The following is a 71355-nucleotide window of genomic DNA, read 5'->3' as shown; positions in this document are numbered from 1 at the left end:
TCAGCTAACAAGATCAAAATGACACAAGTCCCAAAGGTTTTAATTTAAATTTCCCTTCTCCCAGTAGAATCAAGTGGTGTCTCACAACAGAATTCAGATGGTGCTGGGAATGTTTGGAAATTTCTATTGTGCTGGGGCCTAAAGTGGAAGGCACAATTATGTTTTTCTGCCCCTTACACAGGGAAGCTCTGTGCAAATGGTATAGGGCTCTGATCCAGTACAGTTAGGGAGCAATTCCTCCAGAAATTCCCACTTCACTGCACTGGTTTTGGGTAGGATAAAGTTAAATTTCTTCATAGTAGCTTATAAGGGGCTATGTTTTAGATTTAGGCTGGAAGCAGTGTTGATAACACAGAGATGTTTTAGTTACTGCTGAGCAGCACTTAAAAAGGGTCAAGGTCTTTTCTGCTCCTCACACTGTCGCATCAGAAAGGAGGCTGGGGGTGCACAAGAAGATGGAAGGGGACATAGCCAGGACAGCTGACCCCAACTGACCAAAGGGATATCCCATACTGTATGTTGTTATGCTCAGCAATAAAACTGAGAGGATGTTAATGGGGAGGTCACAGCCAAGGTTCTGGCTGGGCATAGGTCACTAGTTGATGAGCAAGCATTTGCATTTGCATTGCTTGCTTTTCTTGGATTACGTTTCCCTCTCTCCCCCCCCCCTTTTTTTTTTCCCTTTTTCTTACATTTTGAAAATGTCTTTTTAATCATGAAACTCTTTACCTCAACCCACAAGTTTCTTTCTCACTTTTACCTCCGATTCTCCCTGCCAGCCCACCAGCGGCAAGTGAGCAAACAGCTGTGTGGTGCTTAGCTGCTGGCTGAGGTTAAACTGTGACATTCACCTGGGAGAGAACCCAAAAGAGAACTGCCCATCTCCCTCACTGCAGTTTTCAAGAAAAGACTAGCAGTAGTAACTTCTGATTTCTTCAGAAATGGGATAGGCAAAGTTTGTCCTACGCTGTGGAAAAAGAATGGACCGTGACGCATCAAGGACCAAAGTCCCTTCTGGTGCTATGATGGGTCTAACAATGGTCAAAGTCAACACTTCAGAAGTGGACCACAGTAAAGAAATATCTCTCTGTGCTAGATTTCCAGAGTGGACAGAAGAACAGAAATGGCCCAGCTGTGCCCACCATAATCTGAAACTGCAGAGCTCTATTCCTGCTACCATGGCAAACCCAGAAAGTAATTTTTCTTCATGAGTGATAAGACCCACAATACAACCTGATACTGCATGCACCAGTACAGCACAAAGGTCTTCCACAGAACATAAGGGCTTTTGGATAGAAGAAAGATGGGTAAGCAAAAGGCTGCATGCAGTCTTGAGATAAATAGCAAAAGGGAAGATCTAGGTGCCTCCCTGTTTGTACGTATAGCTTGGCGATCACTCTGAAGTGGGTGATCAAAGAGTCTCAGGCAAAAGATGGAGCAGTTCTGCAAATTCAACTTCTGTCTTTGTTTAGAAACATGAATCCTCTTATGGCTCAGATTTCAGCTGATACCAGTGTCGTTTTGTATAGTATATATACCATGTAGAAGAGCCTGTGGCTTCCCACGGCATCAAAAATTCACCCGCAATTTTTATTCCCAGTCTGTGGTGAGGCTTTTTCTGAACCAATGCATGGTTACAGATGCATCAGAGTCTGGGATTGAAGGCAAAGACTATGCTACACCAAAAAAAAAAACATTAAGAAATCACATTATGCTGCCTTGAAAGCCTGTATAAAAATGTTTCTTTTTGAAGGGAAAATAAAGTTATACCATACTTCAGCTGACAAATCCTCTGGGGCACAGAATTCCAAAACATTCATAATATGAATGGAGACCAGTAACAAGTGGTGTCCCTCAGGGATCAGTGTTGGGACCGGTCTTGTTTAACATCTTTGTTGCTGACATGGACAGTGGGATTGAGTGCACCTTCAGCAAGTCTGCCGATGACACCAAGCTGTGTGGCTGGGTTGATACCCTGGAGGGAAGGAATGCCATCCAGAGGGACCTTGACACACTTGTGAGGTGGGCTGATGCCAACCTCATGGAGTTTAACCATGCCAAGTGCAAGGTCCTACACCTGGGTCGGAGCAATCCCAGGCACAGTTACAGGTTGGGCAGAGAAGAGATTCAGAGCAGCCCTGCAGAGAAGGACTTGGGGGTGTTGGTTGATGAGAAACTGAATATGAGCCGGCTTCAGTGTGCGCTTGCAGCCCAGAAAGCCAACCGTATCCTGGGCTGCATCAAAAGGAGCGTGACCAGCAGGTCGAAGGAGGTGATCCTGCCCCTCTACTCTGCTCTCATGAGACCTCACTTGGAGTGTTGTGTGCACTTCTGGTGTCCTCAACATAAAAAGGACATGGAACTGTTGGAACAAGTCCAGAGGAGGGCCACGAGGATGATCAGGGGATGGAGCACCTCCCATATGAAGACAGGCTGAGAAAGTTGGGGCTGTTCAGCCTGGAGAAGAGAAGGTTGCATGGAGACTTCATAGCAGCCTTCCAGTATCTGAAGGGGGCCTATAGGGATGCTGGGGAGGGACTCTTCATTAGAGACTGTAGTGACAGGACAAGGGGTAACGGGTTAAAACTTAAACAGGGGAAGTTTAGGTTGGATATAAGAAGGAAATTCTTTCCTGTGAGGGTGATGAGGCACTGGAATTGGTTGCCCATGGAAGTTGCGAATGCTCCATCCCTGGCAGTGTTCAAGGCCAGGTTGGACGAGGCCTTGGGTGATATGATTTAGCGTTAGGTATCCCTGCCCATGCAGGGGGGTTGGAACTAGATGATCTTAAGGTCCTTTCCAACCCTAACGATTCTATGATTCTATGATTCCATGATTCTAATATTCAGTGCTGATAGACCTGGTTTAAAGTGCAAAATGTCATACACTTACAATTGCCTATGACCGTAATTACAGACTTTATACTGAAGTGATATAAAAAAGATTATACTAAAGAATCAGTTTACTATTTTTACTTATGATACTGAAATACTGAGCAAAGTTCAAGCTATATATAATTTTTTCTGAAAGCTGTAGTAAAGGTTCAGAGGGCCAAGTGAAATGATATTTCTTGATAATCTGTCATAGAAAATTAGCCTAAAAAGGATAATTTTCCAATATTCAGCACCCACGTATTTTCCTGAATGACCAAAACTAAAGAGGAAGCAAAAAACCCCTTTAAACCTCCAAGATCACAGAAAAGGTCCCATTCAGAGACAGATATCATGATCTGTCATGATTGGATGGAATCTTGGGTGACATCATTTAGTGTGAGGTGTCCCTGCCCATGGCAGGGGGGTTGGAACTACATGATCTTCAGGTCCTTTCCAACCCTAACTGTTCTATGATTCTATGTTGCTCCAAATGGAAGCATAAAGAAGATGATGTATACTTGACACAATTTCGCCATTAAGAGGTTTACTTTGCTTATCCCTCAGGAGGGTGCTCCCCACCAGAGTTATGTTATCTTGTATTTCTCGATGACAAGAACTCTCCTAGAGGGTCATCACAAAGCTGAGAAAGGAAGATGGGGAGTTATAAATGTTCAAGGAGACTTTGGGAGAGGAGCAATAATGTACCGTTGTGACAAATCTAGTCACTCCTTTGGTCTGCCTGCCTGTTCAAGTTCCGTTCCACATCATTATACAGACCTCCCCAAGAAGGAAGAATGAGTTGGTTTATTGGTCTTTTGTTTACTGATATTTTTAACTCAGCCCACTCACAATAATGCATGAGACCTCAAAGGGACTTCAAATAGAATAATAGAATAATTTTGGTTGGAAGGGACCTTTAAAGGTCAACTAATCCAACCACCATGCAATGAGCAGGAATGCCCTCAACTACATCAGATTGCTCAGACATCTGTCCAACCTTGAATGTTTCCAGGGGTGGGGCATCTATAACCTCTCTGGGCAACCTGTTCCAGTTTTTTACCACCAGCATCATAAAAAATTTCTTGCCTTATATCTGCTCTAAATCTCCCTTCTTTTAGTTCAAAACCATTACCCCTTGTCCTATCACAACAGGCCCTGCTAAAAAATTCTCTCCTCATCTTTCTTGTAAGCCCCCTTTAAGTGTTGAAACGCCACAATAGGGTCTCCCTGGAATCTTCTGTTCTCCAGGCTGAACAACCCAAACTCTCTCAGACTTTCCTTATAGGAGAGGTGCTCCAGCCCTCTGATCATTTTTGTGATCCTTCTCTGGACCCATTCCAACAGGTCCATGTCTTCCCTGTGCTGAGGACTACAGAGCCAGATGCAGTACTCCTGGCGGGGTATGATGAGAGTGGAGTACAGGGGCAGAATCACCTCCATTAACCTGTTGGCCTTGCTCCTTTTGATGCAGCCCAGGATTCAGCTGTCTTTCTGGACTGCAAGCCCACACTGCTGGCCCATGTCCTTTTTCATCCACCAGCAGCTCCAACCCCTTCTCCACAGAGTTTCTCTCAATCCCCCCCATACCCTAGCCTTTAATAATACTGGGGGTTGCCCCAACCCAGGTGGAGGACCTTGCATTTGGCCTTGTTGAGCTTTATGAGGTTCACATGGGTCCACTTCTCAAGCTTGTCCGGGTCCCTCAACCATGTTACTCAGCTTGGTGTCATCTGCAGATTTACTGAGGGTGCAATTGATCCCACTGTCTGTTGTGATGAAGATACTAAACAGAACTGGTCCCAGTATGGAACCCTGACTGACACCAGGGTGTCAGTCTGATCACTGCTCTCCATCCAGACATTGAACCATTGACCACTGCTCTCTGGATGTGGCAGCTTTGCTCTTTGTAAAACTTGTTTCTGTAATCCTTTAATCTTAAAATGACCCAGAAGAATCTGTAGAGCCTAACTTTTGCTTTATTGTCAGAACAGTCCTTTATAATGAATGGTTTTCCTAAATAGACTTTATGGAAATAGCAGAAAGGCACATGAACTGTGAGGAGGGAATCTGCTGTAGATTTAAATACTAAATGTAGCACACATAAATTGAAGCATCTTTACCTAGAATTGCCCACCCACTCTATATTGTGACAGTATTAAGCATCTGCTTACACTGGAGATGAATGTCTGAGCACCTTTTACAGTTTATGGAGGTCTGGTCAACAAAGGCAGTGGAGCATTGAAGAGTTGGCTGTTTGACAAATACAGGTGGTCACTGCATTCCCACACTCCGAGTGGAAGCAATGAACACTGAAGGAATGGACTGGGAAAGGAAGGAAAAGGACTCTTTTGGTTAGAGGATAATTCCTATCCAAGAAAGAGAAATGAGAAGGAAGAAGGCTAGGATTACATTTATGTCTTACAATTAGTAATCTGGGAAGACTGCTAACTGAAGAGGAGTGATTTCCCTAAACAATTATTGCAGCAGGTGAAGAAAAAGTAAAGGGTGAAGAAAGATAAAGCTACCAGGGAAAGACCAAGGTGGCGTCAGGATGCACTCTTGTTCATTTATGAGAAGTGCTATGTAACACGGCTGGCACTACTCAGGGATCAAAGAGGTCTTTTTCCAAGGACTTACAGTCTCTGTGTGATATGTCATCATTTTAGGCAATGCTCTCCCAAGCTGACAGGAATTCAAGAAGCTGAAAGTCTCTACAGGTTTCCTTATATGTATATTATATATATAAAGCAGGTTACCCAGCTACTGACATTTCTGCAAATATTCTGGCTCCCCAGAAATGTTTAAATCCACATATGAATAAAAATATGTAGTCACAAATAGAGCCACACAAACAGACTTCATACGGTTCCATGTTTGCATCAGTAACAGAAAATAATATTGCTCTGGTATCACACCCATAATAAATAAACGTAAATGCCAGGAAATTCTGGATTGACCTGAGAAGGAAATAACTTCTGTAATGCCCTTTTGGCACAGAAGCACTGGTGCAGAAGGGTAATAATTACATTGTTTGTGTGGCTGGCAGAAACTTTCTATCTCAGGGATGTATAAAATAACCTTCCCATAAATGAAACGGGGAGAGAGATGAAAGGTCATCCAATATATGAATAACAGAATAAATGCTTATGTTAGCCCTTTGATGTATGTCTTTGTGGTGTATCTGAGTTCAAAGTTTGTGCTCAGATCAGTATTCTCTGATGCATAAGCATTCAAAATAGTAAGTTAATGTTTCAAAAAATCACAAGCAAAGGCCAAACAGACATTGGCTGATCACAGCAAGAGCAAGAGAGAGGCACTGTAGTTTGACTCTGCAGTTTTTCTCCATAAATAACATGCACTTACAGTTCCTGAGATCTTCAAGACCTGACTGACCTTTTCAAGGGGAAGCTTATAAACAAGTATGTGATAAAAACACAGCCTACAAAGACAACACACTCCTTATTAATAAGACATTGATTAAAGAGGCAAACTTCTTACTGTTCTCATGAAAGTAAGTTGCGAAATCATTTATACGCATTAAGGAAAGTGAAATGGTATGCTTCCTTTTCTAAGGCAGTATGAGTACAAAAGTTGATTAGGTTCTTCACGTTATGTCACACTTATAGCACTCCAGGGTTTTAAAACTATAATTTAGAGTAGTCCCCATGGAAAATCTCATGATTCTGAAATTATAGTGAAGATAGGAATTTCTCTTTACGTCAGTTTGAAAATAAATATTCACGGAGTAATAAAATCTGGCAGCTCACCTTGCCTTTTTGTTGTCCTATACTGATAAGTTGAAATTCTGTCCATCGCTATAATGTACAACAGGAACAGCGTATCACTCAGACATTTAAAATACTTATGCAACTTCATTCTTCCTAAAAAAGAAAAAAGAAAACTCAAATGGATGCAGAAATTCCAGGCATTACACAGAGATGGCCTCAGAACATGCTTAACACGTATTGACAGCTTAGAGACATGTAAGTCAGTGACGGCTTTTTGCACAACATGGCTGCCTCTGTTGACGTTGTCCCTTCCTATATAATGCCTCAGGTTACCATATTCACAGCAAATACCAGTCTCATCGTCAAGCAGAGGAGCAGCAGCCAGCCATCCATCCGTCCTACCAGTGCTCAGAGGATGGAAACTTCACAGAGTCACTGTGCGCTCCCAAAACAAGGAAAAGGTGAGCTTCAACTTGAATAAACATGTTAGTTCCGGGTCCCTATGCCAGAGTAACTTCAAAGTTTTCTTTGGAATCATATGTTCTAACAAGATAAGCCACCTTTATCTGTTTAGAATATATGGAAATGAGAAATTCACCTGCCATCTGGCTGTCCTTATCACCAGGCCACCATACACTCCATTGTTCCTTTGTGAGCATTTTCCTGGCGCGTGATTCTTTCTTGCACAATGAGGGGACAGAGGGCACACATCTCCCAACTGACAGCCCACAGCCTGGCAACTAGACTGCCCGCTTTGGATACAGGCATCTCAAATACGGCATTTCCCAGGGAAACTGCAGTAATGTAACCTCAGGGCCATGGACTGTCACTGCATGGCGCAGGTAACAAAGTCCTGTTGTATCACCCAAGTGTGCACACAAACAGAGGCAGTAGCTAGGCAGCCCACAGAGCACTCCTGTCTCATTCAGATGGAGAGAAAGAGCAGAAGAGGAGAGAGGGAACAGAGACGTGGAGAGTAAAAGAGAGGAGAGGACAGAGGACAGAGGGGGGGACAGGGAGAGCAAAGGACAGAAAGAGGGAAAGGAAGTGGGGAAGGGAGAGGGAGAAGGCTTTCCTCTCATTCAAGTACTATGGTGGGCACTGTAAAGAACAGGTTAGACAAATGGCACAGGCATACCTGATGCTGCATTATGGTGGAAGGAATGGGATAAAACACTTCTTGATTTCACTTTTTATTGCAAAGTCCAGTGCATCTTAAGCAATTGGCAAAGCTCTTCCCATGTGCAGCCTGGATACAGAAATGCCCCTCTGTCCTGGCGTTCCAAAGACAGGAGCAGGTATAAGCCATCTCTGCTCTGGTTGAGAATTTGAAACTACAAACATCCAACTCTGGTGTAAGCACAAAGCTCTACATTTTGAAATTAAAAAACACAGTGCTTTCTGGTACTTGTTTGTGTTGCAATTCACTACAGAGCAGGAGCCTGCCACTGAGCGCAAAGACTGTATGACAATAGACAAACAAGAGAAGTTCAGTCCTGAGCTTCCTGAGTGACAATCTGGCCCATACTGGCATTCACTTGAGGTTTTACACCTTTTCTAGACTACCCCTATGGCTGTAAGAATCATAGAAAAATGTTTTTACAATGAGGGCCTCAGGTACTGGAACAAGTTGCCAGAAGGATGTGGAGTATCCATCCCTGGAAATGTTCAAAACTGGACTGGACAATGTCCTGAGCAAGCTGCTCTCGCTGACCCTTCAGCAGGGCAGGTTGGACTAGATCTCCAGACGTGCCTCCAACCTGAACTATTCTGTGACATTTATTTTACTTTACAACAAATTATGAAATTCTGATTTCCCCAATTTTCAATGAAAGTAGAGAGCTGAAAAATAAAAGGTAGGTAAGGAATAATATTAACATAATATAAAATAAAGCAATGCAAAAAAAAAGAATCATTTCTCATTTGTAAGCTGTATGTTCCAAACAATGGAACAAATAAGCTGGAGTTTCTGACAAGGTTTTCAAGAAAGCAGGAATACTCATATGAAATGCTACCTCGTGACATTCTATTTCAAATAACATGACTCTAAAAAATCTCTGCAGGTGTTTATGGAAGTTGTTTCAGGTTACAGGGATTTCTTGGAAGGACAGAAATCATGGACATATTTTATGCCCATGAAATACAGAGCAGATCAGGATTTTCATTAATGCACACTTGGAGCACACAATGTAAGAGGCCAAGAGAGCTAGATTCAGTCTGGAAAAGACCAAGGATGAAGTGAATCTTCCTGCTGTCTTCTGCTATGCGAGGAGAAGGTGCAGAGAGGGCAGAGCCAGACTATTCTGAGAGATGTGCTCAGAATGGACAAGGACCAACTGACCCAAGTTGTGTCAAGAGAAATTCCAGTACGATATCATCACAGACAAATACTGTTTACTCTTTGAGTGAATTTCCAGGAATGTAATTTATTTTTGAATTACAATCCATTCATTACAGATTCTGGTATCAAAGGCAGACATAAACAATCAACCACGGGCCAAAACACCCTTCCTTGAGCATACGAAGTGAGAAAATCGATGATGTAACCTTATGTAAATTGTGGGAGGGTATGGGGAGTTAATAACCTGAATCAAATAGTATAAATATGTGAAATTAGGAAAGGAAAAGGAGCAGAGACTACATCATAACTTGTGGAATCAACCAACAGGCTGAACCTGTCTTCTCCCCAACAGGAATGCCTATTGGGTAAGAACTTTATCACATCCATGCTAAATTACTAACTCACACTAGCTGTTATTATTGATTATAATCACTAATATGTGTAATCACTTCAAGCTGGTTTTTGCAGACAGTGCCCTATCACTGGCAGTCTGTGAAATTATACTGTCATAAACACGTATTTCACACAATAAAGGACTTCAGATGAAGTCCATATTGTGTGAGTTTTCGACAACCTAAATATTTGAAAAAAAGGGATTTGACTCAATGATGCTGTCAGTGCAGGTCCCTGAATAGGTTAGAGGAGTCATCCTCTGATCTGGTGAGCTGTCCAATAGGGTCCCCATAATACTCCCCAATAGCTCCTTGACCTTCTTGTACTGAGGAGCCCAGCACCGGACACAGCACTCCAGATGTGGGCTCACCAGGGTCCAGTACAGGGGAGGATCACCTCCCTCAACCTGCTGACACACTCCTCCTGATGCACCCCAGGACACTATAGGTCCCCTTGCCTACAAGGGCACACTGCTGGCTTGTGGTCAACTCATCACCCACCAATACTGACAGGCCCTTCCCAGCTGAATTGCTCTCCAGTAGGTCAGGCCCCAGCCTGTGCTGATGCTTGGGCTTCTTCCTCCCCAGTGCATGACCCTACACTTGCCCTTCTTGAGCCTCAGTAGCTTTCCCTCTGCCCAAATCTCCAGCCCATTGAGGTCCTGCTGAAGGGCAGCACAGCCTTCAGGTGTATCAGCCACTGCCCGAGCTCCCATTCATCAGCAGACTTGTGAGGGCACAATCTAGCCCTTCGTCCAGGTCACTGATAAGCAGCATGAGTAAGACTGGACTCAGTACTAATCCCTGGGGAAACCCACTGACTGCAAGCCTGCAACTGGATTCTACTCTGCTGATCAGGACCCTCTGAACTTTGCCATTCAGCCAGTTTTTGTCCACTGTCCATTCATCCAACTTACATGTCCTAAGCCTATCTACAAGGATGTTGTGGGAGACAGCATCAAAAGCCTTGCTTAAGTCAAGGTAGAAAACATCCACTGCTCTCCCCTTGAACACCCATCTTGCCATGTCATCATAGAAGGCCATCAGACAGATCAAGCAATGTTTGCCCTTGGCGAATCCAAGCTGATTACTCCTAATCACCTTCTTCTCTTCTACATGTTTGGTGATGCCCTCCAGAACGACCTGTTCCATCACCTTTCCAGGAATGGAGGTGAGGCTGACTGGCCGGTAGTTTCCAGGGTCCTCCTTCTTTCCCTTTCCAAAGATGGGAGCAGCACTGGCCTTCCTACAGTCATCAGGCGCCTCTCCTGCTCTCCTGGATATTTCAAAGATGATGGAGAGAGGCAGAGCAACCTCTGCCAGCTCCCTCAGCTCCCTCAGCACCCACGGATGCATCCAACCCATCAATGCCAATGGATTTATGGGCATTAAGTCTGTCTAATCTATCCCTAACCCAACTTTCTACCTACTTTGCTTCCCTCACTGAGGATCCTGAGTTCCACCATCTCATGATCACTACAGCCAAGGCTGCCCCCAACCTTTATGTCTTCAACCAGTCCTTCCTGCTTGGAAGTACAAGGTCCAGCAACACCCCCACCCTCGTTGGCTCCTCCACCACTTGTATCACAAAGTTGTCTTCAGCAATCTGCAGGAACTTCCTGGGCTGCCTGTGCTGGGCCATGTTATCCCTCCAACAGACATCTGCGTGGTTCAGGTTCCCCAGGACAACCAGGGCCTGGGACTCTGAGGCCATTTCCAGCTCCCATGGAAGGCCTCATCAACCTGCTCCTCCTGGTCAGCTGGCCCATACTGAACACCCACAACAGTGTCCCCCTTATTAGCATGTCCCTTAATTCTCACCCATAGACTATCAAGTCGTTCATCTGTCCCTGGGTAGAGCTTGATGCATTCCAGTTGCTCTCCACCACAAGAGAGCAGCTCCACCACTCACCTCCCTAACCTGTCCTTTCTAAGCATACATGGCCAGCCAAGACAGCATTCCAGTCATGTGAGCTGAATGACTCAGTAACTGCAGTGAGAACATGGCCCTGTGACCGCACTTAGATTTCCAGTTCATCCTGTTTATTTCCCATTCTGTGCACCTTTATACAAGCAATTAAGAGAGGTAATTTCACAACCAGGTTTCCTAGAAAGTGTGTAAGAGGATTCACCATAACCATAAACACTCTCAGTGTGGTTAGCCCTTCATTCCTTGTATTGAGAGGTAGTCAAGGAACATCTCTCACTGCACTGGTTGGCAAGATCTACTCCCCAGTACGAAGCACTGGCATGAGTATTGCCACTCTGGACCCCAACCCCTGAGTCCTTCATTTTAAAGCCTGCTCACCAAATTGTGCCCAAAGATTCTCTTGCCTCTTCTAGACGGATGGATCCCATCCCTCCATATCAGTCTACAATCATTGAAGCACAAACCACTGTCATAGAAGCCAAAACCTTCTCGACAGCTCCAGCCATGAAGCAAGTCACTGATCTGCCCTATGTATCTGCTTCTGGCTGTCCCCACTTCACTAATCAGTAGGATAGAGAAGATGATTTGGGCACCAGTATTTTTCACCTGCCTCACCAGGGCTTTATCGTCTTCATTGATCCTAGCTATTTTTTGGCTTGCTGAGTCATTTGTACTCACGTCAAAAAGTAACATCAGGTTGTAGTCCATGCTCTTTACAAGTCGGGGAACCCTCACAGCAACATCACAGATCCTGCCCCTGGTCAGCAGCAGACCTCTTGTAACTCCCTATCAGGCCAGCGGATGGGCACGTTAGTGCCCTTCAACAGCAATTTGCCCATTATGATCGCTCAGTGTTTCTTCTTATGGTAACCACCATGCACTGCTGGTGCAGGCTCTAATTGAGGGCCTTGCTTGTGGATATCTAAAGCCTTCAAAGCATCGTACCTGTTATTGGTCTGGATGTTGGAGGGCGGGCATTGAGTCAGAGACCTGTTTTTGAAGGTCACTAGGGTACAAGGTGCCTCAGACTCAGCAGTGTCCTCTGTAGGTACATGGTTGTGAAGCCATGTATCTCTCTCTATTTCAGCCCTTCTAATACTGTGCAGCCTATCCACTGTCTCTTGTAGTTCTGCCAACTGCCACAACAGCCCTCAACTTGAGCAGATTTTGTGCAGGTACTAGCTTTACCTCCAGAAGAGTTATCTGGGCATCCATCACAGGCTACCACCTGTACTGATACCTCTTTCCTTACCGTTTGTGTCTGAGTGGAAACATCAGACTTCTCAGGGGCTGCTTCAGCAGACACGGTGGTTTTGGCTCTGAGTCAAGTGCACACCACCACGACAGAGACCTAGAGCACTTAGTACTTCCCTGAGATACTGTGCAGCTTGCAGAGACCTCCTGACACGAACTGTTGCACTAAGCTACTGGTCACCATGCTCCTTACAGCCTTTCAATCTCCTGTGGAAGCTCATGGCTGACTGGGTGCCAAGCGCTGCCAGGACTGGCCAGGGCTGCAGGCTGCTGTTTGGTGTCCCTGGGCTCAGAAGCCCGCACGCAGGGATGAGCTGAGCTCAAACCCTATGTTCACTGCAGTCATCACCGCTGCTGCCTCACTGAGAGCATCCAAACAGTGATTTGCCGGAATCTCACTTTCAAACTTCCAGAGAATGCAATGAGGAGGGAGGCTGGACCTTCATCCAAATACACAGGAAAGCTTGACTTGCTGGAAGTCCTATAGTCCAGTTCCTGGCCCTGTTCCAAGGAGTATTTCAGATTTAATTCTATTAGAAGTCAATATAAAATGCAAAAATAGGCCAGGAAACAAGGACAAGAAACCAGATTCTTGGACAGAAGACTGGAACGTACCTCATGCTTGAAGATCACCCTGAATTGAGACTTGGTGGAGCCACCCCCACCTCTCAGAGTTAACTTAAAGGCACTTACCTGTGCCAAAAGTACTGGGCACCCTGATCAGGCAGCTCCTTCCACCAGGCTATTTTGAAAGCCTGAGAGAGTTGGGGTTATTCAGCCTGAAGAACAGAAGACTCTGGGAAGACCTTAGTGCTGCCTCTCAGTTCTTAGAAGGGGCCATTCCAACCCAAACTATTCTATGATTCTATGATTCCATGATTCCATGATTCTATTTCCTACCTTCCCATCATTACCAGAGCTTGTCTCCACCTCCTGTGGAGCCAGAAAGAAGCTGGCTGTGATAAGTGGTCAATTTTTATTTTCTGCCTTATTGAGCTTAAAAAAAAAAAAAAAAATCAGTCTGCTCTGTTGTCAGTGAATCACTCATGATCTGATCCACTGCCAGATTATCCTAGAAGTCTTTTTGGTGCCTGTCTAGGGGGATAGGTGTGTGTCTGTAACGTATTCCCAAACACAGGTCTACTTTTCTCTGGAGTTATCTCCAGTAAGGGAGGTGACCTTTTCCAGCTGGGTAACTCTTTGACAAGAACTCAAGTGTCTACATGACACCAAAAAGCCTACTCCCTGTTTTACTGAGGACAGATCCCACCTATGTGAAGAGCTGTTACTTGTGCTGGTTTGTTAATTTTTCCACAGTTAGTATGGGGTGATGTTTTGGATTTGTACTGAAAACAGTGTTGATAACACAGGGATGCTTTCATTACTACTGAGCAATGCTTACACAGGGTCAAAGCCTTTTCCACTCCTCACACCACTAGCAAGGAGGCTGGGGGTGCACAAGAAGCTGGGAGGGGACACAGCCAGGACAGCTGACCCCAACTGACCAAAGGGATATCGCATACCATACAACATCATGCTCAACATATAAAGCTGTGAGAAGAAGAAGGAATGGGAGGGATGTTTGGAATGATGGTGTTTGTCTTCCCAAGTAACCATTACAAGTGACAGCCCTGCTTTCCTGGAGATGTCCTACCTATGGAAGTGGTGAATTAATTCTTTGTTTCACTTGCATGTGCAACTTTTACTTTACTATTAAACTGTCTTTATCTCAACCCACGAGTTTTCCCACTTCAACCTTTCTCGTTCTCTCCCCATCCCACTGAGGGTGGATTGAGCGATCAGCTGTGTGGTACTTAGTTGTCGGCTGGGGTTAAACCACAACTTTGCCCTAACATGACATAAATCTATTCAAGGAAAATGAGAACAGTGTGTGGGAGACACTACCAGTCTGGAGTCAGATACATTAAAAAACTTAGATTTCAACAAGGTAGGAGCACTGGGAAACAGCTTCTCAGTACCCCTCTCCAACAGAGAAATTCAGAACCGATGTACCTGTCTCAGAACACCTGCACATGGGAAAGGGAATCGCCAGGATCCAGCCTGTGCTAAAAGTTGGGACAATGGGAGATGTGTAACACTGGTCAGAGCCTGGCCAGCTGTTCTATGCTCGCAGGTGGCAAGCCTGTCTCTTTAGAATGAGGGAGAAGTAATACCTACAACTTTTCTTTGCAAGTACTGGCAGGAGTTGCAAAGAGAGAAAGAACAGGACAGAGTTGCTTTTTTCAAAGGAGGGCAAGAAGTGCCTGCCTGTGAGGCATGAGCTAATTGTCTAGGCACCTCTCCACAAGCATCACATCCGAGCTCAGTGTTCTTAGCCAGAGGGCACGCAAATCACCGTCACTTACCAGTGTTGAGATCACCGAGACGCAGGGTATTTTCTGGCTTGTGGAAGATGCTATCCTTGTTACTGCACAAAGTTCTGGCGTACCACAGAGATTTTTGTGGTTTGTCCATTGCAATCACTAAACCTCATTTCAAAGTCTTTAATTTCTTCTGCTCTCACTTTCCCGTTCCATAAACTTGTTTACTGAGAGAGAAAACACAGCAAGACGTACATCACTACTTTCTGTGTTTTGATCCCAGGCAGAATGATCCTTAGTGAAAACTCCCTTAAGACGTATTTATTGCCTTTTTCAGAAATTAAATGTTCCTCAGTAGCTACAGATGACATGCAAAACTGAACTCTCTCTTACCTCAGAAGACAATTCTAATTAAAACTCACAGAAGGTGTCCAAGGTGTTCGCCATTGAGAGTGTTCAAGGGGAGGCTGCTTGGGGTTTTGGGCAGACTGATGTAAAGGTATGTGGAAAGGGGCTGCTCCCCCATTGCAAGGATTTGATTAGACAATCTTTAAAGGTCACTTTCAACCCCCAAAATTATATGATTCTATGAAGCAGTGACTGCAGCAGATTCGGGGAAAACAGTAAAGAAAGGGGCTTTGAGCAACCTGGTCTAGCGGAAGGTGTCCCTGCCTGTAACAAGAGGGGTGGAACTAGATGATCTTTAAGGTTCCTTTCAACCCAAACCATTCCATGGTTCTCTGACTCAGTTATATAAGTTTGGAGGATGAAGTCACGGTGCAGGGCCGCGCACAGCAGCTCAGTACCCGCAACCTGCCCCACAGGAGCGGCCCTGCGCAGCGGCAGAACCGGGCTCCGGCCCGCGCTCCGCACGATGGGCACTGTACCGCTACCGAGCTCGCTGAGGGGCATGCCCGTCGGAGACCCGAGCCCGGGCCTCGGCGCTGCGGGGGGAGCATCGCGTCCCCGCCTGCCCGCCCCGGGGAGGCGACGGAGTACCCTGTGAGTCAGAGAGGGGACGGCCCCGGCCGCGCCGCTGAGAAACGTTCATTGCCTCCGCGGCCCCGTCGGGCAGAAGGCGGTTCTGCAGCGGCGCTGCAGGACACCTCGCAGCAGGAGACCTCAGCGCGGGGCCCCGGCGTGAGGCGCGCAGTAATCCGAGCCCCCGTCTGGCCCATGGCGGGGCCGCAGCATCCCGGGGAGGGCTGCTCCTACCACAACACTAACTGCTTGGAGCGGCCGCTGAGGCGGCTTTTCGAAGGGCTGGGGAGCGGCGTGGCTGCCTGCCCCTGGCCCTTCGTGCTGGTGCCGCTGCTGCTGTCTGGCGGGCTGGGCTCCGGCTTCCTCTTCTTACAGCAGCGGCAGGCAAACGACATCGAGGGGCAGTTCACACCGACCGGGGGACCCGCCAAGGCTGAGCGCGATTTCGTGCTGCAGCACTTCCCCACGAACGACTCGGAGCTGTTCTCCATCCAGCAGCTGCCCACCGAGGGTGCCTACGCCGCCCTCATCGCTGTGGCGGCGGACGAGAGCTCGGTGCTGGACGCGACGGAGCGGCACGATGTGCAGAAGCTGGACAAGGCTGTGCGCGACCGCGGCTACGAGCAAGTCTGCGCCCGCAGCAACGGCGTCTGCGTCAGCCCCAACCCGCTGCTGCCGATGCTGGGCGACGTGGAGGCGGCCGACCTGGGGGAGCTCATCTTCCCCGGGAGGGGCCCGTTCTTCCTGGGCACTGCGCTGGGCGGCGTGCGGACGGACCCCAGCGGGCGGGTGCTGTCGGCGAGGGCGCTGAAGCTGGTGTATTACCTGCGGGAGGACGGCCCCGAGGCGGCGAAGAGCAGGAGGTGGCTGGAAGACTTCTTGCAGGACGCCCCGTCGGACCTGGCGGCGATGAACTTCACCTCCATTCAGGTAGCAAAGGGGAGGGTACAGGAGTGAGGGACCGCCGAGATCAGAAGTGCCCCGGGAGCCCCGTCGTCGGAAAGGAAAGGAGAGGGTGGAGGGAAGAGCGAGGATCGCGTGTAGGTTGCGAGAGCCTGAGTGCCAGCACGATGTTTAGTGTTGCCTGTGCATGTGTGTATAGACCAAGAAAGAGCGTAGAAGTGCTTCATCTTTTCTTTCCTTGTTGTTTTAACAGGTGACTTACTTCACCTCGCTGTCCAGACAAATGGAGTTTGAGGGAAACACCAAGAGTGTGATTCCACTCATCTCCATAACGTATTTCTTGACAATAACTTTTTCAGTTGTCTCCTGCCTAAGGTAAAATACCTTTTAAGCTAAGGATATTCCAATGTCTCACCACCCCTCACAGTGAAGATTTTTTTTTCCAATGTCTAATATAAATCTCTCTTCTTTCAGGTTAAACCCATTCCCCCTTGTACTGTCACTACTTGCCCTTGTAAAAAGTCCTTCTCCCATTTGTCTGTTGTCAGAAGCTATCAGTCATTTCTGTAGTCCCCACCTCATAAGAATCCTTTTTGTAGTAATGGTTTGGGAACTATTTAAATTGACCCCCCCTACACTTTACCTTTTGAAGAGACCTGAGGTGCTGCAGCTTTGGCACTGAAAAACGCTGTGCCAAAGTAAACAGTTTGAATTACGACCAGGTTCTACTTTACCCTGTGCAGGGAGGGTACAACAGCATGATCTGGCCATCCTGGCGGTGGCAGAATCTGCACAAGCACTTCTGTTGGATAAAACTTAACAACTCAACTTGGCATGTGGAGACATTCACCGTACAGATGCAGAAAAGTTGTCATCTGAGGGGGAGGGAAGAAATAAGTCGTGCTGCTCCTAAAGTTGTTCTTCTACTTTCATAGCTTCTATCCTCATCCTGCGCACAAGGGTCAGTTAAAAAGGGGAAGGACACAGGGGAGGGGGAGAAGGAAGTATGCCATGTTAAGATCTGTTTGCACACTTTTTCTGCCACCTGCTCAGTTAGAGTACAGCTGAATGAGCACAAGCTTCATAGATTGCTGCAAGTCTGGGTACAGCTTTAGGTATTCTGCTTGCTAGGAGAGTCTGAGCCTTTAGCTGCTCCTCACAGAGAACTCAGCTTGCCCCTTCTTTGTGCTGGTGGAGGGTGAACCATTGCACATTTGACAACCCTACGGCTGTGCTTGAGAAAGAAAGTACTCAGAGGGTGGGCTTATTGGTTTAGTGCTTGCATCAAGCATCATGCCCTTAGGTTGTATGATTTCTGGGTATCAACTGCTTCACACACGGCCATTTGTGAGCGTAGACAGAGTAAGGGTGGTTCTGCCAACACACGCTTCTTGCCTTGGAAGTGAGAGTCTCTTACAACTCAGAAATGGTACAGCCTGGAAAACATTACTGACCAGGCAAGAAGTAACCCTTTACCCCCTCAGTGTGGTGTGTAGTTTCCCACTGGGAGCATTTCTTGAGGAATCCTTGAGCCAGTTCTTGGAAGTGTCTTAGCAAATGGCTGTCTGAAAAGAAAGATTCTCTACACAGCACTTTCTGCCTGGGATATGCTTCTGTACTACAGTGATGCCACACCAAGAACCCATGCAAAAGGACGCAGCTTCTAAAACTTATAATTTTTTTGGGTCACCCTAAATCTGACCTCTAACAGGAAGAGCTTTCATATCTTCCTTTGCCAGCTCTCTTGTTTCTGATGCAAAGACTGGTACACATCTTTACACTTATCTACATAACTGGCCAGCGTTAATAATGTATTTAGCAACTCCTGCATAAGTTAATCTTATTCAATACACCTCCTAGCAGCTTTTATCAAGAGTTCTCTACACATAAAGGGTATCACTGATATCTCTGCACTTGTCATGACAGGTAGCTTGGTGAAATATTTGACATGTAACTAATATATTCCTTAAAATATTTTCAGACTGAGCTGTATAAGAAATAATGTCTGGCTTGCATGCTTTGGAGTGATTTCTTCAGGTTTAGCTGTATTAAGCAGCTTTGGATTGCTGCTCTTCTGTGGAGTGCCATTTGTGATCACAGTAGCGAACGCACCATTTCTTATTCTAGGTAAGTAGAAAAAGTGAGTCACATTCAGATATAAAGACTAAAGCAGAGTTAAAACAACCTGGCGGTATGGCTTTTACTTAATGTGAGCATCAGGTCGTATGCAGCTCCGTCCCGCAGTGAGGGGAGGAGACGCTCAGCTCCTGCAGGCAGGGGCACTGCTCAGTTCAGCGTACCCACTCTGGGACTGCAGCTGGGCTACGGCAGAAGGGCCGCTGTTCCCCAAAACTGATGCCTGCTCTAGTCCCACTGCTACAACATGAAAGCTACAAATGAGAGGGTGGTAAGGTTAGCACTTCTGGCGTTGCTCTAGTATCCCTGGTAATTTAGCTACGACGATTAGTTATTTAGCTAGTGCTAATACATGAGGTGAGGTTCTGTCACGGCTGTTTTCTGTAGGTGTACTATAAGTATTTCATAGAATCATAGAATAGTTAGGGTTGGAAAGGACCTTAAGATCACCAGATTCCAACCCCCCTGACATGGGCAGGGACACCTCACACTCTCCAGTACTTATGCTGGATAAGTTTGTCTACTCTGAACCAGTTTGTTGTAATACCATTCTATGGGGCTGCTGAATTTGTCAGAAGTTTAAGCAGGTGCAGAGGTCTTCCCCAAACCATTCACCCCCTGGCCACCTCTTTTTGCAGTACAGTGAGAACTTCCTAATTCTCTACTGTTACTCGGCCTCAGGATAGCTCAACAGCAGCACCATGAACGTGTGGCCAGCATGCAGCTCGTGCTAAACTAGAACTGACTTAACCCAGTACCTGTATTATGAAGGGAATATGGGGAATAAGTTACCATGAGTCTTTGTATCCCATTTTTAGAGTGTAGTCTTTGGTGGGATAAACTTGGGCCTGAATATGGCTTAAGCAATGAGCAGGACTTTGTAATTTTAAATAAGAAAACCATTTTGTTTTGTTAAGATGTGAAATTTCCTCTGCAATACAATGACTATGTACTTAATGGTCTCATTTAGCTACGCAGCTGAAGTGATGCACCATTCATGTCACCAGCTTCCCAATGCAAGGAAGTATCATCACATCACATTTGCACAGACTGCTTGACAGCCAGTGCTGAACTTTCCAAATAACATTGGATAATGTTGCTGAAAATAAATTACTGCTTTTAAAATCCTTAACTGGTCTCCTATATGATAAAGGCGTATGATATTTTCTTGGTCTTGGTCTCAAGCAGAGGAAAGCACATGGAACTCCTGGGATGATAGAGGCTCTGCATCATACTAGATGTCTAATGCAAATGCTCCTTGGGATGACGCATGACATTTCTTTGTCTCCTGCGTAAATCAAATGCATTTTGTATTTGCTTTTGTTTGCTTATCAATTGCAGAAGCTTCAGAAAGACCCTTTTGTATACTTGGGAAAGGGCTTACGCCAGTCTCTTCGGATCTTTGTAACTAACATGCAGACTTTTCCTTGCATTAAAGCAAACAAATTATCAGTACTTTAGATGAATTGCTTTGAAGCCTGCCTGCTTTCTGGAAGCAGCCTGCTTGCTGCCATCCAGCTGTACCTTTTGACTTGCTGCCTAATTAATCTTTGTATATCTACTGGCAATTGCCTGTTCAGGCAGCACATAGTGACTTCATTTATTCTTTTATGCTTAGCTATATCATCTATGCTTGTTCCTCTGTTCGTGTGGTCTCACTTTTCTTTTTTTGTGTGATTAATTTTCAGGGAATACAAGGGCCCTTGATAGAGCAACATTGGCAAAATATTGAGAGGTCTATGATTAAAATCTTGAGTGCTAGCAGGGCTGAGAGAAGGACATTGGCTCTTCCTTTTTGAGCTGCAGCTGACTTACTCTTGTGTCTTAGCAAAAACCCTAGCCCAGGATCCAGTCTTCCAGGCAGGATTTCCCAGGACTCTGTGTGAGCACAGCAGTATAAATGCGTAGACAAATGAATAATAAATCATGAATAAAAGCTCAAAGATAAACTGGAGAGAAGGCAAGTGGAGAGCAGAAAGCATGAATAAATGAACCACTGGAAAACTGGGATCACTGTTCTTCCATATGGTAGCAACTGTCCCCCCTGTCTGCTGAAGGCAGAGAAAAAAATTATCTGATTTGCTATAGTGATAAAAAAGATTCCAGAGGTAATGGGGGACACTTCCAGTGATGAGGACAGTTGAGCATCAGAATAAAGGATTCATTGAAATCTGCATCACTGGACACCTGGGCAGCAGGTATAACACACGTATCAGAGCTGGACTAGGTGTGCTCAGTCCTTCGGCAGACTACGGTGAAGGATCAACACACATCAGGCCACCAGGAGTTTCTGAAATGTAATAAATTCAGCTACACACAAAGGATTTTTCCCCCTGCTTCAGCACTACAGCAATGTCAATAGGCTAGCCTTCTTTTCCAAAATTTTATGCAGATTTAAATGTGAATAATTTTGTACTTGTGTTGGATGTTAGTGGAGGTTGCCATTCACAAAGCAGCGTTAACATTTTCTGCTCTTGCAGGAGTTGGTGTTGATGACATGTTCATCATGATCGCTTCCTGGGAACAAAGTTTAAGAAAGAAAGATAAATCCGATGTTAAATCTCTGCTGGCTGATACCTACTCAGAAGCAGCACTTTCTGTGACCATCACCACCCTCACAGATGTTTTGGCCTTCTTCATTGGCACCTGGACTGCCTTCCCATCTGTGAGATCATTTTGCCTCTATACAGGCACTGCCTTTGTCTTCTGCTATATATATACCATGACCTTCTTTGGGGCAATTACTGTATTAAATCATAAAAGGGAGCAAGGAAACCGTCACTGGCTAACTTGTATGCCTGTGGGAGTAGGTAAAGACCAGGCTGAGAAGTCCTGCCTATACAATGCTTGCTGTATAGGCAACTGCTCTAGGCAGTCATCTCAGCCAGAAAGTGAACACCCAATGAGCGTGTTCTTTACCAAGTATTATGGCCCTTTTTTAACAAATAAATGGATCAAGCCACTTGTGGTATTGCTGTACGGAGCGTATTTGGGTGGCAGCATTTATGGATGTACTCAGATCAGGGAAGGTATCGATCTTCGAAACCTGGCAAATGATGACTCTTACGTTATTCCATACTATGACGACAATGACAAATACTTCTCAGCATATGGGCCCAGGGTCATGGTGGTTGTTACTGAAAGTGTAGATTACTGGAATGAGACTGTTCGTCTTGGCATTGAGAACTGCATGCAGGATTTAGAGGGCATTTCCTATGTAGATAAGAATTTTTCAGAGTCATGGCTAAGGGCATACACAGAATATGCCAAACAACAGTCACTAAATATAAATGATAAGGATATCTTCATTAGTAACTTACCTGAACTGTTCCAGTATGTTCAGACTTTTGAGTGGGACATTGACAAGACTCGCGATAAAATAGAAGCTTCACGTTTCTTCATCCAGACGGTGAATGTGACCTCAGCCATCGATGAGAAGAATCTTGTAACTCAGTTGAGAGAGACAGCCGAGAAGTGCAGTATTCCATTAATAGTGTACCACCCAGCATTCATCTACTATGATCAGTACCTGGTAATAGTGCAGAACACCATCCAGAATGTCATTGTTGCTGCTGGGGCAATGCTTCTTGTCTCCCTTCTGCTTATTCCCAACCCATTGTGTTGCTTGTGGGTGACTTTTGCTATAGCTTCTGTTATAGTTGGTGTTGCTGGCTTCATGACATTTTGGAACGTCAATCTAGATTCCATATCCATGATCAACCTGGTCATTTGTATAGGGTTTTCAGTGGATTTTTCTGCTCATGTTTCCTATGCCTTCGTTGTGAGTAGAGAGTCATCAGCCAACAACAGGGCAATTGACGCTCTGTCCCTGCTAGGTTACCCAGTATTACAAGGTGCAGTTTCTACTATATTAGGAGTAGTTGTCCTGGCTGCAGCAAAAACCTACATCTTTAGGACATTTTTCAAGATCATGTTCCTTGTTATTTTGTTTGGGGCTCTTCACGGTCTTGTTTTTATTCCAGTGTTTTTAACCTTTTTTGGAAACTTTGGCAGATCACCCCACAATACCAGATCTAAAACAGAAGTGCCTAGGTATAGAGATAATGAAGATTGTCCGTGACCAAGTTAAAAGTGAAATATTTATATTAATTCAATGTAAATGTAAACAAATCATTTGTAAATGTGAAATACGTATATTTATTATGCGTAGAATAAAATGCAGTGACTTTCAGAGAAGAGAAGAAATGGAGAAAATGAAGGACAGAAAAATAAATACACCAGGGAAGCAAAGGCTTCAGAAAAGCCAGGCAAGAGAAACAGAAGAAAACACAGAGAATGCATTTGCGTCTCTCATTGTTGCGTGTGCTTGACTAACACCTTAATGCTGCAAAATGTATAAAATTATTCTAAACACTGATCACTGCAACAGCTTCATGGATTATGTTACAGGTTTGTCAGGAAATGCACACAGGGGGGGAAATAACAACTCCCACAGGTTTGCATTTCCTGCCTGGTTACTTTGATGCTGTAACTCAGACCAGCACTGAGCCTGGAGACAATTTCCCCCCAAGAGGGGAGACTCAGACATGGAGGTTTTACAGCAAGATTACAAGAGGTCAGAACTGCCTTGGACTGCAATGACTCATAAGCTTTCAGGAGACAAAGTCCCCTTCATAGGATTCTAATGCAGCACGAGAAACCCTAGGGAAGAAAAACTCATCTTCTATTCAAATCCTTCTTTGCTTGGCGTCCTGTTTTCTAACCAAGATTAAAGATCATGTAGCTTTAAGAAGGTCGTGTGTCACGGCTGTTAACTGCGTTTGCAGAGATGCACTGTAGGTGATTGAACTTGTGTGAACCTCCTGGGTGACTAGGACAGCAGAAGCTGTGCCATGGCATGACCAGGCAAGGATGCACAATAGAGAATCACACCCTTACTGAGGACAAAGTGGAAAAGCAATTCAGGTTTAAGCTTCATAAACTCTACTGTGCTCACCAGTGACAGCCCATCCTGTGACATGTCGATAGAACAGAGGAGCTCTCACTGAGTAAGAGCTAAGACTGTAAGAGGTAGTCAGCATTACAGTCAGCAGCATTTCCAACTTACTTCCAATTCTCTACCTCCTGCACCACCACCACCACCCCCATCAGTGCAGAGGGAATGGGGGTTGTGCTCAGTTCATGATGACTCTGCTGCTCCTTCCTTCTCAGAAGAGAACTCTTCACACTCTTCCCCTGCTCCAACACAGGGTCGGTCCCTCTCATGGGAAGACAGTTCTCCACAAACTTCTCTTCAGCTCCTGGATGCACCTGAGAACACCAGTGCCTAAAATAGGCAAGTTTCTTTGAAACTCCACAGACAACACATGCACAGAACCATGTAGGTGCATTAGTGAGGTCTAACTTATTTTTCTCCTTCAAAAGCTTCTTGCTATATGCAAGTTAGACATCACTGACTTCCACCTCAACCAGATCATCCACTACAGGTTTTGGGGACTTCACAAGTGAAAAGTTTTTTCACTTTTGTTTCTAAATGCAGATTCACATTATTTAGCTGGAAAGGTCCTATTCAAGTCCCATTACTGAAGCAGCAATTGAAAAAAGATTTGAATTCCTAGGGAGAACATCCCCTAGAAATCTAAGCAGAGAAAGTGCAATTTGGCTGTCATTCTCAAATTTATTTACAAGTTCAAATGTTTCATACACCTCAATTTACACAGTAGGGAACTTGGTATTACATTTTATAGCCATTTACAGGGAATAAAAAGAAAACCAATATGCATAATTAAAATTAACCTTTATTACTTCAAAAACAGATGAAAAATATGCAGTATATTTGTTGGCATAATCCTAAAATACATGTACAACTGTAACTAGTCAGCCTACACATTTGGTATACTGGTTTATAACATTCAGAAGTTCTCCCACACTGCACTGGGATGTCACTAGTAAGCTGACAAAAATAGGCAAATAGAAAGTCATCCTGGTTTTGAAGGGGGGAAAAAAAGCATGTGCTTTTACTAAAAGACTAGGTTATAATCAAGCATTACACTCAGAAAACTGTAAAATACTATTACTTCTAGTTTTAAGTGTAGCTACCAATTTCCATTCACATTTATTGGCACCAGCCCAACTATTTTAATGTTCAATATAGTAACCTCCAACATCAGTACACTCATAAAGGCCCTTTCTGCAACAGAAGTCTACAATTAACTGTGCAGAAGGATTATGATCAAGATGTGTTATTCCTAAAAACCAGTTCCATGATACCAGAATAATACTGGCATATGATTGTTCGCAATTACTTCCACTTGATTGGAAACTGCTTGTTCTCAAAACCTTTTTGTTACCATCTCAGGAGTTCCAGAGGTTTCTGTAAGGGTTGAAAGACAAGGTTTTTTCCCCTACCTCTACTATAGAACAGAACTGGGAATGTTATTTGAAACAACACATGCTCCAAACATTTTCCGAACTACTCTTCAGTGAGCAATATTACCCCCTTGGAAGAAATCATCTGTTGGATTATCAAACGCCCATACATAGTATTAGCAGAATTTAGTTCTGTAGACTCTCCAGCAGTGTAAAAGCACTGTCATCAAAGCACTGTTATCCATTTACCGCAGTAATAAAAACTCTAAGACTCTTGTCAGCAGCACATCAGAGGTCACAGGTATTTCTCTTATCCCTGCCATGGTTCTGCCCAAAACATGGTCCAGAGAGGCTTAGCCACATTTAGCCTGTTGATTTTGCATTACAGATTCTCTCCCTGCCATACATGTGTGTATTTTAACCCCAAGAGCACTGAAAACACAATCATAATGGTTGTCTAACATGAAGTTTCAACACTTCCCTTTAACAGAGATGCACTATGTAGCCGCTTCACTCTTAGTCAATGCTTTGCTGCCTAAGAAGTCTTTAAAAGTGACCTCTAGCTTCAGAGTATGAGCATTAGACAGACTAGTTAACGAAACAATCTGTCAATCTGTCACACAAACATTACACAGCATGTATTGTGGGGTATCACTTCAAACACACACGCAGCAGCATAACCCAAGCAGCTCTGCCAAAACACACCAGTGTATCTGCATGTTTTTATTCTCAGCTTCAACACATTTGACTGAACCAGAACACTGAATTCAACCCTGAGTTTTATCCTCCTGAATAACTTATTGTGGGAAGAGTAGCAGGACCAGAGGATGAGAAACTTGCTTTATTTTGTGTGCCTTATTTTGATGAGACACAACAAACAGATGAGTAACAGAAGCTCACAAGAGACAGAATATTAAAAAGTCGCTAATGCCATACACATCAGGAAGGGAAAAAAAGGCTCTATGCTGCGTAAGACTACTGCACTGCTAGATGTACATTCTTCAAATTACCAGCATCCCAGAAGTTATCATCTTACTTCTAGTTTTTTTCCCTCTAGAACAATTTGGATTTCTTTGGCATCCAAAGTCTCATATTTCAATAAAGCTTCTGCTAAATTCTTGTGTTCTTTTGCATGGGTCTTCAGGATGTTCTTTGCTCGCTCATATGAGTCCTAGTATTAGGGGAGGCAAAAAAAAGGTGGAAGGAGATTATGAGTTTAGAACAAAAAGAACTGCAAGATTTCACTTTAAACATCATTTCCAGCTTGAAGCAAGCATCTGAAGTGCATACATTCATATCTAGCACAGCTCTTCTCTCAAAGATTTAAAATCTAGCTGGCATAAATCAAAAAACCCAAACAACAAATAAAAAACAACACCACACTTGGTGCCACCTTTGCATTTTGCAGAGGTAGGGACTAAAAAGAAAATCCTGAGAAAAATCTTAGTACGTATGACTTAGAAAAGACTTACTAGATTTCAAAACTTGCCAATTGATGTATTTGATTTTACATTATAAGCAGTGTTATTCAAGGCATGTTCCTCAAAGACTCTAATTTTTAAGTTTATGAAACGCTCAAAGTATTAATATGTGCTTTTAGAAAGATGGAAGATACCCAACAAGTTACTAGTTGCTGCAAGGGGATGCATGCTGCCAGTACTGCCAGCTTCAACTTTAACTTCTAGTTCTACATAGATGGTTCTTAAGTGACCAAGTCAGCTCAAAAACAGCTACAGCAAAAAGGTGTTACTAATTTAAATGTTATGAAGAAACAGTTCTCCTGCCTGTACCAGCTCAGATTACCAGAACAGCCATCTGGAAGTTCTGTGGTTATTGATGTTACAAACTTCCCCAAGCAGCTGGTACTGACCACTGCAAGGAACAGGCTATTGGAAAAGGCAACTCTCTGATCCAGTATGGCCACTCCTGTGATTCTATACCAAACCATCTAGCTGCAAGTTATGAAATGTGGAAGTAACAAAAAACATTCTCACCTGTTCTAAAATATTTTATGGCTGTATTTTTTTTTCCTATGAACTGAATAGGAAAAATACAAATCCTGACCAAACATAAGAGGAAGTCTTCAAGAGCATATTAAAGAACACAACACCATCAGCTTGTTTCTCATCACTTGTCCATGACAATAACCAAGAAGTTTTCATATGCAGGGATTTAAACTTGCACCTACATTAAGTAGGTGTGAATGCTTTCATCCACCTATTTTCACCAATACACATTTACCAAATGAATGTATCAGAGTGGAGGAGGAGAGAACCTTACCCGTAGAAGTGTTCTTACTTCCTGTTCAATTGCAGATTGAGTTTCAGGGCTAACTTTCCCCGCATCAGTATAGGTCATAACACCAAGCTAAACAACAACAACAAATACCTTTATCTTGCCACTGTTGCAGTAACACACATAAAACACTGCTAGAGCTTCATCACCTATTGTTTCTATGTGCTAAGTCAGTTGTACGCTTGTTGAAGTGCTTGTAACAGAAGCAAAACAAGAAGCCTATTCATCAACTACATAGTCAGTGCAGAGTTCTATTTCAACAGGTCACAATACAGAACCTGATTAAGCATTTTCTTATTAAAAAAAAAAAACAAAACAAAATCCTAAACTATTAACATTTGGGTGGGTAATAAAGATGACTAAGTAAGATTCTTTTAGAAATCTAGAAAACCCATCATTGGTGTCCCAACCCCCAAGATAATCCTCTATTCCAAAAGAGATTTAATTTTATTGTAAGCATTTTCTGCAGACATTAGTAACTTCCAAGGAAATTCTGAGGTGAAGATCTTGCAGGGTGATTTTTAAACTGTCAAAGGTTTTCTACTTGAGCTCTCTATAGCAGGGACAGCCAGAACTACCTAGTGTCTCTGATCACTGACAAACTGACATTCAGTTACAGAACATTCATTTGTATCAAACAAATATTTAAGGATTGCTGATACTACCTTCTCGCTCATTCCAAATCTAGTCACCATCAGTCTGGCAATTTTGGTAGCATTGTCAAAATCACTGGAAGCACCTAGATAGAGAACAGAGGTAAGTTATGTTACTGAAAGCAAGTTAAACATGCCAGTCCACAGCTTTGATCACAAACACTTTTAACTACCAATCAGCTGACCTGTTGTGATGTGATCACTTCCAAATATGAGTTCTTCTGCTACTCTTCCTCCCATACAGACATCCATCTGTGCAAGCAGCTGGGATCTAGTTTCACTCCATCTGTCATTTTCTGGGAGCAAAGACACCTGTAAGATTCAGAACTGTGGTCAGGTAACAACAAATGGAAGAAATACTGAAATAACCTGAAAAACATTCTTGTTTATATCCAAAAACAGATATAAAGGCTTTCATGCAACAGTCTGAATGCTCTGGGCCTGCTCCTAATCTGGACACGCATCAGGTTTGCTTGGAGGCGCTTAGTCTACCAGCTGAAATAGCCTCCTACAAGCCACAAGCACCACTTAAGCAACTTAAACCTACAACCAGAAGAAACAAAACAACCTATTCTATTAATTTCTCCTTACTCCCTACACTTGTATTGAGCACAAATGCACTTGCCTGGAGTATTCAGGCCAATGGCTTTCTTTAACTGAACTTTATTAACATTACCTTCAATAAAGTCCAACAGAAACAGACATTAGAGGTATTTTTCTGTTCAAATGCTTGGCAGCTGAAGGCGGAATAGAAAAACTTAAGGATATCTATGCTAGAAACAGTAGAAACAAGGTAGGTAACCAGCTAGATTTAGAAAAAGTCACACTGGGCAAAGAAGAACTTGATACAGGATGTCTGTGTTAAAAGCACATTTGAGCAATGCTTCTACCTTCCAGTTCTTTAGATATTCTTCAAAGTTTTGCTGTTGGGAGCTATCTGAACTGCAGCAGAATCAGACACACTTTTATTTCTTTCCTTGTATATATGTACTATCATAGCAGCACAGGCTATTTAGAAATGGAGAAAGAAAGCTTTCTCCATCACACAGAAAACATGACCAGAAAGTTTTCCAAGAGACTGTTACTACAGCCTGCATTAACATAATTACAACAAATATTGTTGGCAAATTCTTCACCAATATCAAAGCAACATAAAATAGTCACATGTCCAAGTGTTGTTCCTCGCGTCATGATTGTAGCCTTGTTGATCGGCATTGCATCTTTGGTGTAATATGCAATGATAGCATGTCCAGATTCATGGTAAGCAGTGATAGTTCTGTTTTTCTCATCAATTTCTACACTTCTACGTTCAGGTCCTTAAAAAGAGGAACATAAATAAACTTCTCTTTTACAGGTACCCACCACAGTCCACACATTGCATACACTCACATTACATACACTCAAACAGAGCACGAAGCAGCTGAGGAACAGCATGCAAGCAAAATTAACACTCATTAACTGCAAATGTTTATGAGTAGGATTTTAATGTCTAAAATACACCCTAGAAAGAAGCTGCTTTTAAAGGAAAAGGTTTAAAATGCAGTTTAAGTATCTGAGAAAAATCCATTTCTTCTCTCCAGTATGAACAGACCAGATTTTTAGTGCGTAAGCCTCAGATGTTTTAGTTCTGTGTTATCATGTGACAAGCTAGTAAAACAGAAGTTCCAGGTTTCTGGTCATTTATTCTCCCCTTTAGGAGTAAGTAGGGGAAGGGTAAGAAATTAAGCCTGTGTCTTCCACTATGAAGTACAACATGCAGCAATTCTGATTAAAAAAACAAACAAAAAAAACCCACGAAGTCTTAAAGAATGAATTCTGTATTAGATTTTACATACTACTCTCTGGTCTCAAAAGGTTCTATTCAGAATTAGTTACCAGAAGACTTATTTGTTTAAAAAAAAAGAAAAAAACCCAAACAGAACACCAAATTAAAAAAAAAAACAAATAACAAAACCACCCCTAACAAATCAGAAGACAACAGCATAAAAACTCTTTGTCTGCAAAAGTCTTAACCACACAAGAAAAACCCTGTGTAGTGTAACATATATGTGTCTTTTGTATAAAGTCCTACCCATTAGAATTTTGTCCTTGGAGAATTCTAGTTCTTTCATGGTTACCATATCTTTTCCATCAACAGCTGCCTTTAAGGCAGCTTGATTTACAAGATTTTCAAGCTCTGCTCCAGAAAATCCCACTGTGCCTCGTGCAATTATTTCCGGATCTACAGCTGTGGAGAAAAACAAACTTGTCATAGGGTCCATGCTCCTCCTGAAAAAGTTTTTATCGTGAAGGTATATCAAGAAATTATCAAATTTTAAACAAAATTCATGTTCTATTAAAAATAATGAGTTAAATAAAAAATGTTCAGCTTTAGAAGAGCTGAAGTCTAATTCTTAAAACACAGTAAACTGCTGGAGACTAGAAAGAAATACTGCCTCAACAAACTTGCAACACTACATACCAGGCAATTTTTGTATTCTTGAGACACACAGTAAAGCCACAATTGCCAGTGGAATAAGGACTAATACATGAGTGGGCTGATTTAGTATAACAACTGTTACATAAGGTGTTACAGTAAAGTACTTACTTACATGGATCATACTTTATTTTATTAAGGTACCACTTCAGAATTTCTGTACGACCTCTTACATCAGGCTTGGGAACAGTAACTTGCATATCAAAGCGACCAGGACGTATTAAAGCACTAAGGGAAAAGACAATTTAACACACTTACTTAAAAATGCTGCAGTAGAGTGTTACTAACATATTTAAGGAACAAAAATCCATCTGGTATTTCTGAAGACATCTACACAGACTATGTCTGGTGCACAAATGCAAAAAATACATTTTTCTTAACTTTTTGTAAAAAGACAGATGAAAGATGTATAGTACCAACCCATTCTAAAGGGCGTTTTGGGTTTGAAAAGTCTGCATTGTGAAGAAGGAATGGAGCTGATCAACTTAAGCAGAAAAGCTTCCAGAAATTTTGGGTGCTTAGAAACATGCTACTTATTTCTTCATATTTAACTAAACAACCTTTTAAATACCCCAAACTGGTCAAAACACATCATTTTTCAGGGGGGGGGGGGTGGAATCAGCCACGGGACACTGGAGCAGGCTGCCCAGAGCAGAGCCCAGATGGCGGCTGCTCCATCCCTGGCAGTATTCAAGGCTGGATGGGGCACTGAGCAACCAAGTCTACTGGAAGGCATCCCTGCCTATGGCAGGGGAGTTGGAACTAGGATGGTCTTTAAGGTCCCTTCCAACCCAAATCCTAATCTGATTATCATACACAATTTTGAAGTTGCAGTGTTTTGGGGGTTTGTTTGTTTCTTTGATTTTTGAATACATACTGTGTAAAAATGATCAATTCATTATACTCACTTATCTAATGCTTCAGGGAAGTTTGTTGCACCAATGATAACAACACCTTCATTAGGTTTAAAGCTGCATGGGGAAAAAAAAAAGGTAAGAACTTTTTTGTTTTGGAGACAGAATTTACACCTTTTTTTGTCAATAACTTATCCAGAGAAGAGATTCAGAGCAGCCCTGCAGAGAAGGACTTGGGGGTGCTGGTCGATGGGAAACTGAACATGAGCTGGCTTCAGTGTGTGCTCGCAGCCCAGAAAGCCAACTGTATCCTGGGCTGCATCAAAAGGAGCATGACCAGCAGGTCGAAGGAGGTGATCCTGCCCCTCTACTCTGCTCTCATGAGACCTCACTTGGAGTCTTGTGTGCAGTTCTGGCGTCCTCAACCTAAGAAGGACATGGAACTGTTGGAACAAGCCCAGAGAAGGGCCACGAGGATGATCAGGGGACTGGAGCACCTCCCATATGAAGACGGGCTGAGAAAAGTTGGGGCTGTTTAGCCTGGAGAAGAGAAGGCTGCATGGAGACCTCATAGCAGCCTTCTAGTACCTGAAGGGGGCCTATAAGGATGCTGGGGAGGGACTCTTCATTAGGGACTGTAGTGATAGGACAAGGGGTAACGGGTTCAAACTTCAACAGGGCAAGTTTAGATTATATATAAGGAAGAAATTTTTTACTGTTAGTGTGGTGAGGCACTGGAATGGGTTGCCCAAGGAAGTTGTGAATGCTCCATCCCTGGTGGTGTTCAAGTCCAGGTTGGACAGAGCCTTGGGTGGCATGGTTTAGTGGGAGGTGTTCCTGCCCATGGCAGGGGCGTTGGAACTAGATGATCTTAAGGTCCTTTCCAATTGTAACTATTCTATGATTCTATGATTATTTTGGATGACCTCAACTAGCCAGTCAAAATCATGCTATCAAACAATATGACATCCAAGCATGACCATGTTCAGCCCAGCAACTGGTTAAAAACATGTCTGGATCTGAGCTGAACTTCTTCCTTTAGATATGTAGGTAGCCTAAAAAAAATGAGCAATTATAAAAATAATTGCAGTTATTGTGCTACTACAACTCCAAAGCTTCCATATGCTTTACAGTAAGGCCATTATGCTACTGTTGGCAGTACTAGAAAGCGGTCATAAAAGCATCTTTAATTTCTATTCTTTAAAGCATTAAAAAAAAAAAATTACAAAAGGAAGAAAAATTCACCCTAATATTCAAAATAGTCAGTCAAGGACCTTCTGTGCCCTCAGAATCCCTATATTTACCCATCCATTTCAGCAAGAAGTTGATTAATGGTCTGTCTTGAATAGGGATGCATTGGAGATTCAATTCTCTTCCCACCAACAGAGTCCAACTCATCAATAAATATAACACATGGTGCATTTGCTTTTGCTTCCCCTGACAGAAGAAAAACAGAAGGACAATTCAACCACACAAAGAGTGTATCATAGGACTTAAGATTCTACTATTTCTATTACTCTTGGATTATAAAAAGTTCTATTTGATTATCACCAGAACTGTCCTGATTTTAGCCTTAAAAAATATTCAATCTATTTCTCAAACGAAGTGATGCAAAGAGAGGCAAGGTTCCTTATCTCTACATCAGCTTATTGTTACCATGCTACAAGGCATTACTACTAAAATAGGTACAAAAATTTATTGTATTTTGCATCCACTCCCTACAGCAGCGTATTTCATAGGCTTGGGTGGTAGACAGCAGAGGTATTAAATAAAAATAACATGAAATGTGATGGTATTAAAAATATAAAATAAAAAAATGCAATAATAAACTTTAAGATCAATGACAGATATATGCATACCAGGATGCAACTCATGTCACCCTGCCAGACATATCTGTAAAATATTAACGTACAAGTCAGTCATCTGAACCTCTGTAGTCAACAGAAAGTAATGCACACTTAAAGGTACAACACGTTACAGTTTGCATCCCCTTGCACGTGAAGCAAATCGCATTTCTTCTACAAATGCCAACTAGTTTCCTACATTGTATATGCCTGACAGCATCAATCTTCCATTTAAGAGAAAATTGGATTCCCCCCCTCCCCAATATTTATGTGCATACTTCAAACAGAAAGCCTCTTCTGTTAAGGTTAATTTGAGAAGTTTATAATGTCCTTCTTACTCTGGGCCCACCTGATGGGTGTGAGAAAGGACATCTTAGCCCAGTGCTACACTGTGATGCTGTAAAGTTCCCATACAGATTTAAAAAAAAATAAAAATAAAAATTAAAATATGAGGGAAGTAACCGAGAAGGTTAAGGTTTTTATCTTAAATTTACAATTAAATTCAAATTTACAATAATTTACATATGACAGTAAGTAAATTACAACATAAATTATTCCATTTATTTTACAGGACACTGCATTTCTAATTAAATTACTTCTCTCTAGGAGTGCTCTAACATCAGTTGTAATTCTTCTGTAATTTTGCCTGACGGGCAAGATTTTACAGTTAACTCATGCTCACAGAATTCTGAGATCTACCTCCACAATTACTGTTTTATTAGCCTCATATCTTACTGTCCAGTAACCAGAACTGTACCTAATCAACAAGGAACGCTTAATCTCACATATGAAAACACTTCAAAACCACAGAATATTTAACTTACTGAATAGGCTTCGGATGCGACTAGCTCCTACACCAACAAACATCTCATCAAACTCTGATCCAGATGCATAATAAAAGGGAACATCAGCCTCACCAGCTACAGCCCGTGCAAGAAGAGTTTTACCCGTACCAGGCGGTCCAACTAACAGAATACCTGAAAAGACAAACAAAACCCCAAATAACAAAACCACCAAACCCACACAGTCTTATTACACAGGTACTGTTTCTTCCATGCATTAGGGGAAATAATTTACACTTGACTTCATAAGCATCCCTTTTCAGGTACTGCTCATCACTTGCCACCTGAAGAATCTTCCTATAACAAATCTAGATAGATGATGATCCATATTCAAACAACAGACTTGTAAGGCTATCAAAGAGAATACTTCAGGCTTCTGTATCTATTAATAAATAAGCTTTCACAACTCTTTGAGGATTCATTTGTTCCTCAAGTATTTTAAACAAACAAGGAAATCCACTACCCATGTCTAATATTATTTCAGCATTTTTCCAGATCCAAGCTAAATAAAACAGTAGTATTTAGGCTCATTTTGTTATATACTTTTCTGATTCCCTAACTAAAGGAAAAAACATTCAAAAGTTAGGCTGTAAATCAGTCCTTCAGTACAGAACAAAGCTACAAAGACAGCCAAAGTGACATATGAATTTTACTTCTGCTGAGAATGAATTCTTACCTTTTGGAAGTTTACCTCCCAGTACAGTAAATTTATGTGGGTTTTTCAAGAATTCCACAACTTCTTGCAACTCCTGTTTAGCTTCCTCAACCTACACATAAAAAGCATGCCACAAAATATAACCAAGCATTTCTACAATGCGTTTTGTAGGCAAGTTTTGTATTAGAGACTAAGTCTCTGAGTATTGATCAAAAATACACATCAGAAAGAGGAGAAAAAAGTGTACCACAGAATTTCTGTGGATACCAAATGTTCATGAATTTAATTCAATCTATTCCTAGAACTGTTCATAGGAATCAATAAATACTAAAGTTGTTAATACTGAAAGAATAACCAAACGGTTCAAGACCTGATCTGACCGACAATACAGAATCAAAACTACTACATCAAGATTAGTCCAATTAGTTAAAAAGAGATTAAGTCTATTTGCCAAGGGAAAGGAGAGGGGGGGGTCCTCATTTGGCCACTGACAGCCAAAGAACAGCTGAATAGAAACAATAAAGCTATCCCATCAGCAGCGACGTGGCCACTTTTTTCTGGGAATCTCTGTATCTCCTGTCCTAACATCAGAAATCTGACAGAGATGGTACTAAGAAAGAAATGATCAAATGGCATTACCACCTTCTTGTACTGGTCAACTTTTGCAAAAAACAGATTAACATGGATACTTATGGCCTGGCTTTTGCTATTCTAACCTTTAAAATTGCAATTCAGCAAGTCAGGAATGCACTTTTTATAAGGTATAAAATGCCACAAAGATACCAGATAGAACAAGAATGGTTAAAACCCTCCTTCATCTTAGGTGGTCAATATATACCAGGCTTCTGCTCACACAAAGTTTCATGGACAGAGTAAACATTCTTCAGGCTGACAATGATTAGTTAAGCAGAAACTCAGACTTTACTTCGGAACTTACCCCTTTTACATGTTCGAAGGTGACATTTTTCAACTGGATTGGATCAACTGCAGCATCAAAGATACTCGATGTTCGAAAGCGTACTGATAGCAAACAGCAGATGATGAACAAAAAATTTACCCAAAGTCACTTTATTCCACAATGAAATTTGCACTTGAATGCATATCACCATTAAGCCACTAATTTTACACCTGCCCTTTTAACAGGGCATGTTTCCATTTACAAGTGCCCAGCAAGAATTAAGTTTTATTTAAACAAAGAAAGGAAAAAATATCTGTAAGTTATTTGGTGATGTCAGAATCACAGAATCCTAAGGGTTGGAAGGGACCTCAAAAGATCATCTAGTCCAACCCTCCTGCAAGAGCAGGGTAACCTAGAGTACATCACACAGGACCTTGACAAGTGTCCAGGCGGGCCTTGAATATCTCCAACGTAGGAGACTCCACAACCCCCCTGGGCAACCTGTTCCAGTGATCTGTCACTCTCACAGTAAAGATGTCATTAGTCATCTGTAGTACAGAAAGCCAGAAGCTTTCCCTCAGTGTTTCTGCACATAACCTTTCTTGAGACCCAAGCTCTAATTTAGCATGAAGTTGAAATTCTCTATTTATGTTAGCTCAGCGTTTGATCATTCCACTATTCCCAACGGGTTTCTAAGATGACAATTTGGCCTGCAATTACCTAGTTGCTGTAAACTAAGCTGTGATTACAAACAAAAACCAAACTGCTGACTTAGATAACACATCATCTAAATTCAAAGACAAACACATAACTCGTGAACAGTCTGACAACTTCTCCGTCTGGTTCCATGTAATTGTTTCACCAAAGAAACTGAAAAAATTATACCAAGAGACAACTTTTTGTCTCCATAAACGTTTTGGTACACCATTGTCTGAAAGGCTGTACACAAAAGCAGCAAACACCTCTTCCCTGTCATCCTAAAACTATCATAATCAAAACACATTTAATTTGTGCTAAACCTGCCGGAAGTAACAACACAACAGAAACAATGCAGGAAAAAAAGTTAACTAACCAGCATCAGAAAAGGAACCTTTCCCAGGTAAAAATGATGAATATATAGCAAGGTAAAAACAAAGAACAAAAAGAAAGAAAGAAAGCAAACGTGATCTTCTCAAGGAATCTGTAAAAGATAATAAAATAAAGTTTTAATATGGGCTGAAATAAGCTACTTTCTGAATGCAAAGACAAAATACATGAACTAAAACAACTTACCAAGTGTTTTTTGCAGGAATACCTGTGCTTTCAAAAAGCCTTCTGCAAAACCAGTTTTAAAAGCATCCTGGTGTGCCTCTGGGATGTTTTTTGTTTTCATTAGTGCATCCAAATTTTCAACATCAATCCTGCGCTTTCTCAGGATAAAGCCCTGAAATATTTTCCACGTTAGCATGCACTGAGTTTTGCTACATAGTTAATTTGCTACCATGTTAGCATGGGTGAAAAAAAAAAAAAAAAAAGGCACATAATTCATGTGCTATGGGGTTAGTTAGATGACACAGGGCCCTAGTTTGAGTGTGGAATCACAATGGCTCCCACAGGGACACCCCTGAACAGGTCCGAGCCCTCCTGGTCAGAGCCCAGTTTCAAATAGAAAACACAGCCAAAGGCAGATATGTACACAGCTAGCTTTGTACATGGGATACAGTGGGAGTTATTAGCTTAAGCTTTTTGCTTCATTAAATCAACTTAAAACATATCTTTGCAAGTACAGCTCTGACAGAGCCTAATACATCTCATATACCCTAACAAATTTAAGACTAGTACTGAATGGAGCTAGCTCTGCTTTATCTTCACCCACAGTATACCTAGACCACAGATGACATAACATACATATGCCTAGAAGAAAGAAGAGTTCAAAGCTAATTTACACACAAAAGTAAGATCAAATGCTTTAACTAGCCTGACTTCTGTACAACCAATCAGGAGCAAAGATTATTTCAGTTAACTTGGTTTATTAAGTCCTTTGCTACTCCAAGCCTGAAGTCATCTGCCAAATTAAAAGTATGTAAGTGAGTTTGTAACTTATAAACCCACCGAATTTCAAATTTTTGTATCTTAAAAATATACTAGCGACAAGTAATGATATTTTCTATTCTGAAAACATCAATCACATGTTGAACTGCTTAAAAAATGCACATTCTTGTATGTTAAACTAACTGTATTTGTTTAAACAGTTTCATTCCAAGCTATTTTTTAAAGCTACAAAAACAGAACACAAAGAATTTTATTTCTAGAATTTAAAACTGAAACCTACTGAAACTACTCTCCTAAAAAAATTCAAATAATCTTTAGAGTGGTGATATATGAAGCAAATCTACGTATTAGTAAGAAAAAAACACTATGCTGCCACTAGCTCAAGTTTCAGAATTAGGAAATTTTTTCACACAAGTAAAACAAAACACCCTTGGTAAATTGTGAAGGTTCATTCAAGAGAAACAGATGGCCTGAATAACCCCAAACCAACTTCATAACGTTATTTGTATTTACCTTCAGAATTGAAGAAAGTGAACTTTTTGTTTCTGTGAATTGTTCAGATGTTGACTGCAGGCGCCTTGCTCTTGATCTCAAAGTCTTAAAGTTCCGTGTTTGTATGTAAACTTAAAGTAGTAATAATCAAAAAAAGTTAAAAATTATCCACAACTACCGCTAAACAAAGGCCTAAGAAATTTCAGACACTATTACATGAAAAATACTATTGTGATTGAACCGAATATAATCTTCCCAATATATCCGTAGTAAAAAGTTAAAAGAACTGCAAACAGCAATATGTTTAAGATGCCTGACCAAAAAAGCAAGAACAGCAAACTGTATGAAAGACACCTCTGTATTTAATAGTAATAACTGGATAAATAAACCAATAAATTTCAGTATTGTAAATGTACAGTTAAGTAACTGTGAACCATGTCTGTAACCTGAACTCACAAGCAAACTACTGACTGTTTCACTGTATTTTCCCAATATATTTCTCTGTTAAAAGAATCAGGAGTTCATGCAGTGAATTACAGGTAACTGCCTAACCCCATCACCATCTCGGGGAACAGAAAAGGCATACAGCCGAATTAAATCCAGGCTGGCTGACAACCATGAAATATTCAGAAGTTAATCCAGAAGGATGGGAATGAAGTTTCCTATTCCAAGATAAACTTTATCTAAAAGCTCAGCTGTGATGGAGATTTTATCACATAAACAGCAAAAGCCAAGAATATTTACCTTTTTTCACAACTACATGTAAAAATAATCACTAGTACCAGTGAATTATATAGTTTTCACTACACCTTCTGTTATAGAATAACACCAGATAAAAGGAACTTCTGGAAGTGATCTAGTCAAAGCCCTACCTTCAACAATCAATCAGGTACTGCTGGACTTTGTCCAGCTCAGTTTTGAAAATCCCCAAGGATTAGGATAACCTCAACACTCCAGGCCACCTGTTTCAGAATTTAGCCATTCTCATTGTGACAATTTTCCAAACAAGAATTTCCTTTGCTTTTACTTGTAATTGCTGCCTCTTCATCAAGATGTACAAGAGAAGGGCAGCTAATATGGCTCAAATATCATTTACATCATTCCTTGACTTCTCTTCAGCTAACTTTAAAAATGTTAAAGCTTCCCCTGTACATTAAATGCTCAAAAAACTGTACCCTTCCTTTTGTCCCATCACTGAGCGATAGGATCCATTTTGTCAGCATTTCTCTCAACCATAGGACACAAAACCAGACACAGTATCCAGATGTAGTATCAAAAGAACTGAATAGAGGACAATAGCTGAACTCCCTGAGCTCCTGATTATGTTCCTGTTAATGAAGCCCTGTTGCTACCCATCCCATCACACATCCAGGAATAGTTTAAACTAGTCATGAAGCACCTTAGAAAGTTCATCTGGATGAGTAACAGATTCAACATACTTATTGATTCAAAAGCAGTCAGCTCATTATCATCTTTTAAGAATATGAGCCAGAGATAACGTTACCTTTGAACAAGATTCTATAGTTACACAATGTTTACTAACTTAATTCTGGAAACATACTAGTCAAATGCAAAAATAACTTCATTATTTAAAGTGTTAACATCAATATAAAGCTCCCCCTGGAAGTTTACAGTATTTCCTGAGTGATGCCTCTAAGACAAAAGTAAAAATACTTTCCCAGAATAAGAAGATACTATAGAGATTAAAACCAGTGTAGTTTATTGTTTCATACCTGGCCAACTCCGAACATCTGAACAGAAGTTTTGGAGGGGATTAGGATGCTGTCTGTACAAACAAGATGAGCGCAAAACACTGAAAACATCCACGAAGCCTGTAAAAAGATGCAGCAAAATATAAATACACCCAATATTAAACAAAACTAAACAATATTAAACAGCTAAACATTTCTTCTTCCAGAGGATATTAATTCTATTTTACTGTGGCCCTTCAGGCATCTGTAATTAAACTGTCATGAAGCTGAAGGACCAACATTCAAACATTTAGTTCCAAAGGCTTTAAAGAACAGATTGCTCAGTGGCACTTTAAAACAGGCTATGTATAAAGTATGAAAAAATTTTAAACTACACCAAGTCCACTTAATTGTACGGTCCTCATTCAATACAGAAGCAAGAAGAAACGAAAGAGGGCTGTCATTTATCTGTTGTACAGTTACCAAAAGTTAAGAGAACTCATCCCATTTAGCAGGTGAGAATTATTTAAGAAACATCAGAGACCTGGGGAGGGGAAAAAAATTGAGGCCAACCCTACATATGCTGTCATCATAGTAATTCAGAAGCTAATGTAATCGTAAAAAGAGTGAGGCTTATTTTTTGGTTTATGTATTCTGAGAAAGTTATTACATCAATTAGACATATCTAGGGTAGCAAAAAGAACCCTGAAAGTTCTTAATATTTTTTTGAAGTTATATGATTGTAATAACAGCTTACAAGCTACCAACTGAAATGCTGAAGAACTATGGGAAGAAGAAAAAAGTATTAGCTGTTAATTCTACAATACTTTATAATCCATTATCTTCTATACCATTGCACATTAGCTAATTTAATATAATGTGATTATGAACACATTAGTTTAATAAAACAGAAGTACTCTCCTGATTTCATGCAGAAGTATATGCACAACATACATATATCAATAGTAAGTCATTCACAGCCTGCAGTGTCACCTACACAAAAGTACCTTCTTGAAGATTTAGCATCTCCCTCGCCTGTGGCAGTTTTCCACCTATAACCTTGCTTTGACAACCAGTCCGGTAAGTTTCCAGGTCAATCCAGCAAAGCTCTGAAGAGTTTGCAAGTCTTCTTAACATTCGGGAAACTGCCTCTGGGCCGAATTTTTTTATATCTAACATCACAGTGCAATTTAGTACTTCTTCTCTAATAGTAGCCCTGAGATACTACACTTCTTTTTCTCCCAACTGCAATACTATATAGGCAGTACCTCAAATGTTAGCTATAATGCTTCCGTTTCCAACACATTATTGAGCACCTACAATGGCCTTGCTTCTTGTATTTTAGATTAATCCCAACAAAGCATCTTTAACTGTTAAGGAACCACGCTTTATTTCAGTAATTAAATACTCTACATGGACTGTCAACAGTGTGCCACCCATAATTCCTTTCTAATTAAAGTCCTTGTATAATGTTCCTTCAAGCAAAAAACCTTTATGTAAATTGGAGATGTTCATGACTGCGTTACGCTCTTCATCAGGGACTGTAGTGATAGGACAAGGGGTAATGAGTTTAAACTTAAACAGTGGAAGTTCAGATTACATATAAGTAAAAAGTTCTTTGCTGTGAGGGAGGTGAGGCACTGGAACAGGTTGCCCAAAGAAGTGGTAAATGCTCCATCCCTGGCAGTAGTCAAAGCCAGGCTGGACAGAGCCTTGGGTGACATGTCTAGTGTGAGCGCCCCTGCCCATGGCAGGGGGTTGGAACCAGATGATCTTAATGTCCTTTATAATCCTAACTATTCTATGATTCTATGACTCTATGTTAGTGTATTAGTAAAATCTCATTTCTTCTACTTAGTCAAAAAAATCACAGGTCATCCTTGGGAGACAATGCACTTGTACTACAGCTGAGTTCAGACAATGTTAATAGCAGCCAAATTCAAATCTGAATTTGCAGAAACAATTCCAAAATCCAGGTTGAATTTTCTCAAAATTCCCAAGATTTAAAAGCACTACTCTAGAGACAACCTGTGCACAATGCAAAAACACATGAATGCTATTTTTATTAGAGCTTTTTAAAACTCTCAAGTTATCTACAGCACAAGACATTAAAGAACAACTGTGTTCACCTTTACAATTTATCTCCAGTTTTCATAAGCACTTTATCCTGAAACATACCATGCTTATTTTCAAAGAAGGATTCAGCAGAGATGTACGATGTATGCCACTGTGAAGAGACTTTGCTTTCTAGACAGTAGCCAGGAAGCAACCTGCTCACCAATTCTTTGAAATGGTTCGCTTTCAGATCAGACAATCCCAGATCTCTTAAATTAAATACAGACTGAAAAACAGAAATAAATGTTCAGAATTTACTTAAGATTACCTTAGGGGGAAAAGTTTAAGAATAACTGAGTTAACTTTTTGGCTCAATACAGCATCTATATTTCACAGTTCAGACTGAAACAAAAATTTCTAAATGAAATTAAAGGACACAATCAAAGAAAGAATATTTGCTACTGTCAGTACAGAATAACTTTTCCATTTGCACACACTGATATGTTAACTGTCACCATACATTTATGACAATGTGTTTTCTTTCAGATTTAGTCTTTTTAACACCATTCTGCTCCCTGATTGAAGCACAGAAAAAACACAACACTTCTAACTCTCTATACTCTTAATGATAGCGCAAATACAGAGTGTGAGGGGCAACGATGTACAGCAATAGCCACCCATTATGTTTGTATTAAGTGAGCAAATAGCAAAATCCCCCCCAACCTCTTTTTTTTCTATTAGTTTTTTGCTACCCTTTTTGCAGCTAGTGCAGATGTAGCAGCAGCACAAAGACTGGATACTCTACCCAGAGTTAAAACCTTAAAAAGCCACAAGATATGCAGACACACAATAAAAGGCAAAAGTTTCTATGGGGTAAAGGGTAAGTACTAGGATATGGGATTTCCTACAAAGCAAATTAACTATTAAAAAAAAAAAAAAGGATAGAAGTCACATACACTTGAGTTACTAAAGAAATAACCTCAATCAAAGTAATTTCACTCTTGTATTTTACAGATAGGAGAAAAACTTTTCAGGAAGAGTATGTTTTAAGAAACACATATTAATTTGGACCCTTTAAAATACCTATCAGCATTTGACTTTTACACGTTTGACTGGTTTAAAGGAATAGCTCAAGCCTTCCTACTTCAGCTTAATAGCTGTCTGGGAAAGTACTGAAATGCTGGGGGGGTGTTAAAAAAAAAAAAAAATTAGATAAAATGTGCATTTCTTGTGACCCTTCAGAACAGGTTACTACTTCCAAACACATAATTAACTTTGCAGCAGAGAAGTCTCACTTTCTCAAATGATGGTTTTTGCCACAATAATAGGTCAGCTTTATTTGATACTAGAACCGCATTTACTATGTCAGTACTTGCTGATTTAACATTTGAACTTAACCTTTATTTATACTTATTGTAGTCTAATCAACTTGCTTTAAGAACTTCCTTTAAAAATCCTTTGAGAGACTTTTTTAATTCTTATTTTTATACTTTTATCATGCTTGGAGGAAGCAAACAGGTGCATGATGAATCAGAGAAAAAATATTAAATGTGAAGATCCGTTTGTATTTAAAGGAGACTCTTGCTGAGTAGAAAGACAAATATAGAACTGGATAAATGAAACACATTTTTAGTTTTATTCAATAATCCAGATCTCCCACTGAAATAAATTTTTATCACCACAAGCAAATAAGGGATCACGAAAAATAAAAAATTTAAAAAAGCCCCAATGGAATCACAGTTTTGGACTTTCTGTATTTTGATTTTCAACATGAAGAACAAAAAATGCCTAATGAAAATTTAACATATTTTCATAGAAAAATAAGAATTCATGCAAATATTCTATTTAACATCTTAAAAACCCTCAACACATTTTACGTTACAGCCCTTTTTCTTACAAGCAATAATGAAACAAACTGTGCTGGAACTCAGTGAGTGAAAAGATAATAAGAGGTTTATTAACAGGAGTGTTATTGTTACTTCAAAGAAAGAAACCTTAAGTTGAAACTGAAAACAAATCCCCTCCTCATTTGCAAATTAGTATCAAGACAAGTACTAGTTTTTTTTCTTGCTAATGAAGTACTGTATTTTTGTGGAATCCTTAATGACAAAGCACTGACCAAAGTTCTGCCAAAAAGTTACATCTATGTGTTAATGTTCTGTTTCGTTCAGTTACATTGCATTGTTTTATGAAACAAGTCAAATACTAAATTCCCTTAAGCTAATAGTATTCAGATTTAGTTCAGTTAAAAGCAAATCACCACTTTTCCCAAAGGTTTTTAGTACCTCACTCTTCTGAGGATCATGCTCTGGGGAAGTGTCCCTCTGAACAGGATGTACAGATGCTGTGCTGGTAGTAGTAGTGGAGCTTTTTGGTGAATGAAAGGCATTAATAAGGTGACTCAGAGGAACAGTAGCCTAGGAAAAAAAAAAAAAAAAGCTTTAAAAGCTTTTTTAGACTATTTAAACACACCCCCCCCCCCCCATTCCAAACCCTGACTTATAACCATACAATTTGTACACTGCCTTCCAACTGAGGACTTCATAATAAAGCACAAGAAGTTAGCTTCAACACCACAGTGTCAGATAGCACCTCTAAAAGAAAAAACAAGCAACCAAACAAGATGTTAAGCAAGTTTACATATGCATGACAGATTAGCAGACCATAAAGCTTGGGGGGGGGGGGGGGGGGGGAAATGGCTACATTTCCTTATTTTCAAACATAAGCATGGTTTAAAGAAAGTAATTGCCAGATTTCAAAATAGAACAGTAGGTATAGATCATCAACATTTAAGAGATGCAAAGACTGCCCTTGATTTGCACTTAAGCCAATGTTCAGTTACAAAAAAAGATAACTTCTTACTGCTATACAAACATACGTATATACTTCCTTCAGAATATTTTTCTGTTTTTCCTTTTGTTTTTAATGTATCACTTGTTTGCTGTGTTAGATACGTACTGTTGCAACCAAGCAACAGAACAAAGACTGTTGTGTCTTTGATAAATATTACAAACTTAATTACTTCACAAAACAAAACCTTGTGAAAGGATGTTTTTCCCTTAGTCACCATGCTCCCATTAAGTCAATTAGCTAACATCCCAAACAGTTGTGTTTTCCTCACACAGCAATAAAAGAACACAAAAAAAGGAAACATAATCAATATGGGGAGAGAGGGAAAACAATAGCAAATTACTTCTACTGAAATGCCTTTCAAGCCCCCATGGCTTGAAATTAAAACCTGTTTACAGTTATTGTCACTTAGGCACTTCTCTTTGGAAGAAATGTTCACTTAAAATATTCCCGATTATTGATGTCTGCAAGACAAAGCTAAGATCATCAGCCTGATAAGACTTCACAACACAGCACAGCCACATAAGAGAAGTAATGCTCTCTAAACATGAACAGAAAGAAACAGAAGAAAAAAAAGAACAGTAAATGAGGTACTCCACCTATTTAGTAGAAGGCCTTAATTTCTGTTTTTAATATGAAATATTGTAGTATAATGAATTTTACATTATCCCTGGACAGATATCCAAGCAACAGATCTCATCAAGCTTGTTCCCTTGAACAGAAATCTCAGTGGCTGCTTTTGAATAGCACAGAATCATGAGGATTTACCAACATGTATGTATGTTAATGTATGAAGTAGTACTTTCGTAACTGGAAATATCTATCTTTTTCCCTAAATTATACAAGATATTCCCCAAAGTTTCCTGTTTACTTCCTTGGGATCCGACTTTAGCAACATACCTAGGCATCAAACTATCCTATAGAAAGCATATGCACACATCACCGTCAATTCTGCAGTTCAGCAGCACTCAGTGACACCACCTGATGAATCAGAGTATAAAAGCCTAGATACACCATGTATCAGGGCTCCTACTCTAGCACATGACTATGGTGAATATATGGTTGTCCTGGGTTCAACAGTAGCAGTCATTTTCTCCTTCTTAGTAGCTGGTGCCGTGCTGTGTTTTTGACTTTCGGCCTGGGAGCAGAGCTGATAACACCAATGTTTTTAGCTGCTGCTCAGTAATGTTTACTCTGACCAAGGACTTTCTGAGCCTCATGCTCTGCCAGGGAGAAGGAGAAGCCGGGAGGAAGCAGAGACAGGACACCTGACCCAAACTAGACTAAGAGGTATTCCATACCACAGCATGTCATGTCCAGGATGCAGAACTGGGGGCAGTTACCCGAAGGGCTAGTTCACTGCTCAGTCGGGCTGGGTATCGGTTGGCGAGTGGCGAGCAGTTGTATTCTCTTCTCTTGTTATTTCCCTTATCATTATTATCATTGTTGATAGCAGTAGTGGTTTGTGTTATACCTTAGTTACTGGACTGCTCTTATCTCAACCCACCCGTGGGAGTTACATTCTTTCGATTCTCCTCCCCATCCCTCCAGGAGCGGGAAGAGGAAAGGAGGCGGGAGTGAGCGAGGACTGTGTGGCTGATTTATGGCAACTTAAACCACAACAGTGGTACAAATAATTCCAACACTCCCAAAATGCCTCAATCTTATTACGTGTCACAGAGTTGGAGTGCAACTCTGGCTGCTAGAATGACACCCAACCACAATATCTGACTGAGCCTCTGCCTATGGCAGAGGAACATCCTTCCACAAGAACTTCCATCTCTGTGTTGACTAGAGAGAAGATTAAGAGGGACAGTGCTGTGAGAAATGAAAACTGCCTCAGAATTAATTGTCCAAAGTTATAATTAAACTCTTGGGAGTTTGTATGATAAAACCATAAAGCTTGCAGAGGTCAAAGGCAGCATGCCAGCCACTAACCACACTGACATTTCACTATGCTAACAAAAGCAATTAACACATTCTCCACATCCGGCAAGAACAACGGAATTCCACTGTGAAGTAAGACTATCACATACAATCCCCCTAGCTCAAAACATAAACCACACTGGTTCAGCTCAAAGTCCATAAACCCCACTAGTCCCATCAGACTCACTAATAAAAGATGACTTCCTGATTGCATCCAGACTGTTCTGTATAACAAATAATTGAGGGATTTTTCCTTCACGAGCTCTTCCAATGCCTATGTTTCCTTTTGGTTTTCACAACCACCCGTGACAATCAACAGCACAGTTTAACTTCAGCTTTAATAACACGGCCAAAGCGCCATCTCCAGGCCACGTCTTCATTTCATTTGTGACAAGCTTTTACGTTCTCTCCTCCATTTACGTACTTTTTTCCACAAGGTAAGAACCCTCGGCCACCGTAGCCCCTACGAAGCCGGCAGCCCCTCGCTACGCGGCCCCCACACCCGCTCAACGCTCTCCAAATCTCCCAAAATGTGGCAGCAGGCTCTCGGCTCAAGCCGAGGCCGCAGACCCGGGTCTTCCGAGTGCCTCCGGCCGCGAAATGAGCTTCCATTGGGAAGGGAGCCCCACGCCCGCCGAACTGCGCAAGGCCACGGCCCGAGACCACGGCCGCTACGCTCTGCCAGCCACCTCACCTGAGGCTGCACGGTTGAGAACGAAAACATCCTCACAGCTGAGACGGCGGCGGCGGCGACCACAGGCGCCTCTTCCGCTTCCCAGCACAGACGTAAAGACTGTGCCCGCCCGTGAGTCTCCGCCGCTCAGCCGCTGTGGCAGCCGCCGCCGCCGCCAGCAGGAAGGCCCCGCGCTTCCACTGCTCGGTAAAATGGCTGCTCCCTACGGCGAGCGGTGACAGGCCCAGAGCTGGCCCGGAAGGGGCTGGAAATGGTAGACCTTCCGGGCCGCCTCTCCCTGCCCCTTCCTCCCTGCCTCCCTCCGTCTCTTTCTTCGTCTCCGCGAGCAGCCGTCGCTTAGTAACCCGTGCTGTCCTGGTTACGCCGTTTAGAAGGTCTAACCATCAGTTACCGGAGGAGGAGGCGGGTGAGGAGCAAACCACCCTCCCGGGCAGACCGGGACCGGGAGACGCGGCGGGGCCGGGGCAGCCCCGCGGGGTGCCGCTGTCGCCCGCGAGCGGTGGGCGGCCAGAGCTGGGCTCCTCACCATTCTTAACTAAGGTGGTTAGTTAAGGCGAGGAAGGGTGCCAGGCTGGGGACAGCCAGCGGGACTGGGCACGGGGCGTGCTCAGCGCTACCTTCCTCCAGATACCTCTGCAGAGGAGAAGGTGCTTTGGGCCCTAGGGACTCCTCTGGACCCCGCACACCAGGCTGCTGCTCAGGCCAAGGTTGGAAAGGGCGCAGCTCCACTGTGCCCACGTCAAAGCGTGCCTGGGGAGCTGCCACTGCAAGCACAGTGCTGTGTGTCTACCAGCTCGGCCGGGCATCACCAGGAGCAGCACCATCAGTGTAGCTGCTGCATGTGGGTGTAAGAATATGTGTCATTTAGGTCACATCCCGTACAATCAGTACTGAAGATGCCATCCTTAAGCACTGGAAATATTTTCAGGGAGTTAAGAGTATACCACGTGTAGGAAAAAAAAAATGGAATCAATAACCTAAATACTATTATTTGCATTCAGTTTAAATGTCATTTAAACAGACATTACAGGCACATTCATCTGTACAGGGCAGAATTTGGTCTGATAATCATGCTTTTTCTATGCCTTGTACTATTTTTTTCCATGTGCTCTCCAATTATTTTGGAGGTTTGTTAGCATTTTCTTTCTTTCTTTCATCTGACTGCTCTCTTCCTTTTCTCACTGAAAGTGCTATCCCACACTGATTTACCGCAGTCTGGATCAGCGCAGCCACAATGCTGCCTTCCCCTGCCTTCACGCACATCTCTTCTGTTTTCCACTAGCATTCTCGTGATCACAGTGATGTGTCTCAGCTAGCTAATTTGGCAGAAACCTCATCCAACAACAACAACAAAAAAATAAAACTAAAAGGTGATGAACATTTATCTGGATCCACCCCATGAAGAAGTTTCCATGCAACTGCTGCCTCAAGGGAAGGGAGTGAACACTTAGGTCTTAGGTCATCTCTTAGATGTGCTCAGTTGTAGCGGAACACATGCTGCCCCGAGGGTAGAATTTCACAACTGAAGTAACATGATGTCAGCATGTGATGCCAACAAAAGCAGCAATAAATCGGTTCTGCTCTAAGCTGGGCTTCTCTGCTGAAAATTGCTGCCAAGGAGATACGGCTAAACTAACGTACAGAGTTAAAGGACAAATACAGCCAGTGATAACCTGTACTTATACCAGTATAGAAAGCTACTTTAAAATATATTTTTTACATTTGCTCATTAAATTGTACCTATTACTGGGATCTGTGGGGTGCATGCACTTTTTCACAAGCACAGCCATGGCCTCCCTGTGCAGTGTGAGATTGTAAGTAGTGATGGGACAAGGGTCGGTTCTGCTCTAAGCTGGGCTTCTCTGCTGAAAATTGCTGCCGAGGAGATACGGCTAAACTAACGTACAGAGTTAAAGGACAAATACAGCCAGTGATAACCTGTACTTATACCAGTATAGAAAGCTACTTTAAAATATATTTTTTACATTTGCTCATTAAATTGTACCTATTACTGGGATCTGTGGGGTGCATGCACTTTTTCACAAGCACAGCCATGGCCTCCCTGTGCAGTGTGAGATTGTAAGTAGTGATGGGACAAGGGATAATGGCTTTAAACTATCAGAGAGTACATTTAGGTATTAGGAAGAAATTACTCATTGTAAGGGTGGTGAGACACTGACACAGGTTGCCCAGAGAACCTGTGACTGCCTCAACTCTGGCAGTGTTCAAAGCCAGGCTGGATGGGTGTTTGTGCAACTTGGCCTAGTGGAAGATGTCCCTGCTCATGGCAGGGAGGGTGGAACCAGATGATCTCTAAGGCCCCTTTGAACCCAAACCATTATCTGAGTCTATGAGTCTGTGTATTTTAAAGCAAAACAAGGGCCTGATGAGACTAACCAACTCTGTAAATAGAGACCCATGGCTCTGCACTGACTCTGTAGAGAGAGAGCTCTTTGCTGATGCTGAGACTGCCAGAGAACAATTCAGGTTCATGTAAGTGAATCATGAACAAAAACATAAGTGCAGTAAAGCAAAGGTTAAAAGAATGACCATGAGCATAAATGAGAGCAGTAAATCTGGTAAACTGAGAAAAGCTGTGTAAGCTGAGAGCAGAAGGCCTGCCTTCTGATAAGGCTGTACTATTGATACACGGATTGACTCCACAACTCGTTAGAGTTGTAAAGTAGGTATGCTTTATTCAGCGCTGAGGCACATGGGGGTTTCTCCTCCAAAAGCATGCGCGCCCCCCTTTGCCACTCAGTTCGTTTATATTACATACAATGATTATCTAAACACGAGATTGCTTCATGCCTAATACATATGCAAAACCTATTCCCGTCTAGTATTATAATTAGTTTTCTGCATTCATCCCATTGGTGCGCCTGCGCAGTGCCTCCTGGTGGTGGTCGTTAGGGGGTCGTGAGGATGAAGGCTTGTAGTTCCTCTTAATCACCGCGAGTAAGCTCTTGCTTTCACACAGACTCAATAGGGTTTCGGCTCCTGTCCAAACCTCACGTTTGGTACAAGCTGGTTTTATGTATCTTAAAGCAGAAACTTGTCAAGTTTGCAAATTTTGTTACTCTGGCTATCTTTTGTTCCTTTTCTTTCCAAAGATACTATTTGAACAAGAATGTCTTAAATACTAAGCTATGAATCTTATCTACTACAATTCTGCCTAGCAGCTGTAACTCCTACAATTCTGCTTCACCATTCTAGCAACTTTGACTCCTATGGTTCTGCTTCACCCAGCATAGCAACTGCTTAAGCAAGCAGGCACAGTGTTAACCCTTTATTTCCCAGTATCAATATCACAGGTGATTTGTCAAAAGGCCTCTGCCCTCAGAACAGAAGGATGGCAGCAAGGTCACTGCATGCTGTAAATGCCATCCCTGCCCTGGCTGTCACAACAGGAAGTCAGGGTGTAGACATGGAGATACCCAAACCAAGGAAACAAAGAAATCGGTGTGATAAACACGTAAATGTATTGGCTTTTGCAAATCATAGGTGTGGGTATGTGGATATAACTGTATGAGTTTACAATAACATAAATAAAACTCGATAAAGACACAAGACTAGACAACAAGTTAAAAAGGTTCAGATCTCTTGATCACAACGGAGTCACATAGCAAAAGAATTTGTAAAGGTAAAAGAAAGAAGAGGGCAGGGGCTTGGTATAAGGAAAGCTAGTGCCTGGAAAACATAAAGTACTTTTTAGCTTAACTTAGGTTGTAGAAAGAGAACAGTGTTTATGTTGTAAGTCTGTGGAATGTAGTGGCCCCACTAAACATGAGTTAATTGTTTCACACTAATCTTCTAAAGTATCTTTAGTTTTAAAGAACAGTGTTTGTGTTGTAAGTCTGTGGTGAGATAACAGGATTTAATGGCCCCCCTAAACATGAATGAGTTATTTCACACCATCCTTCTACTTACCAGTTAGTTTAGAGACAGAGCATCCCAAACATCTGCCAGCTTGGGATACTCCTTGTCTGCCTATCCTGCAATAAATTTTGCAGGAAGGTCACACTGTTTTAAATCTTTGCTAGTTATCAGAATAATTACAGATATAGCTGGTTGTGTGATTGCTGGGGGGTCCAACTGTGCCAGAGGTGAAAAGTACACCGTGAGGAAGACTGCTTACTTCATCTTGAAGACCCCTACTCACAAGAGGAAGACTGTTTACTTCATCCTCAGGCCCCCTGCTCACAATCACCACAGAGCAGTGTGCAGACGCCAAGAGGAGGAGACTTATGATAATAAAATACTGGAGTTAGTTATAATATCCCCCGCCTATATGCAGGAATTATGAATAGGTATGTAACTGATGTAATAGTGAAAGTATATAAACCTGTAACAAATACTAATCGTGCCTCTGGCTACGGTCATGCGCCTAGTGCTGTTGCTTTTGCTTTATTGACTTTGTCCCTCAATAAAACCTTGTTATCTTGTTTAGAGGAGTGAGTTCGTATTTTACAACAGGGAGCAGCCCTGCCTGAGATTAAAGGAGGCTGAAGTAATAAAAAACTGGAGTAATGACCCACTGCCAAATTTGAAACATAAATGGCAAATTGAGTAGCTATTACTCAGACCAAAGCTTTGACAGATTGTCCTAACGAATGGTCTAAGAAAACCCCAACCCACCACAACAGAATGTAATTCCATGGATGGGTTTTAACTGCTGTATGTTATGAGGAAATGTTTGAGGAGCCCTTCTAATCAAGCTGGGAAGGCTGTCATAAGGCAACGTGCTTTAGCCAGATACCGTGACAAGAACCTGTCGGAACCACTTGCACTACAGCAACACCCACAGCCCTCGAAGGTGACATCGCAACCAGTTTTATTCAGCGGGACTCGCGCCGCTTTGAATCGGTGTCGGGCGCCAGGGCCGGGACGCGACATGGGGACGGTGGAGCCGGTGGTCGAGGCCCGGCCAGAGGAAGGGGATGGCATTGTCGCGGCTGGTCCGAGGCGCCTGGAGGTTCCCCGGCCACCCTCCATCGAGGAGTTCACCATCGTGAAGCCCATTAGCCGTGGCGCCTTCGGGAAGGTGTACCTGGGCCGCAAGGCAGGGAGGCTTTATGCCGTGAAGGTGAGGGGCCACGCGGGCTAGGGGCGCCTCCCCGTCCTCTGCCGCCCTCGGGGCTCGGTACTGTTTCTTCGCTGCCCAATGTCGCTGTGCTTCCGTACTCCGCTGTCGTTTAACTTAGTGTAAGAAAAGGGGTGCCTAATGAAGGCCTACCGCGACCCGAGTCCCCTGTCTACTGATTCCTGGGCTTCTAGGGAGCTGGCGCTGTTCTGGCAGGAGCCCGGTGTCTGGGAGATGGGCTGTCGGCATGACTCTGTTTAGCGTTCTCCTCACAGTCGTATTTGCCTGGAAGCTTTGGGTAGGAGGCACCTGATAACGGCAACTGTTTCTTAGAACTACCTTAGCTGTCGGAGAAGGCTAAAAGCTTTACAAAGTGCCACCGCCCTATTTCCTTCTCGCTTGTAAATACTAGAATCGAATGCATGCAGCTGTCGTGCTCCAGGGACGGTGTTCTCGCATCTAAGTGAAAAATCTGCCTCTGATATGTATAGGGAAAGCAAATTATTTAAAGAATTTTTGCTGAGTACACATTTTAAAACCCTTACGTTTTCTACATTGATATGCAAAGGATTGAAAGCCGGCCTTGTCAGTGGTAAAAACTTTACTGATGGTGTGAACTTGACCTTGCAATAAAAGGGTTTATAACTATCTGCATAGTGCACAAAGAGGAAAAGTAAAACTAGTCATGCAAAGCAGACATTGCTCTTCACACCTGTGTGTCTATATGATTTACTATAAACGTTTTGAGGTGAAAGCTTATTTGTAAACTATTGTCGTGAAGTTTATGGGCTGTTCGCAGCTACAACGTTTAACACATGCTTAAATATTTGTACAGTTAACAGTTATTAACAGTGCAGTTCTATGTGTTCTGTGTATATCTTGGAATTTATTTTTTTTTTGCTATCAACTGTGATAATAGTAATGTAGTAGTGGAAACTAGTTTCCTGCAGTTTAGGTGCTGCATATAGAGTGGTTCGATTGCATTACTGCAGTATCTTACACAAGTTTATTGGAAGTTTTGTGACCTAAAGGGTTTTGTGTAAATCCTTTATTGTTGTTGCAGTGAGACTTACGGATTATTCAAGCTGCAGAGCTTTATGTGCTAGGTGGTTTTTACTGTTAACATCAACACCTATGTTGATGGTATCAAATTACGTTTCTTAATGTCTTGCTGTTTTTAAACGTTACCAAATTCTGTTATTGAATTCCAGTGGTAGCTGTAGATTCAACTTTAGTTATGTTGCATACAGAATGGATAAATTAAATTTGCTTTAATATCACCATACAGATCTGGACCAAAGATGTTGAAAGTGGGCAAATTTTCAGGGTGTATGCAATGCTTGCCTAAATACCCATCAGCTATGCTTTTATGCACCTTCTGTTCAAGGTTAAGTGGCCATCAGCATAGATGAATACAGGAATTAGATTGTAAATCACAGTTAAGCTTCTTATTTCTTCATTGTGAGTTGCATGTGTTTGAGGCTTCTCCCCAAGGAAACAAATATTTGTTGGGTGTCTTGACTGTAAATTAAAATTAAGCTAAAATTCACTGCTTTCTCTGTAAAATTAAGAATTGGAGACTGGAATAGTTGCAGTCTTGCACTTGAGGATGCCAAGACAGAATGACTTACTGCTGCACTCTTCAGTCCTCAGAACATACATCTCAGTCTCTGGAGAGCTGGAAAGACTTTGTCAGCAAGTGCATATCTAAGCATTGAACAAGCCTTTCTGGTTCTGAGTTGTATGCTGTGGATAAGAGGATTAACTCCAGGCAGCTTAATTTCACATACAACTTAAACACTCATTTTCAAGTGTGTGCAATTGCAGATAATATTGGTAGTGTGATTTCCATTCAGGAGTGAATTAGGAGGAGAGCAATGGAAAAGGTTCTTTAATAACCTGTGTTTCCAAATTTTTTCTGTATGTGAAGTTATAACTGTTTTATTTGTATGTCTATGCAAGGTAAGAGATATGTGAACTGACTGATGAATTATGGGTTGAGCAAATAAAAGAATGTTTATTTGATTCCATTTTGTTTTTCAGGTGATGAAAAAAGCAGATATGATCAACAAAAACATGGTTCACCAGGTCCAGGCAGAGAGGGATGCATTGGCTCTCAGTAAAAGTCCTTTCATTGTGCACTTATACTACTCACTTCAGTCAGCTAATAACGTCTATTTAGTGAGTAAATAAATTATTCTGATGGTTTATGATAGGATTGAAAATGGAGTGCAGAGCTTTATTCATGTCAGAAAGCTATTTTCATGATGGTGAAAGTGACCAGGGAATGGACTTGCTTTCTTTCTTGGAATGGTTGAACAAGTGAAATATTTCTCTTCCCCTGGTACCTTTTGAAATCATTCCACCTTTTTTCCTTTTTTTACATGAAAGCCTTTTTCATAGGTAATCTGAGGAATATGTAGAAATCTTAGGGAAAGCCAAACAAGAAATCATTCTGTTCAAGCGGAATCCAAGTAACTGAAAAATACCCTGTGGCTCACTTAAAGGAAATCTGTTTCACTTGTTGCCTGTGGTCAAAATTCATGATGGTGGTTAGCCTAGATGACAAGAGGATAAATGAGTGGGAAAACTAAATGCTAGTCTACATGGAGCACTCTGGAGTACAGAGGGCTTGAACGTAATTTTATATGCTGCCTCCACATGAAAATGGTATGGATTAAGACTCTCTATATAAGGATCTGCTGTATTGTCTTGTTTGCTATAGGGACAGACAGTGAACAGCTTGATTAAATTGAGGTGAGGTTGCTGTGCACTCCTACAATGCATTTTGGGTATAAATGAAGGCTTCTTTTCCTGGAATCTCTGTTTAATTGCTGTGTAGAGTAGAGGAGTTCAGGGTGAAGGATTTTAAAGGAGATGCTAATCATAATATATGGAATAGTATTGTATGTTGGAATTTAAGTACTGATGAGATTGATTGACAGAAAAGCCCATAAAATCATTCTTGTTATTGAAAAGTGAGCTTCTGAAACCCTGCTGACTTTTCTTTTGTATTGACTATGACATGGGCCATAATAATGTGTGGGTTTGATTAAATTTTTTGTGTATTTTTGTTAAACATGCTTGTTTCTTAAATACAGTAGCTCTCACTGTATACATTCCTGGAAATTTGCATTTATTTCACGAGGCTCAGATCTGAATTTGCTATTGTGTATAAATACTAGCAAAATGAAATCATTGAGATACCTGTTCTATACAAACCAAATACCAGTGGTATTTGGCTTCAGGCCTTGAGCTTCCCAGAAGTGCTTTGTAATTTATTTTCTGTAATACAGAAATCTGTCAGAAATTAAAAAGCTGAGCTGACTGCAGGAGTCACTTGAGAGCTGACTATTGAAAGTAGGCTAGGCAAATAAAATCAGCAAATGGTCTATTAAAAGAAAAATGTTTTATGTCCTCTATAATTTGAAGTTTTAACTTTATCCAAGTGAAAAGTACCCTGTGAAAAATGAAGTTGGCACAAGGAAGCTGCTTTTGTATTCTGCTCTTTGAAGTTACGTCTTCCTAGCGGTGAAAGATATTTTTTATGTTTGCAAACTTTAAATGCATTTTAAAAATTTAAAACATTTGAATGGCAGGTGATGGAGTACCTTATTGGTGGAGATGTCAAATCTCTTCTCCATATTTATGGATATTTTGATGAAGAAATGGCTGTTAAGTATATTTCTGAAGCGGCATTGGCTCTTGATTATCTTCACAGGCATGGGATAATCCACAGGTAAAACCTACTTTTTGTTCTCTTACAAATAAGCATCTGGTAGTTTGAGTTTTTAATTTTTCCCTCAAACACATAACCAATCACCATTTCATAGTAACAGTTGACTCACTTGCTAGAGCTTCTGAAAGGTCTTTTTGCATGTGTACACTGCAGCAATGTCATGAAACAATTAAAATCTTTCTATATATGTTAATCAGACAAACATACTATACTGCTTTCCCCTGCCTGTGCATTCTTCCCCCAGTACTGAGATGTATTAGTAACTATGCTGCCTCCTAGGTCCCCCCCACTCTTAAATGATTGTTAGTTCTGAGTACTGCAAGCATGTAACTGTAGGACAAATGGACATTGACCACTCTAGTGCTTCCCTTGTAGTGAGAATTCTTTGCTGCATTCAGTAATGCCACACAGAGAAAAATATTTTACTGGAGGCTTGCTTGTCATATGTTGGAACTACACATTAGTAAATGTTGTGATGTTAGTACTCACAAAAAACTTTTAAAACCTTGTCCTGCTGAACCCAGGACAAACCTGATGAAACAAACACATAACGTGCATGGTCATTTTACAAGCTGACAGGTTTGTACAATTTTTAGTGCTAAAAATGTTTAATTGTTTTGGTTCATTCCTCCAGATAGAATCTTCTGCTGGCTAAGAGTTGTTACTGAAAACCAGCTATAATCAGTGTTTTGTATTGAGTGTTTCTGGATAGGTAACTTTCTTAATATTGCTCAGTTGTCTTTGCTGACTTGAACTATGTTCGCGTCTTTAGGGATCTGAAGCCAGACAATATGCTTATTTCTAATCAGGGCCATATAAAGTTGACAGACTTTGGGCTTTCCAGAGTTACTCTGAATAGAGGTAAGGGTTGTCTGTATCCTTTTGCTTGTATTGAATTGTGTGTTTGTGTCATGTGCCCATATTCCTGAATGCTTGATATCCCCATAGAGGGCAGCTTTCAATTAAATAAGCACAAATGTTGCCCTATTATCTGTTTTCTAGTAGGTAAGTAGTAATAAGGCCCATGCTGTAAAGGGTCTGCTCTATACCTTGCACTTCAGAAGCTAAAATATTTATTCTTTGCGATGAGGGTCCATGAAATATGATCTAGAGCCATTTCCCTTGAGGTGTATGGATTTAAAAGTTTTATATGAAGTTCACTAAGAGAATTCAAATGGTGAATGAATAATTCTGGCTTTTTTCTTTGTGTTTCTCTGGCTATTTCTGTACTTGTATATATTTTTTCCACCTTGAACCTTCCTTAATGTGAGAGACAGGAGGAGGTGGTGAGTCTCTAACTGAAGATTATAAATCAGTGCTTTAGTATATGAACATACTGTTTTCAAGTAGCAGAAAATATAGCTGAATAGCCAAATGACTGTCTGGCACAGGCAATAGGCTGCATGTCTTAAGGTGAATAGCCAGTTCCTGAACTAGTTTGCATCTCCAACCCTTTAGGTGCGTATGTCAGCCTAATGCCAAACAGCACCAGGGTTTTTTTTCTGTTGTTGTGTTTGGTGTAAGTGGATTTTGTTGTTTTGTGGGATTTTTTTTTGTTTGTTTTGTGGGGGTTTTGTTGGTTTTGTTTGTTTGTTGGTTTTTTGTTTGGTTTTGTGTGATTGCTGTGGGTTTTTTTGGGTTTTTTCTTTTTTTTAGGCAGTTGCTGATGGGTACATCCTTTTATTGAGTTAAAGTAATGTAGAAATTCAGAGTTGTCTATAGAGTTTGCCTTTAAGCGTATAGAGGAAAATCCTAAGTTTAGGGTGTTTTCAGTAATATGGTGCTTTAATTGATAAATTCTAATGGGACATACTGTGTCTAGCTGAACAGATGTAAGCTATAAACTTACTTGCTTTTAGCGAGCAAAAAATGGCATCTAAGGTTAAACTTTCACCTATGAAAAATTTGCCTGTAGCTTTGTTGCAATATCTTTGGGAGAGAAGGCATGCTTTGAATTAAATTTACTATCTTAGCCCACAGGCAATAGGCCAATTGCTACCAAAAAACAAAGCTGTTATCAAGTTGGAATACATAACACTTCCAACATGGTATGTTGGAAAGGAAATTGGACTTTAACAGTTTCTGTATTTGTAAACTGTAGTTTTACGATATACAGGATATCCTCTTGAATAAGTATGTATGGATAGGTCTTCATTTGGGTTTGATGGCTTCTTTTGTATATTTGTCCAGTATGTGGCACCACCTCTTAACGCTTAAGTAAATGCCTGCAAATTTGCTTATTTAATAGCAAAAGCAAAAACTGACCTGCTTTGTATCTTTCTCTGTTTGTAGAGATAAATATGATCGATATCCTTACTACACCATCAATGGTAAAGCCAAAGCAGGACTACTCGCGTACTCCAGGACAATTGTTGTCTCTCATCAGTTCTCTGGGTTTTGTAAGTAATTTTCACCATCTTTAAGTACTTCATTCTTTTGGCTTGCTTACTACTTTTATGTAAGAGTGTTCAGGCTATACTTGCATCTTTTCTGCCAGCTGGTAGCAGGACTTGTTTCCAGTACCTTGAAGTTCTGAAGTGATTACCTAGGACTATGTTTCAAACTGCTGACTGTCAGTTGTGCTTCAAAAAAATTGGTAAATGGGCATGGCTAAACTCCAGTGCAGACATAATAAAGTATATGTGTGGTTACACTCCCAATCCTGGATGTTTTGTTCAGACTTCATTAACTTGTAACTGTACTTCTTACTGTTTGATAGTATACGCCTGTTGGAATGAAAATGCCGGAGTACAAGTCAAGCGAATCATCTGAGAGTCTGCATGGAATGGTTTCTCCCTTACCTGTGGTCCAAAAGGAAGAAACCCCTCTTTCAACTAAATTATTCAAAACATGTGAGTATACTACACCTTGTACTGAGTAATACTCTGGCTATAAGATTGTAGTCTTTCAATTTTATGGGAGTAGCTTGAACCCACTTGATGAAAGGTGTGCTTCTGTCAGTGTCTTGCTGTCTACTACCCCTCTAGTATGTGAGGTCTGACATGGTTTCACCTACACTACTTACATAATCTTCTGATTTATTTTTTTTTTTCAAATGCACAACTACTGAATGCAAAATGACCCTTTAAGATTTTACATAGATAGTGTGAGTTCCTGGCATTTAACATAATAATGTGCGCTTTTGTTTAAATTGCCTTATCTTACTGCTTCTTCATTTCTGACCTGAAATGAGGAAGAAGGCTACCATGGCACTAATGTTAATATTGCTTTTAAATTCTTGGTAAGTCCTTGCTTCAAAAAATGAGTGAATTAACTATGCAGGAAAGATGAGAGAAATGAATGTCATGCATGGCTTTCCATAACTTCCTTCAGTATGAGAGCTTGCCATACTGTGAAGCTGGTTAATATTTGTTGCCTATTTGTATCAATGCTTGATTATTTTTATTTTTTTTTCCTTTCCCCTCTCAAGATCTTGATACTTCTCCATTAACTCCTGTGATGCCAGTGAGAAGTTTAACTCCTACTCTGCTTCAGTCAAGAAAAAGGTTTGGTACCTCCAGTGCCAGTAGTCAATCCCAAAAATACCTGTCTGGTATGGAATCGGGATGCTGCAGCAGCCCCAGGTGGGAGAAAGATGTAGAGGTCAGGACTGTTTTATCTTCCCACTATACATTAAAACTAGTTTGTAGTTTTATATATACTGCTGCAGATATCCTCTACTTACTTCCCCCAGTTATTTCAGATGTAGAGAAGCCTTCCTACAGTAGGAGCAGTGGTTGTAATCCTTGCTGAGTAGGAGTTTTGGATCAAACTAGTAGTATTTCTTTCTTCAAACCAATAGTAGTCCTGTGCAGCATAACACAAAAAGCAAAGGCCACTTAATCTGCAGCCAAGGCTTCTGCTGGACAGCACTGGCTTAGCCCTGTTCTTCACTCCCTGTACAGTTGTATTAGCTCAGCATGCAGACAAAAGAATTCCTTTTAAAAGGCAGAACTTGGTAAAAATTATAAAATACACTTCAAATTTCTACTAGCTATTAAAAATGGGAAAAGCTTAAGGTTTATACTACTGGAAGGTTTTGTATCAATTATTCAAGCACCAGTAGTTATAGCTGGTGTTGTATACAAAATACTTTCTCCTAGTTTAAACTATTAATGAAATTCTGTACAAATACAGACCGAAAAGAAAATGCTGCTATGATATTTGGTCCTTTGCACAATTCCTCATGTTTAAAATAATTTATAACTTTGTTATATCTGTCCATTTCTCAAGATGATGTTTTCAATATTGTGTTACCAAAGTGGTAGTAATACAAGATTTTTCTTTTGTCATCTCTGAAGTATAAACAACAGGGTAGTATGATCGGGTTCTTTGATTTGGGGTTTGTTAGAACCTGAGAACTTCTGTAGCTTAACTTCTTAACATAAAATCGGAAATACAACTTTAATTGCTATATTTCTTTCTTAAGCATTTAAAAATACTTTATTTTCTATTGTATTCTACCAAGCTTATGTTCTTAAAGTCAAATTATCCCTAATTATTTTTTTTCATGTATTATGTCATGTTTGTCACTGCTAGTGCTTATAAAGAATAAGTGATGCTTGGCAATTTGCAATTTTTTTATGGAAGTGGAACTGAGGTATTTTAGGACATTTCTATAATGCTGTAGCCCTATTTTTCTTGATACTCAATCTGCTTGTTTGTAGCAAAGTGAAGATGGACCATGTTCTACAACAGGCAAACCAAGTAACAGTGGGTCAACTCTCCTTTCAAATGTAGAATTACAGAATAGCAAAGGTTTGAATATTTTAAAGACAGAAGAACTGGAGTCTGCCATTTCTCCCATCAGCAGCAATGACTCTGGCAATCAGCAGAAGTTGGGAAGTGAACGTTCTGATATAACAAATACTCCTGTGACCGCACTGGATATGAAAGGCATAGTCAGAAAATGTCTTTCTGAAAAAAAGATTTGGGAGGAAAAACTCTTCATAAGTGAAAGAGATAGGACTAATGAAACACCAGAAGCTTCCAATGGACGACAGTCATGGTCAAGGCAGAATGAGCCTGTCGAGCCTATTAAAAAGGAAGAGATTTTTGAAAAGCCAGGTGTAAAAAGAAGCTTTGAATTAGTTGACACTAGTCCTTCTGAGGAGCTTAACTATGTTAAGAAGAGCAATGCAGAATATAAACGTGGCTGTCAGATCATAGAATTTCCAGCACATAAAAGGACAGGTTTGACAACAGAAATTCAATCCTTAATGCTTCGTGATGATGGATGCCTACAGGACACCTGCAAAAGCAAGGAACAAATTCAGAGTCTTATTGGTAACCAGAAAACAATGGAAAGTTCTCTTATTTCAGTTATAGCCAAAAATCTTGCATGTGATCTGGATGCTGACTATGAAAAGGATAATGAAAAGGATAATAAAAAGGAGTATATGAACTCAAGTTTTTTTGGCAGTGATGATGAAAAGCCTTCAGGAATCCTCAGTGCAGATTCTGACTTGTCATTTCCTGAAATGTCTGTTACAGAAAAGCAGCTTTTAGATTTGGACAGAAGTGTTAAAGACCTTTCCTTTGAGCAACTAGAACCAGAAGGCGTGCTTGTAACATCACCGAAGTCCCAAGATGCCACGCAAAATGGAGAGGAAGCACATGCTGTCCAGGAATACAAGCCATTACCTGATGAAAAGGGTAATGACCAAAAACACATGAAAGAAACTCACCATGACATAGTATCTTCTCCTTCAGAAAAGATGATGGAAGCACTGAATATGTTAAAAAAAAATGCTGTTGTTTTTCGAAGTTATAATAGCCCAATTAATATGTCCAATATATCTGAGCCATGTAGCATGGCTTCCTTAGATATAATGGATGTTTCACCTGCTTGTAGTGGCTCTTACCCAACAGCTATTACTCCATTACAGAAAGGAAGGCCATACCGAGTCTATCAGGTATGTAAGGAGACATTTGGAGGCTTTTATGTGCATTAGGCATTAGTGATCTAAAATTTTCAGTTGCTAATTTAGAGGGAAAATTGTAGTAGCTTAAGGTAGTCTGTCATAGTGACCTTTGCGGACAGGCTTTCACTTGTTGCACTTCGGTGGACAAAATTACAGTTATTGGTAAGCTCTTAAAGAAATTATGTGTCCACTGGTTTGCTTCTGTCTTGGCAAGTGTTGTCTGTCCACCTCTTGGAGAAATCCTTTACTCTTACAGTGTACCAGTAAAGAAAGCCTGGGCTATTTTGTCTTATACATTTAGTGCAGTATGGTATTTTCTGTGGGTAATTGTATGCTTCCTGATGTGATGGGAAGGCTTTGCTTTATTTATTTATTTTCCATCCTGAATTCCTCCCAAGACAGTCTGCAAATGCTGTTCAGGCACAATAAGAACTATTGTGCCTGCTGTTTTCTTATCCTGGTAATGTGTACTGCCACGTATCAATTGCAAGCTTATTACGAAGCTTAATGTAAAAACTTGCTGTGGATTTGACATTGGAGGATGAACTTAGGCAAAAGCTTCCTTAAGAGTAGGTATCTTAACTTTTTATGTTTTAAGACAGTTGAGATAAAGAAATGGAAACACATTTCACAATTTCTCAGGGAATGTACATTGTGATATGTGTTTGACTTTGCTATTGACTTTGAGTATCAGCTATTGCACCAATGGGTGCAACTAAACCTGGAGATGGGAGTTTCTCAGCTGTTTTTGATTGACATCTGAAGTCTTTGTTGCCCCTTTTAAGACGCCTCATCAGGGAGATGCTGGCACACCGTATAGGACTCCAAAGAGCGTAAGAAGAGGAGCTGCTCCAGTAGAAGGTGAACGCATCCTGGGGACCCCAGACTACCTGGCACCTGAGCTGCTTTTGACAAAGCCTCATGGTAAGACAAACCATGGAGTTTCTAAATACTAGTTAAGGTGACATGTTTACATTTCTAAAGGTCTCTACAGCTCTAAACCCTTTAAATAGTAAGACTATAAGTTATTTAAAAATACCTAGTGTTTAGCTTTGGCCAACATGCATGGCTGTGTTTGTTCAGCTGCCCCTCTACTTTTTTCACATCTCCAAAGGTTTTGACTGTCTAGTGTAGTCTTGTCTGCTGTTAATCTAATGCACTGGAAGTGGGCTTAGGCAGCCTGGGACTTGTATGTGGTTTAGGAATCACAACTTGGTCATCCTGAGTGTTCTTAAAGATTCTTTGGGGTGGGGCAGGAGGAACTTAGTGAAATTTAGTATGAAAGGATTAAGCCTTTGTTTATTGATATTAGTGTTATGTGTATCCAGACAAGTTTATAAAGTTGCATCCAAATCAGTTACTGAGTTGAATGACTTCATGAAACACTTAAGATGTTGGCAGGATCTTTCAGACAAGTGCACAGTAGTAGCCATCAATTTTATGTTGCTTTTCAAAAATACAGTAATAAAATAGCAGAACTTTGAAATCCATAAATTTCTTTGGCTCAAATACTGAGATCAGCAAGAAGTCTTGAAGTATTTTCCTGCTAACTTGCAAGAGCCATTAACAAAATAACTGCAATGTATCCCTGATATATTGGTTGTATTGATAATTACATTTTATTTCCATATCAAAAGTATACTTCTATTTTGTAGAGCTAATAGTCTTAGGAAAATTGTATGAGATAAGTGATCTTCATTGAGAAATAAAACTAATCTGTGGAACAATAAAATTCTGCTGTATGCAGCTAATATATGTTAACTAAAACTGCATGAAGTGACTTAACAATTTAATGACTAAAGTTACTAAACATACGTAGTTGTTGTTTAGCAATTCCGCTTAAAAATTCTGGTGATTTGGCAGGCATTAAACAGGATAATAGCTTGGAATACAATTAATGCTACTTAGGCAATGTGAAACTTTGTTGCAAGGTGACATCTGTGCAGTTACTGATTGTCTTCAGGACTTCCGTGATAACTTGCAAAGAGTCTGGGGTTGATGTCAAGAAATAGCAAATCTCCCATTACCTTCATGAAGGCAGGGCTTTCTGGCTTCAGAACGTAAAACTTTCACTCGCTAAATATTTCTGGTGTTGCTGACTTGCTTGTAAATGTGGTTGTAGTCCTAAACTGTAGCCATGTTACAGAACTATTTCTGTTTCTAACTTAAATTTAGCATTGACATCTATCTTTATTGTTGAGTTACTACCTTAAGAAAAAGTGTATTCCTGTGCCTTCAGAGAATCATACCTGATATTTGATGTTCATGTAGGGTTTTCATGCAATAATTTTTCTTGCTTCATTGTCTTTTCATATGCAGGGACTCTAATCTCTGGTGAGTTTGCTATATGCTGTGCAAAAATGGAGTGTTCAGCATAACTGTAAACAGTCAAAGTAAAACTAGATCACAATTTCCAAGAAACTTGTTTGAGTGAACAGCATTTCTATATGGAAAGAAATGCCCGTTATGCACTGCACATAAGAATCTGCTGTTTCTGTAAGGCATTCAGGAGACATCAGTGTCACTATGACTAGGCCATCGGAAATGGCACACATAAGCCTATACTTCAGGAGTAAAGTCAGCATTCTTAAAGACTTTGTGTAAAGGAAATAAACCAGAGACACCTTTTTTCATTTCTTCCTTTCATTTTATGCAGTCAGCCTGATTTACTTTGTGTGTGGACAAAAAAAAGGCTCAGATGCTTGAGACCTGGTATTTGTTTCTTGCTTCAAGTATTGATAAACATAGTTTAGTAGGGGTATGTAGTAGGGAGTTAATCTAATCTCTGGTTAAACTTTGGGTGGGAAAAATTGCTGGTGATACCCATGTTACTACACTGTGCGGAGTTGTGATCTTGCTAGACTTTGACTGAAGTTGGGAGTATTTTTACCTGAATGTCCAAGTGCCTCTAACAGTGGATGCGATAGCACAGCTTTGATATGCTTATAGCTTAGTGGGCCACTTATGCAGTTAAAACTTGCTGAAATTGTGCTAGATTACTAGTTACACATTTCAGTTTTCAGCATTTCTAAATTTAGTTGATAGTCCTTTCAAAATGGCTCAAAACATTTGCTTTCTTAACTGTCTTAATTTTTTTATGTGCCAAAAACAAAGCTGAGAAAAATTACACATGCCTTGAGAAGACTTCTCTTTTGCAGCAAGTGTGGCATCTGTTCTTTATACAGCAGAGTGGGCATGGCTTGAAGATGCAGAAAGCTTAGAATGCATGCAGTAGTGTCTGAGATTGCTTTGCCTACTTGTTTTAAGTAGGCTAGTAAGATGGGTTTGGAAAGAAAAAAAACCTGGAATGAGAACCAAAATTACTTAGTAAGAGGAGAGATAGCTAGTGATTGTGTTGCCGTCATCAACTTTAATGTAATGTGAAGTAATTCCAGCTTCTCACATGTGGCTCATCTCTGCAAGCTGTCGTCAATAATTTGACATGAACTTAGACAAACAAATGAAGTTCAGTAGTTTGAGTTCCTGGAGTCCTCTCAAAGAACTGAGAGAAGGATACGGGTTATGACAGGGAGCACTGCTCCAGGCTCTAGAGCAGCTAAAGGCAACTGTTTCTTACTGTAAAACAATTTCTTGGAGAAGTTAGCTCCTGGACTCCCTGTGATGGGAGTTGATTATTAGATTGTTTTTAAAAGCCCCCTTGCTTTTATCAGTAAACCCTGGTATTATCTATAATGAACTAAGGAGCAGACTAGCTTCTAAAAAGCCCTTTAATATACTTTTAATTTTTCTACATGGCTATTAAGTACAACTTATTTTGTCTCTTCATTTCCAAAAACTTTGTGGGATTTAAACACTTCAGTTTCTGTCATGACTAAGCTTCAAATCTGTGCAAATATCATTCGTGTTAGTATAATGACCTGGATTTCTCTTATCAGGTTCTGCTGTAGACTGGTGGGCCCTTGGAGTTTGTCTGTTTGAGTTTCTAACTGGAATTCCACCTTTTAATGATGAAACACCAACACAAGTCTTCCAAAATATTTTGAAGAGAGGTAATCTATCTCTGTAACTGGGGGAAAGTATGTATGTCCAGCATTTGTTTTATGGCTTGAGTTACTGATTCTTCTGCATCTTTGTAGATATTCCGTGGCCTGAGGGTGAAGAAAAGCTGTCTGATAATGCCCAAAATGCAATAGATATTCTTCTAACAATTGACAGTACTAAGAGAGCTGGACTGAAGGGTTAGTACTAAAATTCTCTTATGTTCCTTGCAACTAGTTAAATATGACAAAGTGGTGATGTCCTCCACCTGAAACTTAGACTAAATCTTTAATGCCAGTTTGGGTACCATATATAGTGCCAGAACACTTAAGTTGTGGTATTTTCTGTATGTTTGTAGAGATTTGCCCTCTTGAAGGAAATTTTGAGTGTTTGGAAACACAGGAAAATTAGAGTGTTTCCTGGTTTGTTTTTATCGAACTTTTGATTAGCTCTAAATGCTGTTCTGCTGTGGATGTTTAGTGTTTGGTATCTGACGTACCAAAGTTCACTCTTGCCTAACTCAGTAACAGGTATTTGTGGGTTTTGACCTGATCGATTTGAGCAGGGGCTTGATTAAAAGCCTATAATTTGGGAGAAAAGCCTCCTGCAAAAGTTACTTCAAAGGAGCTTTTTCTTAGGAGTCAGCCTGTCTTTACTGAATGTACAGAACAGCTAGATGCTATGTACTATACAAAGTCTATGTAATATTTTTCCCTTGTAGAAGGTCTTAAATGTGTACAGTTCTAATGGTGACTATATTTTAGTTAAAAAATAACATGAAGGAAAGTTACAGTGAGAAGTTTTCAAAAAGGTAGAAGGAATCTTGAGAAAGCTACCCTAGAAATCACTAGAGAAGGAAATGATTATGGGAATGCTTACTCAAAAAGAGACTAAAGACTAGAAACTGAAACCAGGCCAGATCAAATCAGAGAAGGTACACAGTTATAAATGAAGATTGTGATGTCAAATGGGAATTCTGTGGCTCTTTCATGTCTTACAAAAAAGCATCTTATTGTCTTGATTTGAAGATGTTTCAGTTAAACACAAGTTATTGTCTTTATCCCTGCACATTAGGGTGAAATCTAATTGCCTGCCATGCATAGAAATTTTAACTAGGTAACATAATGGTTTCTTCCAGTCAGAAGTTTTTGGAAATCTGTTCTTTGTCAGGACCTTTATAACTCTATCTGATCTCTCTAGCCAATTTATAGGCTGCTGAAGTGAGTGAAGTTCTGTGAGTAGCTTTCAGGACAACTGTTAAGCTTTCCTCATTGTGACTGAGTTTCCATCACTGCCTGTTGTTTTCTCCAAAACACATGTTCTCACTCTCTCCAGCATAGAAGGCTAGCTTACTGAGAGAAATCCTGGTTATACCATGTCCTAGCACAGTGCTTCTGCAAGTTTAGTCTTACCAAATAGGAGAAGCTTTAATGAAGCATTTGGCAGAGAATGCTGGTTCCAATGTCTGGTTTTGGCTTTTACCGCCCCTCTTCAGACATATAGACAGGAGCTGACTGACAGTTTTTCTTGGGGAAAGACATTGAAGTCTGCTTACCTTTTCAGCTGAAGACAGCTTTCAGTGTATGGGAACTCTCTTAAGAGCAGAACTATGGACAGTTCTGAGATAGTGGATCTGTTCAGTGCCCTGCTGCATATATGGGAGCTGAAGTGATTAGGAGTTAGAAGACTCTGATTTATTGCCTTTTGACTAAAATAAGCAAATAGTGTTACATTATTTGATCAGGAAATGTAGAAATAATAAACATTAATTTCTTACTGTCTATTGGGTAAAAGCATGAGCTATGTCCTTAGAATTAAAATTTGCAGTGAGTGTTTGTCTTGGTCAAACTTCCGTCTTTTAAATGCTATTTTTACTTGTCCTATTTGCTTTTGATTTGTGTGGGGTAGGTGATAAAAACATGGGTTTGTCACCTGCTGTGTTAAAAAGGTGCTTTCTTGGATTGAATCCAAGTAGCAAAGTCACTTTCATCAGGGAGTGGTGTTTTCAGGCTATGCAGAAGAAACACCAGACTTTGTGTGGCAGGAGTTGTGTTCTGGTCAGAATGGACAGGACAAGGGAGTTCTCCTTGGGTCAGCAAGTCTTGCAGCTTGGTTAGTTAACCTTTGGGCTGGGAAAGATGAATTTGGTGGTCTGTGGTATCTTTTACCATAACAGTGTTTAGACTCCTGTGTCCAGTAGGAGGCCAGAGAGGACTGTGCAGAGCAGAGAAACCATGAGCTAGGAAAAGGCAGGTGGCCTGGAGGAGTGGAAGAAGATGGGAGGGACTCTCACATGTTCACTCAGCACAGACCTTTGGCAAAATGAGAAACTGGCATTGAAGTGATGCTTAAAGTTTCTGTGGTGTCCTAGCATATGAGACATGCCCTAACGGCACCTCTGATCTGCTGTGTAGAACAGGTTCTCTGGTTGGGGGAAGATGGTTGGTTGGCATGACAGTTGTTTGATCCCACTGAGGTTACAGTTATCCATCAAGGGAACAAAGTGACTATGGGGCTTGGACAAGAGGATGTTTATAATGCTTGTGTGACTTCTGTTTCAGAACTAAAAAATCACCCTTTCTTTCATGGTGTGGACTGGGATAATCTACAAAATCAAACTATGCCATTTATACCTCAGCCGGATGATGAAACTGATACTTCTTACTTTGAAGCTAGGAATAATGCTCAGCACCTGACTGTGTCTGGATTTAGCTTATAGCATCAAGATAAGTGAGCCTTCTCCATGTTTTTGCACATTTACAGGTTGTCCTACTACACTAGCTTGGTCTTAAGCAAGTTTCCTTGCCAAATTTAGAGTGTGTTTTAAGTTAACAGTCTGGTTTTATTATTGTATCCTTTATTCTAAAGTGAAACTACTGTATGAATCTTAGCTGGTATCAAGTGCCTTCATGATACATTTTCTCGCTTACTGCACCTTACTAAGAGGCCAGAACGTTGTATTTCTTGGAGCTGATAACACTTGGCAATGATGGGACTTTTTTTCATAGCAATGAGTAACTCCAGCAAGGTGGTATGAAGTTATTTCCCCCTTAAACATAGTGGGGAAAGGACATGAGTGCATGTAAATTGTAGCTAATTATAACTTACCTATTGGTGGGTTGGTGTGATGGCAGCCTTGTCTGGGAGTAAACCATTCTGGTCAGTTTATGTATACAGCCACTGTACAAAACTGGTTTCTATTTCAGGTGGGAAGTTGAAATGTTAATGCAGTGTTGAAATGTTTGTCTTCTGTTTATCTTATCCCAAGAAGGGGTGGGAAGAGGCAGTGTTGCTCAAAGCTAACTCAATGAGATGTGGTGGTGACATTGACAGCAGCTGTCCTGGAGAAGGATACTTGGGGAAGTCCAAATGCTGTTTAAATTGTTGCACTGTAACCACTTGCACCATACCTAGATGGATTGGACAGTATATGTTTTAGCAATTGCTCATTTTAAATAGAAAATTCTGAGTGTGTGTGTGTGCTCACTCATGTTGGATGATAGAAAACAAAATCACCTGAGTGTTTGCCAATAAGTGAAGTAGTATTCATACTGAAGCTGCTGTATATTAAAGACAGTAATGCACTGTAAACAGGCTGTTCTGTAAACTCAACCACCAGATCTTAGATGTTACTAGAACTTACAAGTGTATATTAAGTATTATAAATCCTAATTAGGGGGATATATTTGAATCTATTTTTAAATGCAACATACAACTTGCATCTGCTAGGTTTTAGAGGTTTATTTGCACATCATTCTGTTTTAATCACTTTTAATATTTTTCTTGCATAGGTATCTTTGTCAGCTGACTTACTGAAGAGGTTTGTGTTTGAGGTTTGTACTTGTTAGATAAAGATCGCTCGTGCTGATGGTGCCAGCCAGTGGCTGCCTGTCAGAAGCCAAGTACTCTGCTAGTGAGTTTGCCCAAGTGGCTTTTGAGTTTCATGAAGTGACCTGTCCTTCAAAAGGAGAAGAGTTGTTCCTCCATTGCCTTGCTTCTTGGGAGACAAGACTTTAAGGGAATTCTGAGCAAGCAGTGTCTGCTGGGTTCCTACTGCTGCTCAGGGAGCTGCAAAGTAATAGGGATGGGAGCAAACAAGATGTTTCCTACAAGGGCAAAAAAAGCTAATTCTTAACAGCTCAGAATGAGAAATCCCACTCTAGGTGTGATAATGTCAACATAGTGAAGCAGAATCTTGGCAAGTTCCAAAGCGCACAGTGACTCTCACTCCCTCTGCTAAGGCCTTCAATAGCAACAACTTAGAAGCTTTCTGAAATCGGTGTTACATGAAAAAGGTGCAAACAATAAAATGTGACACGCTACTATAGCAGTGTCCATAGGCAATGTTCTCTGAACATGGGGAGAAGTTCTTTACCATTTTTCCTGTGTATAGTCAGAATATATAAACTTAGGGAACACCTGAAGTAATCACTGGTATTTTACATAATTTATTCTTCCATTTCTAGTAATCTGGTTTAAGAAAGCTTAGGCTTACAAAGATGTACCTGTTTCATGCTGAGGAAAATACTCCAAAAATGTGTAAGGAAATAATGAAAACAACACCACAGCAGCTCTGGGTCTTCAGTACTTTACTAAATGTTTACAGCCTGTTCCCATTTTGTGTATCATACATTCCTCTCGCAGCACAAAACACTCATTGCAGGGGTATGACACATTAAAGATAACCCCTTGAAATAATTCTCAATCAGCTGCAAGGTCAAAGCAAGCTTCTATCAAAAGCTTTTCTTTACCAATCACAGTGAGTTACAGAACTGATTAGTCTTTCAGGTAATCTAGTGCTAGTGTGCACAGCCAGTGGTGCTCCACTAAAACACCGGGCATTAAAAAAAAAATCTTAACTTTTTGTTTTATGAAAACCTCAAGTCTTTGTATAAAAACTTTCATTTTAGAAGAAAATTATGGTTGTTCTACCCTAGTTGTATAATACAATACAAACCCATGAGTTCTGTACAGCAGTAAATAGGCTGCCTGACAAACCAGAATGTTTAATGTGACCAGTTACCACCACACTGCTGCCAGGAGCTGTTAAATTCTGCACAAGCAGCACTTAAGACTTGCAGTACCCTGTTGTCCTTGATGTCTTGGATTTATCCTTATAGCAAATGTGGAATTGAATTTCATGTTGACTGTTGGGGGTTGTGGTA

At 41.0% G+C, this 71355-nt stretch overlaps 3 protein-coding genes across 4 annotated transcripts; 2 read left to right on the top strand and 1 right to left on the bottom strand.

Moving 5' to 3' along the window:
• The first annotated feature begins 15856 nt into the window (after positions 1-15856).
• On the top strand, positions 15857-23146 carry LOC130611730 (patched domain-containing protein 3). The gene is made up of 5 exons (XM_057432786.1): positions 15857-16750; positions 16977-17098; positions 18705-18850; positions 21340-22391; positions 23031-23146. Exons 1-5 carry the CDS (start codon positions 16016-16018, stop codon positions 23043-23045), a joined length of 2070 nt encoding a protein of 689 aa, XP_057288769.1. The 5' UTR covers positions 15857-16015; the 3' UTR covers positions 23046-23146.
• Positions 23147-25897: 2751 nt separating this feature from the next.
• YME1L1 (YME1 like 1 ATPase) lies at positions 25898-47647 on the bottom strand. Its single transcript, XM_057432499.1, has 19 exons — positions 47446-47647; positions 44261-44392; positions 42099-42261; positions 39963-40061; positions 38251-38360; positions 36979-37129; positions 36779-36886; positions 35746-35828; positions 34830-34920; positions 34136-34288; positions 32772-32904; positions 31522-31584; positions 30729-30841; positions 30209-30364; positions 29302-29453; positions 28323-28449; positions 28150-28223; positions 27470-27556; positions 25898-26360 (listed from the first exon to the last, which is right to left on the bottom strand). The coding sequence occupies exons 1-19, from the start codon at positions 47473-47475 to the stop codon at positions 26217-26219; spliced, it is 2169 nt and encodes a 722-aa protein (XP_057288482.1). The 5' UTR covers positions 47476-47647; the 3' UTR covers positions 25898-26216.
• A 4645-nt stretch (positions 47648-52292) lies between these two features.
• Positions 52293-70997, top strand: MASTL (microtubule associated serine/threonine kinase like). 2 transcript variants are annotated; one of them, XM_057432736.1, is made up of 13 exons: positions 52293-52531; positions 54572-54709; positions 56128-56267; positions 57040-57128; positions 58560-58666; positions 58987-59119; positions 59698-59870; positions 60935-62182; positions 62977-63115; positions 66088-66201; positions 66289-66390; positions 68752-68920; positions 69982-70997. In XM_057432736.1, the coding sequence occupies exons 1-12, from the start codon at positions 52340-52342 to the stop codon at positions 68907-68909; spliced, it is 2733 nt and encodes a 910-aa protein (XP_057288719.1). In that variant the 5' UTR covers positions 52293-52339; the 3' UTR covers positions 68910-68920; positions 69982-70997. The 2 variants fall into 2 exon arrangements, with proteins under 2 accessions (XP_057288719.1, XP_057288718.1); XM_057432735.1 differs by lacking the exon at positions 69982-70997 and having other exon boundaries at positions 68752-69383.
• Positions 70998-71355: the final 358 nt, after the last annotated feature.

This window comes from Pezoporus wallicus, unplaced genomic scaffold, assembly GCF_028554395.1.
Source record: "Pezoporus wallicus isolate ANWC-B61680 ecotype Strahan unplaced genomic scaffold, APGP_CSIRO_Pwel_v1 scaffold_2584, whole genome shotgun sequence".
Lineage (NCBI taxonomy): Eukaryota > Metazoa > Chordata > Aves > Psittaciformes > Psittacidae > Pezoporus > Pezoporus wallicus.
The sequence above is the reverse complement of the archived record's forward strand: the minus strand, read 5'-3'. Positions and strand labels throughout refer to the sequence as shown.

Coding starts and splice junctions, on each gene's coding strand:
- LOC130611730 (XM_057432786.1), top strand. CDS start 16,016: ATGGCGGGGCCGCAGCATCCCGGGGAGGGCTGCTCCTACCACAACACT. Junction 16,751..16,976: donor TGAACTTCACCTCCATTCAG/GTAGCAAAGGGG, acceptor TTGTTTTAACAG/GTGACTTACTTCACCTCGCT. Junction 17,099..18,704: donor TCAGTTGTCTCCTGCCTAAG/GTAAAATACCTT, acceptor AAATATTTTCAG/ACTGAGCTGTATAAGAAATA.
- YME1L1 (XM_057432499.1), bottom strand. CDS start 47,475: ATGTTTTCGTTCTCAACCGTGCAGCCTCAG. Junction 32,905..34,135: donor TCGCATCCGAAGCCTATTCA/GTAAGTTAAATA, acceptor TTCTTCTGTCAG/GGGAAGCAAAAGCAAATGCA. Junction 30,365..30,728: donor TAAAATAAAGTATGATCCAT/GTAAGTAAGTAC, acceptor TTTTCTCCACAG/CTGTAGATCCGGAAATAATT.
- MASTL (XM_057432736.1), top strand. CDS start 52,340: ATGGGGACGGTGGAGCCGGTGGTCGAGGCCCGGCCAGAGGAAGGGGAT. Junction 54,710..56,127: donor CAGCTAATAACGTCTATTTA/GTGAGTAAATAA, acceptor TTTGAATGGCAG/GTGATGGAGTACCTTATTGG. Junction 59,120..59,697: donor AACTAAATTATTCAAAACAT/GTGAGTATACTA, acceptor TCCCCTCTCAAG/ATCTTGATACTTCTCCATTA.